The 66,256-nt window shown below is 50.2% G+C and overlaps 1 protein-coding gene across 1 annotated transcript; it reads left to right on the top strand.

The window, feature by feature from the left end:
* Window positions 1–5,092: 5,092 nt before the first annotated feature.
* Window positions 5,093–60,726, top strand: LOC149430713 (uncharacterized; the record flags this gene model as incomplete). The annotated part of the gene is made up of 3 exons (XM_089666066.1): window positions 5,093–5,662; window positions 53,752–53,830; window positions 60,224–60,726. Coding segments are annotated over exons 1-3 (651 nt in total), but the record flags the coding sequence as incomplete, so codon positions are not given.
* Between the last annotated feature and the right edge of the window lie 5,530 nt (window positions 60,727–66,256).

A 66,256-nucleotide genomic window follows, 5' to 3' on the forward strand; every position in this document is an offset into this window, starting at 1 on the left:
TCTCCTGTAGTATGTCTGCAGTCTCTGACTATCTCCTGTAGTATATCTGCAGTCTCTGACCATCTCATGTACTATGTCTGCAGTCTCTGACCATCTCCTGTAGTATATCTGCAGTTTCTAGACGCTACCAGTTTCTCTTTATTCCCAAATCTGCAGTTGATTTTTCCGCCTCCTTTGCAGAGCTCTCAGAGCCTCGCCATCGCAGCCTCGGCCCACCTCCCTGGACCCGCCATGTCCTTCTATAAGCTGGGTATTGTCACCGCAGGACATGCTGAACCCCCTGAGGACGGGATTACAATACCAGTGTGCTGTCCATCCCCAGAGACTGGGCTGGTGGGACAAAAGTTGTATAGACATCTTCTGTTGCTCCACAAAGGCCCAGCTGCCAACCTCCCCCCCCAATCCTGACCACAATCTCCACATTAAATAGGAGAACTAATTGTTCATTGGACATGCGGGGACACCTCGTCACGGGGACACCTCGTCACGGCATATGGCATGGACATGACCGGAGATTTAATATCCTCGGCTTAAAGGAGCAGTACATGGAAAACCCAATCTTCCCTCTGATAGTTACCAATCATATACACAGGAGACCCGAGAGTGGACCCGCCCCCGATATGTGGCGTCACAGCGCACTCCATAGTCCTACACCGCGACCTTTCAGGCTGAAGCAGGACTGTCGCCCTTTCCAGAGTCATTCCGTTACATTGTAGCAACTTATCATTTAACAATGTAACGTCTTTGTTTTATTGGTATTCAGACCTGATGATGGGAACAATTCATGCATTTTGTTACAAATGATGTCAATTTTATTTTACAACCCTAACACACCCCCGGCTAGTATGTCTGCAGTCTCTGGTCATCTCCTGTATCATGTCTGCAGTCTCTGGTCATCTCCTGTATCATGTCTGCAGTCTCTGGTCATCTCCTGTACTGTGTCTGCAGTCTCTGGTCATCTCCTGTACTGTGTCCGCAGTCTCTGGTCATCTCCTGTACTATGTCTGCAGTCTCTGGTCATCTCCTGTATCATGTCTGCAGTCTCTGGTCATCTCCTGTATCATGTCTGCAGTCTCTGGTCATCTCCTGTACTGTGTCCGCAGTCTCTGGTCATCTCCTGTACTATGTCTGCAGTCTCTGGTCATCTCCTGTACTGTGTCCGCAGTCTCTAGTCATCTCCTGTACTGTGTCCGCAGTCTCTGGTCATCTCCTGTATCATGTCTGCAGTCTCTGGTCATCTCCTGTACTGTGTCCGCAGTCTCTAGTCATCTCCTGTACTGTGTCTGCAGTCTCTGGTCATCTCCTGTACTGTGTCCGCAGTCTCTAGTCATCTCCTGTACTGTGTCCGCAGTCTCTGGTCATCTCCTGTACTGTGTCCGCAGTCTCTGGTCATCTCCTGTACTATGTCCGCAGTCTCTGGTCATCTCCTGTACTGTGTCCGCAGTCTCTGGTCATCTCCTGTACTATGTCCGCAGTCTCTGACCATCTCCTGTAGTGTGTCCGCAGTCTCTGGTCATCCCCTGTACTATGTCTGCAGTCTCTGGTCATCTCCTGTACTGTGTCCGCAGTCTCTGGTCATCTCCTGTACTGTGTCTGCAGTCTCTGACCATCTCCTGTAGTGTGTCCGCAGTCTCTGGTCATCCCCTGTACTGTGTCTGCAGTCTCTGGTCATCTCCTGTACTATGTCCGCAGTCTCTGGTCATCTCCTGTACTGTGTCCGCAGTCTCTGGCCATCTCCTGTACTGTGTCCGCAGTCTCCGGTCATCTCCTGTACTGTGTCCGCAGTCTCTGGTCATCTCCTGTACTATGACTGCAGTCTCTGACCATCTCATGTACCGTGTCCGCAGTCTCTGACCATCTCCTGTACTACATCTGCAGTCTCTGACCGTCTCCTGTACTATGTCTGCAGTCTCTGACCGTCTCCTGTACCATGTCTGCAGTCTCTGACTGTCTCCTGTACTATGTCTGCAGTCTCTGACCGTCTCCTGTACTATGTCTGCAGTCTCTGACCGTCTCCTGTACTATGTCTGCAGTCTCTGACTGTCTCCTGTACTATGCCTGCAGTCTCTGACCGTCTCCTGTACCACGTCTGCAGTCTCTGACCGTCTCCTGTACTATGTCTGCAGTCTCTGACCGTCTCCTGTACCATGTCTGCAGTCTCTGACCGTCTCCTGTACTATGTCTGCAGTCTCTGACCGTCTCCTGTACTATGTCTACAATCTCTGACCGTCTCCTGTACCATGTCTGCAGTCTCTGACTGTCTCCTGTACCATGTCTGCAGTCTCTGACCATCTCCTGTAGTATTCTGCAATCTTTGACTGTCTCCTGTACCATGTCTGCAGTTTCTGACCATCTCCTGTAGTATTCTGCAATCTTTGACTGTCTCCTGTACCATGTCTGCAGTCTCTGACCATCTCCTGTACTATGTCTGCAGTCTCTGACCATCTCCTGTACTATGTCTGCAGTCTCTGACCATCTCCTGTACTATGTCTGCAGTCTCTGACCATCTCCTGTACCATATCTGCAATCTCTGACCGTCTCCTGTACCATATCTGCAATCTCTGACCGTCTCCTGTACCATGTCTGCAGTCTCTGGTCATCTCCTGTACTGTGTCCGCAGTCTCTGACCATCTCCTGTACTGTGTCCGCAGTCTCTGGTCATCTCCTGTACTGTGTCCGCAGTCTCTGGTCATCTCCTGTACTGAGTCCGCAGTCTCTGACCATCTCCTGTACTGTGTCCGCAGTCTCTGGTCGTCTCCTGTACAGTGTCCGCAGTCTCTGACCATCTCCTGTACTGTGTCCGCAGTCTCTTACCATCTCCTGTACTGTGTCCGCAGTCTCTTACCATCTCCTGTACTGTGTCCGCAGTCTCTGGTCATCTCCTGTACTGTGTCCGCAGTCTCTGGTCATCTCCTGTACTGTGTCCGCAGTCTCTGACCATCTCCTGTACTGTGTCCGCAGTCTCTTACCATCTCCTGTACTATGTCCGCAGTCTCTTGTCGTCTCCTGTACTGTGTCCGCAGTCTCTTGTCATCTCCTGTACTGTGTCCGCAGTCTCTGGTCGTCTCCTGTACTGTGTCCGCAGTCTCTGGTCGTCTCCTGTACTGTGTCCGCAGTCTCTGGTCATCTCCTGTACTGTGTCCGCAGTCTCTGGTCGTCTCCTGTACTGTGTCCGCAGTCTCTGGTCGTCTCCTGTACTGTGTCCGCAGTCTCTGACCATCTCCTGTACTGTGTCCGCAGTCTCTGGTCGTCTCCTGTACTGTGTCCGCAGTCTCTGGTCATCTCCTGTACTATGTCCGCAGTCTCTGGTCATCTCCTGTACTGTGTCCGCAGTCTCTGGTCATCTCCTGTACTGTGTCCGCAGTCTCTGGTCATCTCCTGTACTATGTCCGCAGTCTCTGGTCATCTCCTGTACTGTGTCCGCAGTCTCTGGTCGTCTCCTGTACTGTGTCCGCAGTCTCTGGTCGTCTCCTGTACTGTGTCCGCAGTCTCTGGTCGTCTCCTGTACTGTGTCTGCAGTCTCTGGTCATCTCCTGTACTGTGTCTGCAGTCTCTGGTCATCTCCTGTACTGTGTCCGCAGTCTCTGGTCATCTCCTGTACTGTGTCCGCAGTCTCTGACCATCTCCTGTACCAAGTCTGCAATCTCTGACCGTCTCCTGTACCAAGTCTGCAATCTCTGACCGTCTCCTGTAATATGTCTCTTCAATATGATAGATCAACTCCAATACAACCAGCCTGCCCATAGATGGACTGAAATACGGCTGGTTCCTGCTGAACTGGTTTATTTATTTCAGGTACTTATATAGCACTGTCAACAGGGGCGGACTGACAACTCATGGGGCCCCCGGGCAATAGGGGATCATGGGGCCCCTGTGTCCTTGCCCAAACTCAAAAAAGCCTATGAAAAAGGTACCAGAGGCATCTCATGGGGCCCCCTACTGACTCCAGGCCCTCAGGCAGTGCCAGAGTTTCCAAATGGTCAGTCCGCCCCTGGCTGCGCTTTACATATATATTGTACATTCACATCAGTCCCTAACCCTCAAGGGGCGTATAATCTAAGGTCCCTAACTCACATTCATATACTAGGGACAATTTAGACAGGATTCAGTTAACCTACCAGCACGTCTTTGGAGTGCGGGAGGAAACTGGAGTACCCGGAGGAAACCCACGCAGGCACAGGGAGAACATGCAAACTCCAGGCAGGAGGTGCCGTGGCTGGGATTCGAACCAACGACCCGAGTACTGCCAGGGTGAAGTGCTAACCATTAAGCCACTGTGCTGCCCAGTGAATATCGATCTGTCTATAGTGGCTTTGCAGCGGAGTTCCCCCTTACATCAGACGCAGAGACCATAGACAGCCTCAGTCAGTAAGGATACAGCAGTGACCCCAGCTGTGGGCTGAATGAAATATTATAGAGGGCCGGATGTGGCCCATGGGCCGTCATTTGGAGACCCCTGCTGTGGACCATCTTGGGAGCAGGAGAGGGCTTCTACTAGGGGCGGACTGACAACTCATGGGGCCCTCGGGCAATAGGGGATCATGGGGCCCCTGTGTCCTTGCCCAATATCAAAAAGCCTATAAAAAAGGTACCGGGGCATCTCATGGGGCCCCCTACTGACCAGGGCCCTCGGGCAGTGCCCGAGTTTCCAAATGGTCAGTCCGCCCCCGAACTTCCTCCATCCAGGGGGTCCATGCAGACAGAGCGTAGCCCCCAATTACAGGAAGTCAGATGATAAAACGTTTGGAGATTTGGAGTCACAGAAGGGAATTTCCTGAGCCTGGAATCCAGACTGGAATCGGTTTGTTTCACGTCACTTTAAGGCGCGCAGCGCATATTTCAGGTGAGCATGGACAGGGAATCGTTACACAGTTGCGCCTTGTTTCTCTCTATATTTGTAAGTTGAACTTATTTCCCCTGATGACAATGTGCAGCCTGCTCCCCGCCCCTCCCCGGGCAGAACAGGAAAGGAGGGGGAGGGCCCGAACGTCATCTCGCTACACAACGCCTGGCCCAGCTTGCTATCACTTTCCCTTTAAATAAAGGGCCGGCCTCCTGAAACTGACACACTTTTCCCCGGGCCAGCCAATGAGAGCGCGGCGCCGAGGCCCTCTGTTTGTTACAAGTTGCAGACAGAGAGGCAGTGTGTGTGAATGTGTGTGCTAGGAGGGTGCATGAGTGAGAGGCAATGGAGACTTCCACCCCACTCCCAGGACAACCCAAAGCCAAGAACTGAGCACCAAGGTGGGGGGGTGATGTCAGCCGGGGGGCACCGAAACACAAAACCCAGTCCCGTCCGGTGCTGCTGCACGCCTTCTCCCAGAACCTGAAAAACCCGGCAACTTTTTTTTTCTTTTTTGCTTATTTTTTCTTATTTTAGAGAATTTTTCTATTCGGAATCGGAAAAGCCAACGTGCCTACAGAAAAATAAATACGACCAAAAAACCAACAAATCCCCCCAAAATGAAATGGCTGTGGAGGTTGTAGAGCCTGCAGAATTGTTCCTTCTTCTCGGTGTGTGGAAGCGTGTGTGAATGCGTGTGTGAATGAGAGTTTAACCCCTTCCTCGCCCTCCTCCTCCGGGATCTGTACAATGCTGAAGGTCTTAACCAAGAAGTTACGGAACCAAAGCCTGAGCGAGATCCAGCCCTACCAACTCAAGGTAACCACCAAAATTAACAATTTTACAAAAAAAAAAAAAAGTTTTTGCTCATGAAGGTTGGGGGGAGCAGAAGGTTGGAAGTCTGTGGGGTCCGCTGTGTTCTATAGGGTGGCCAAGGCTATAATTAGCCCGCTGCGTGCGCTGCATTATTCATTCTGAGATCGAATACCTGGTGGGGTGTTCAGGGCGTTGGGTGAGGATAGCCGGTGGCTGAGGACCAGGAAGGCCTTGCTTTGGCTGCTTTGCTTATCTGTTTGTAATCTTCCAGGCTGTTGGAGGACTGAGTAGGCCTCTCCAGGACCCACTGAGCACTTTTCTCTGGAACGTTGACCCACGCCGGTCCCAATTCAAGTGCAATAGAGTGCGACGCAGAGCTGGAAGGGGCTCCTGCACTGTGCAGGATGGTGGGCTTCGCTCATACTGGACTTGAATTAAAATTCCTTTATGAGAAATAATTTTTTTTTTTAAAAAAGCTAAAAAACAGGATAGAACTGAAAAACAATAAATAAAATATTCTAATATAATATATACTGTATACAGGGCTTAGGTGCAGGTACTTCCCACTTCTGAGTCACCCCTTGTCTCTGGCCCAGCTCCAAGTACATCCCTTGTCTCCACCCCCTACCCACCTCCGAGTATATCCGTTGTCTCCACCCCCTACCCACTTCCGAGTACATCCCTTGTCTCCACCCCCTACCCACCTCCGAGTACATCCCTTGTCTCCACCCCCTACCCACCTCCGAGTACATCCCTTGTCTCCACCCTCTACCCACCTCTGAGTACATCCCTTGTCTCCACCCCCTACCCACCTCTGAGTACATCCCTTGTCTCCACCCCCTACCCACCTCTGAGTACATCCCTTGTCTCCACCCTCTACCCACCTCCGAGTACATCCCTTGTCTCCACCCCCTACCCACCTCCGAGTACATCCCTTGTCTCCACCCCCTACCCACCTCCGAGTACATCCGTTGTCTCCACCCCCTACCCACCTCCGAGTACATGCCTTGTCTCCACCCCCTACCCACCTCTGAGTACATCCGTTGTCTCCATCCCCTACCCACCTCCAAGGATATCCGTTGTCTCCACCCCCTACCCACCTCCGAATACATGCCTTGTCTCCACCCCCTACCCACCTTCGAGTACATCCCTTGTCTCCACCCCCTACCCACCTCTGAGTACATCCCTTGTCTCCACCCCCTACCTACCTCTGAGTACATCCGTTGTCTCCACCCCCTATCACCTCTGAGTACATCCCTTGTCTCCACCCCCTACCCACCTCTGAGTACATCCCTTGTCTCCACCCCCTACCTACCTCTGAGTACATCCCTTGTCTCCACCCCCTACCCACCTCTGAGTACATCCCTTGTCTCCACCCCCTACCAACCTCCGAGTACATCCGTTGTCTCCATCCCCTACCCACCTCCAAGGATATCCGTTGTCTCCACCCCCTACCCACCTTCGAGTACATCCGTTGTCTCCACCCCCTACCCACCTCCGAGTACATCCGTTGTCTCCACCCCCTACCCACCTCCGAGTACATCCGTTGTCTCCACCCCCTACCCACCTCCGAATACATGCCATGTCTCCACCCCCTACCTGCGTCTGAGTCCATCTCTTTTCTCCACCTCCGCATACATGCCTTTTCTCCACCCCCTACCTACCTCCGAGTCCATCCCTTTTCTCCACCTCCGAGTCCATCCCTTTTCTCCACCCCCTACCCACCTCCAAGTACATCTGTTGTCTCCACCCCCTACCCACCTCTGAATACATGCCTTGTCTCCACCCCCTACCTACCTCCAAGTCCATCCCTTTTCTCCACCTCCGAGTACATCCCTTATCTCCACTCCCTACCCACCTCCAAGTACATCTGTTGTCTCCACCCCCTACCCACCTCCAAGTACATCTGTTGTCCCCACCCTCTACCCACCTCCGAGTACATCCTTGTCTCCACCCCCTACCTACCTCCAAGTACATCCTGTGTCTCCACCCCTTACCCACCTGAGTACATTCTTTGTCCCCACCCCCTACCCACCTTTGAGTACATCCCTTGTCTCCACCCCCTACTTACCTCGGAGAACATTCCTTGTCTCCACCTCCGAGTACATCCCTTGTCTCCACCCTCTACCCACCACCGCGTATATCCATTCTCTCCACCCCCTTCCAGTACCACCCCTTTTTAAAGAATGCAGAATCAAGTATAATTCTGTAGTGACAAGTCATTTCTATGGAATATGTTAATGATAGCAGGAAAAGTAACAAAATAGATCCCTCTTCCCCAGCAACAATAGATCCCCCTAGTAACAATAGACACCAATAGACCTCCAGCAACAAGAGATTCAACACAGAAACAGTAGACCCCTCCCCCCAGCAACAATAGATCTCCCAGTAACATTAGACCCTCGCAACAAAATACCCCCAGCGACAAGCGATCCAACCCAACAATAGACTCCCATCAGCAACAATCGATCTCCCAGCATCAGTATACCCTCAAGCAGCCAGTAGCCATAGACCCCTCCCTTAACATTAGATTCCTCCCAGCAACAATTGACCCCCCTCCTCCCCCAGCAATATAAGAATTCCACAGCAACAATATACCCCCCACCAGAAAAATAGACCCCCACAACAACATATCCCCCACTTGACAGAAACAATAGATCCTCCAGCTCACCCCTTGCCAATACATACATTCCGTACTGAAGGCGTCGCTGAAAAACGCACATGATTTTAAATGGTGTCCCAGTCTTAGTTGGTCGGGTTCACCTGAATCCAATGATTTGCATGGCTGCGCTGTGAGAGGAAGAAACCGTATAACAAGCCAATCAGTTCATGAGACTTAAAAGAAACATGCTGATTGGAGGAGAGAGCAAAGAGACAGAGAGATGAGCTTGACACTGTGCTGTTTCTCCTTTCACCGTCCAGTCACCAGTTGGGGCCTGGTCCGGGATAACCTGGGCTCAGAGGAAGTGGTTTGACTGATGCTGGTCGTCAGACTGAGGACAGCCAGTGACAGAAAACAAGCAGCGTAAGTGCCTGAATGTGACCTGAGATCCGCCTCCTGCGTTCCCCTGTAGAGCATGGCTGCGGTGTGAGAGGAGGAAACCATATAAGAAGCCAATCAGTTCATGGACTTACAAGAAGTATGCTAATTGGAGGAGAGAGCAGAGAGATGAGCTCATCACTGAACTGCTTCTCCTTTCACTGTCCAGTCACCGGTTGGGGGCTGGTCCGGGATAACCTGGGCTCAGAGGAAGTGGTTTGATGCTGGTCGTCAGACTGAGGACAGCCAGTGGCAGAAAACAAGCAGCCTAAGTGCCTGAATGTGACCTGAGATCCGCCTCCTGCAGTCCCCTGTAGAGCATGGCTGCGGTGTGAGAGGAAAACCATATACGAAGCCAATCAGTTCATGGACTTACAAGAAACATGCTGATTGGAGGAGAGAGCAAAGAGACAGAGAGATGAGCTTGACACTGCTGTTTCTCCTTTCACCGTCCAGTCACCGGTTGGGAGCTGGTCCGGGATAACCTGGGCTCAGAGGAAGTGGTTTGATGCTGGTTGTCATACTGAGGACAGCCAGTGGCAGAAAACAAGCAGCGTAAGTGCCTGAATGTGACCTGAGATCCGCCTCCTGCAGTCCCCTGTAGAGCATGGCTGTGGTGTGAGAGGAGGAAACCATATAAGAAGCCAATCAGTTCATGGACTTACAAGAAACATGCTGATTGGAGGAGAGAGCAAAGAGACAGAGAGATGAGCTCGACGCTGTGCTGTTTTTCCCTTCACCATCCAGTCACCGGTTGGGGGCTGGTCCGGAATAACCTGGGCTCAGAGGAAGTGGTTTGATTGAAGCTGGTCGTCAGACTGAGGACAGCCAGTGGCAGAAAATAAGCAGTGCGGGGGGGGGGGGGGAGATCTTCATTAGAGGTGAATAATAATACATTTGAATGCATTTAATGAACAGAAAAAAAAATCTGCATTTCTGATAGGCTCCTGCAACCTTTAGACCTGCAGTTAAAGTAGCTCATGCACCTTTTTTTTGTGCGTTTTTATTTTAACAGACGGTTATTTTGCGTGACAAACGCACATCCTTTTCGCTGCTGTGTGGAGTGCCATTAAAATGAATGGCCGCGCGAGCAACAACGCTTTTTGCGGGTTATGTAACCGCGAGCAAACTTGCACGCTCTCACACGCATTCATGGGACGCTAAAGGGTGAATGTGGCCCGCAGCCCCCCTGTACACGCCGGGTGCGACTTGTCATGCAACTTGACAGATGAAAAGGGGTAAAACTTTATTATTTTTGTCCCATGGGGGGAGATTTCTCTTCAGTCCTTAATGCAGGCCATAGACGGGTTGCAAATTGGCCGTTTAAAAAAAAATCGGTCGTTCGATCGGCCAACGTTACCACCAACAGTAAAAAAAATCGACCAATTTTCGTCCCATCTATGGCCGGCAGTTAACCCCATAATTACTTCTGTTCCTTGCAGAGACGGGAGAAATACATAAGAATCAGAAGAAGAAGAAGAATTCCAGGCCGCTGTTATATTTTATATGAAAAGTCGCGGTTGCAACAAATGTATCCATTTGTATCCAAATGGATACATTTCAGATACAGATGTTTTTATTTGGATACATTGTTGCAACCGCAAGACTTTTCATATAAAATATAATAGCGAACCGGAATTCTTCTTCTTGCAGGTCTCGGCTCATGCGCAGATTTTTTATCGGTAAAGCGATTGGCCGATTTGTCCATCATTGCCGGAAAAATCGTCTGATCGTCAAAATCGGCCGCAAATTTTCCAACATGACCAATAAAAAAAAATGCGCATAAAGCCCGAAAAACAGCCAACCAATTAACCCACTAATCAGCCGATTTTCGACCCGTCTCTGGGCGGCATTAGCCACTCGTTCACACCGGGTGCAACTTGTCATGCAAAGTCGCACCTTAATTACCGCTACGGAACTGTTCAAATCGGTGCGACGTGAGTGGCAGCGACTTTGAAAATAGGTTCCTGCGCTACTTTTGTGTGATTTTCGTGTGCGACTCGCATTGACATCTGTGTAGGAAGTCGCACAGAAGTCGGCAAGCCGCACATGAAGATGCACCGATCGGCAGCTTTCAAATAGCGCGACTTCAAAGCCGCACCCGAGGTGAAATTCAATTTGTTGGCTTCAGAAAGCCACGCCCTCTGCGCAGCCGTCCATTATAAGTGCACACTTCATGGAAGCGATTTTCATGTGCGATTCGCATTGACATCTGTGTAGGAAGTCGCACAGATGTTAGAAAGCCACACTGATTGGTGGCTTCGAAATTGCGCTGAAGTACCGCAGCTTCAAAGCCGCACCTGGGGTGAGCCGGCGCCTGATCCCAGTCCTGTAGATGACAACAGGAAGTGAGAGGAAATCAGAAGATCCCTTTTACACCCCAGTCACATCGACTTTGAAATCGTGCGACTTACGGTGAACATGCCTGATGAAGGGGTCCTGGGGGGGTCACATGCCTGATGAAGGGGTCCTGGGGGGGTCACATGCCTGATGAAGCGGTCCTGGGGGGGGGTCACATGCCTGATGAAGGGGTCCTGGGGGGGTCACATGCCTGATGAAGGGGTCCTGGGGGGGTCACATGCCTGATGAAGGGGTCCTGGGGGGGTCACATGCCTAATGAAGGGGTCCTGCGGGGGTCACATGCCTCATGAAGGGGTCCTGCGGGGGTCACATGCCTGATGAAGGGGTCCTGGGGGGTCACAAGCCTGATAAAGAGGTCCTGATGAAGGGGTCACATGCCTGATGAAGGGGTCCTAGGGGGTCACATGCCTGATGAAGGGGTCCTGATGAAGGGGTCACATGCCTGATAAAGGGGTCCTGGGGGGTCACATGCCTGATGAAGGGGTCCTGGGGGGTCACATGCCTGATGAAGGGGCCCTGATGACGGGGTCACATGCCTGATGAAGGGGTCCTGGGGGGTCACTTGCCTGATGAAGGGGTCCTGATGAAGGGGTCACATGCCTGATGAAGGGGTCCTGGGAGGTCACATGCCTGATGAAGGGGTCCTGGGGGGTCACTTGCCTGATGAAGGGGTCCTGATGAAGGGGTCACATGCCTGATGAAGGGGTCCTGGGAGGTCACATGCCTGATGAAGGGGTCCTGGGGGGTCACTTGCCTGATGAAGGGGTCCTGATGAAGGGGTCACATGCCTGATGAAGGGGTCCTGGGGGGTGACATGCCTGATGAAGGGGTCCTGGGGGGTTACTTGCCTGATGAAGGGGTCCTGAGGGGTCACATGCCTGATGAAAGGGTCCTGATGAAGGGGTCCTGGGGGGGGTGTCACATGCCTGATGAAGGGGTCCTGGGGGGGTGACATGCCTGATGAAGGGGTCCTGGGGGGTGACATGCCTGATGAAGGGGTCCTGGGGGGTCACATGCCTGATGAAGAGGTCCTGAGGGGTCACATGCCTGATGAAAGGGTCCTGATGAAGGGGTCCTGGGGGGGGGTGTCACATGCCTGATGAAGGGGTCCTGGGGGGGTCACATGCCTGATGAAGGGGTTCTGGGGGGTCACATGCCTGATGAAGGGGTCCTGGGGGGTCACATGCCTGATGAAGAGGTCCTGAGGGGTCACATGCCTGATGAAAGGGTCCTGATGAAGGGGTCCTGGGGGGGGGTGTCACATGCCTGATGAAGGGGTCCTGGGGGGGTCACATGCCTGATGAAGGGGTTCTGGGGGGTCACATGCCTGATGAAGGGGTCCTGGGGGGTCACATGCCTGATGAAGGGGTCCTGATGAAGGGGTCACATGCCTGATGAAGGGGTCACATGCCTGATGAAGGGGTCCTGGGGGGGTCACATGCCTGATGAAGGGGTCCTGGGGGGTCACATGCCTGATGAACGAAACGTTGCCTTGCTGTAACCATGTGATCGTTCACCTTTGGACCCGTATTGGTGATCCTCGGTGTGCTGGTGACATCCTCCCTTACAGTGAAGTCGAACGATTTCAAAGTTGCGATTTGCAAGACATCAGTCTATGCGAGTCGCACCAAATGCAGCGCTTGGACTGCTTTAGAAATCTGTGCGACTCCAACCAAGTCAGAACCGCACCGATGTGACCGCTCTAATTGCAGACAATAGGGTGCGACCTGCATGCAAATCACATCCCACTTTGTATCCAGCATGTCCGGGGACTTATACAGGCCATACAAGGTTCGAATTCCGAATGATTTTTCGTCTGAAAATCAAACGATTTTGATGGCGCCATCAATGATTTTAAAAATCGGCCGACCGAGTCATAAAGTTCCCCCCATATAACAGGCGACACTTCCTTCCAGGTCGCGGCTCGTGGCGCAGATTCTTTTCGGAAAAACGATCGTACGATTTGACCATCATGGAGTCAAAAATCGGTCGTTGTTCACGAATTTTCCAACATTCCCGATCACCGAAAAGAGGAGGAACCAGGGGCGGACTGACCATTTGGAAACTGGGGCACTGCCTGAGGGCCCGGAGTCAGTAGGGGGCCCCATGAGATGCCCCTGGTACCTTTTTCATAGGCTTTTTTGAGTTTGGGCAAGGACACAGGGGCCCCATGATCCCCTATTGCCCGGGGGCCCCATGAGTTGTCAGTCCGCCCCTGGAAGGAAACAGGAAAATCGTCCGGTGCCATTGACCCCACTAACAGAGCGAAAATCAGCCGATTATTCTTAGGTCTGATTTCGGTTGAAAAATCAGTCGATTGTCGACCCATGTATGGCCGGCCTTGGGCCCCGTTCTCATTGGGCGATCTGGAATAACAGGCAAAATCGCCGCGATGCTGCCTGCGATTCCAATTCACCGCACAAGGTGCATTTAGGTGGCATTATTTTAAAGGGCATCCAAAACGAGGTGCGATTCTGCCACGATTGTCGCATGGCAATTGCAACGAAACGCGCGAAAAAAAAGTCGCCTAAAAAGGATCAGGAACTTCTTTTGGGCAGCAAACACACATAGGGCAGCCGTCAGTGCGACACACAAATGCGTATAATCTGCACTTTCAGAATCGCAAGCAGGAACGCATGTCCCCGCACCGGGATATCTGGGCTGTTATTGGTCTCGTTCACACTAGAATGCGGTGTGGGAGGGGCGTGTTCCTGCGCATCTTCCTGCACCGCATTCCGATCGCAACGCCCTTGTGATCGGCTGCAGGGTCAAAGTTAACAACATCACGAATATCGGTCGCAGACGCATTACGTGTTGGCCGCACTGGGCGCACCAAGCCGCACTGGTACAAAGTGCCAAGCGATGCTGCTGTGCGTTAGAAAAAAAAAAAGTAGCACATGCACTACTAATAGTGCGCTGTGGTGCGATTTCACCCCATTCAAATGAATGGGCTTGAAATCACGCCGCATCAACCTGCATATGAATCGCACAGGAACGCACGCATCAACCCGCACAGGAACGTGCGCATCAACCCGCTTATGAATCGCACAGGACGCACGCATCAACCCGCACAGGAACGTGCGCATCAACCCGCTTATGAATCGCACAGGACGCACGCATCAACCCGCACAGGAACGCGCGCATCAACCCGCATATGAATCGCACAGGAACGCACGCATCAGCCCGCATATGAATCGCACAGGAACGCACGCATCAACCCGCATATGAATCGCACAGGAACGCACGCATCAACCCACACAGGAACGTGCGCATCAACCCGCTTATGAATCGCACAGGACGCATGCATCAACCCGCACAGGAACGCACGCATCAACCCGCATATGAATCGCACAGGAACGCACGCATCAACCCGCATATGAATCGCACAGGACGCACGCATCAACCCGCATATGAATCGCACAGGAACGCACGCATCAACCCACACAGGAACGCACGCATCAACCCGCATATGAATCGCACAGGACGCACGCATCAACCCGCATATGAATTGCACAGGACGCACGCATCAACCCGCATATGAATCGCACAGGAACGCACGCATCAACCCACACAGGAACGCACGCATCAACCCGCATATGAATCGCACAGGAACGCACGCATCAACCCACACAGGAACGCACGCATCAACCCGCATATGAATCGCACAGGACGCACGCATCAACCTGCACAGGAACGCACGCATCAACCCGCATATGAATCGCACAGGAACGCACGCATCAACCCGCATATGAATCGCACAGGAACGCACGCATCAACCCGCATATGAATCGCACAGGAACGCACGCTTCAACCCGCATATCAATTGCACAGGAACGCACGCATCAACCCGCATATGAATCGCACAGGAATGCACGCATCAACCTGCACAGGAACGCACAGCACGTGTCCCCACTGGAAGATTTTCCCTCTCTGTTTTGGGACGACCCCACATTTGCAATTTTTTTTTTAATTATTATAAAATATATATATATATGTGTGTGTGTGTATATATATATAATTTCCCTGAGGGGGTCGCAGATCACAATACAAACTTGATAGGGGGTCTAGCCCCTCCCTCTAATCCAAACTAATAAACCCCCCCCCCCCCCCGTTCTGCCTGTAGTTACACTTTAATCCCCTCCTGCGATTCGGTCGCGGTGCTGCGGGAGACGCGTTGCTGATCGCAGTGAATGTAGCGAGCGGTTCGGTTACATAACCAGTTTTACGGTTCGTGTTTAATGACACTTTAACAACAGGACTGCCATGTGACTGCGGTCGCCTTCGGGCCAAGTTATCTCCAGCCACGCCCATAATTACCCCGCCCACTGCATGCATTCATGGCCACGCCCACTTTTATTGCATTGTGCTGCGTATTGTCCCATAATGACTTACGATTGTTTCATTCCGTGTGACAGCGATCTGTTCCCTCACCTTGCAGGAGAGATCACGGCGATACGGAGAATCTGGGCGGAGCCGCGCTCTGTAAGGCTTGCGCTGGGATTGGGTGATATAAATTGTACAATACGGGAGCCACGGAGCGCTCACATGCTTTCCGTGCGTTACCCTGCGAGTGAGAAACTTGCAAAACACCCACCGTGCCCATTATCAGGGGTTCCCACCATCCCTGTGCCGAGTTCCTGGGTCTGTACGCCCGCTGTGCCCATTATGAGGGGTTCCCACCATCCCTGTGCTGAGTTCCCGGGTCTGTACCCCCGCTGTGCCCATTATGAGGGGTTCCCACCATCCCTGTGTGAGTTCCTGGGTCTGTACCCCCGCTGTGCCCATTATGAGGGGTTCCCACCATCCCTGTGCTGAGCTCCTGGGTCTGTACGCCCGCCGTGCCCATTATCAGGGGTTCCCACCATCCCTGTGCCGAGTTCCTGGGTCTGTATGCCCGCCGTGTCCATTATGAGGGGTTCCCACCATCCCTGTGTGAGTTCCTGGGTCTGTACCCCCGCTGTGCCCATTATGAGGGGTTCCCACCATCCCTGTGCTGAGCTCCTGGGTCTGTATGCCCGCTGTGCCCATTATGAGGGGTCCCACCATCCCTGCCATGTTTTATGTTGGAACACACACAGATGGTCAGACATGACACATGGGGATCTCACTGTTGGGGTGTCCATGTAATAAGAAGAAAAGGGATGGCTCCACCCACCAGACTCCTCCTATTATTTTTTATGGTCTGACTCTTTAATTATTTATTTTTTTCAGTTAGTTTTATTTGACACAAAATCATTGTTGGCTGCAGGAGACGGATGAGATCTGAGTTTGTGGAACGTTTTGTGTTGCAAAATATCTCGTCTGCGACTGGAGCCCCAGAAGTAACAGTGGATGGTAGTAATAATCTGCAGCAGCGGGGGAGGGGAGTGTCGGTGTGAAGGGGGGAGACGTTTCTTCTTTATGTACTCCGTATATAGTGAACAGGAGGCAGACTACTGACCCCCCCAGAGAGTACACTACTGACCCCCCCAGAGAGTACACTACTGACCCCCCCAGAGAGTACACTACTGACCCCCCCAGAGAGTACACTACTGACCCCCCACAGGTGGAAAACTACTGACCCCCCCAGAGAGTACACTACTGACCCCCCCACAGGTGGAAAACTACTGACCCCCCCAGAGAGTACACTACTGACCCCCCACAGGTGGAATACTACTGACCCCCCCACAGGTGGAATACTACTGACCCCCAATGTGAGACAGGAACTGACCCCCCCCAGAGAGTACACTACTGACCCCCCCACAGGTGGAATACTACTGACCCCCCCAATGTGAGGATAGAACTGACCCCCCGCAGGGGCATACTACTGACCCCCTCAATGTGAGGATAGAACTGACCCCCCCCCTGCAGGGGGGATACTACTGACCCCCCAATGTGAGGATAGAACTGACCCCCCCCCCCCAGAGAGTACACTACTGACCCCCCCAATGTGAGACAGGAACTGACCCCCCCAGAGAGTACACTACTGACCCCCCCACAGGTGGAATACTACTGACCCCCCCCAATGTGAGGATAAAACTGACCCCCTGCAGGGGGCATACTACTGACCCCCCCAATGTAAGGATAAAACTGACCCCCTGCAGGGGGCATACTACTGACCCCCCAATGTGAGGATACTACTAACCCTCCAATGTGAGGATAGAACTGACCCCCCGCAGGGGGGATACTACTGACCCCCCCAGAGAGTACACTACTGACCCCCCCCCACAGGTGGATTACTACTGACCCCCCCACAGGGAGGATACTTGCCCCCCAATGTGAGGATAGAACTGACCCCCCCAGACAGTACACTGCTGACCCCCCCCCCACAGGTGGAATACTACTGACCCCCCAATGTGAGGATATAACTGACCCCCTCAGAGAGTACACTACTGACCCCCCCCCACAGGTGGATTACTACTGACCCCCCCCCCACAGGGAGGATACTACTGGCCCCCCAATGTGAGGATAGAACTGAACCCCCTCCCCCAGAGAGTACACTACTGACCCCCCACAGGTGGAATACTACTGACCCCCCCAATGTGAGGATAGAACTAACCCCTCAGAGAGTACACTACTGACCCCCCCACAGGTGGAATACTACTGACCCCCCAATGTGAGGATAGAACTGACCCCCCCAGAGAGTACACTACTGACCCCCCCACAGGTGGAATACTACTGGCACCCCAATGTGAGGATAGAATTGACCCCTCTACAGGTAGTATACTATTGACACCCCACAGGGAGGGTACTGCTGACTAACCCCCCCCCCCCCCCAACAGAGTATTATACTGATCCCCCCACAGGTGGAATACTACTGACCCCCCCCCCCACAGGTGGAATACTACTGACCCCCCTCCCTACAGGGAGGATACTACTGACCCCACCACAGGTGGGATACAACTTACACCCCAATATGAGGATACAACTGACCCCCCCACAGAGTATAGTACTGATTCCCCCACAGGTGAAATACTACTGACCCCCCGCACAGGGAGGATAGTACTGACCCCCCCTCCACAGGTGGGATACTACTGACCCTCCACAGGTGGGATACTACTGATCCCCCCAATGTGAGGATACGACTGACCCATCCCCCCCCCCCACAGGTGAGATACTACTGACCCCCCGCACAGGGAGGATAGTACTGACCCCCCCCCTCCACAGGTGGGATACTACTGATCCCCCAATGTGAGGATACGACTGACCCATACCCCCCCCCCTTGCAGGTGGGATACTACTGAACCCCCACAGGCTGAATAGTACTAGATAGCTGACACTGTAAAGGGAGGAAAGTCTGGCCAGATTACATGACCACTGTGATTGGCTGTCAGTGGTCACATGACGAAGGTCCCACTGGCGCTGGATCATTAGTAGAGACGGGATTAATCTGCGATAATTGGGTTGCTGTGCTGGGAGTGCGCAGTCGGCCCCTACTGATGCGTCCGTGCGTCATGTGGGCATTAAAGCCCGCCCTCTTGTGCAGCCGCACCTATGCATTATGCGGGGTCTTTAAAGAGGCAAAACATGGGAATTTTTTGCGTGCGTTGCAGAAACGCACTAAATCTGAGTTTTTTTTTCTCGTTTTGCCCCGCCATCCCCTTCCCATATAACTGAAGCCCGGCATGCAGATGGCTCCGGCGTAGAAGGTCATCTCATGGTGGACCAGGTTGTAGGACATTGGCCGTAGGTTGGCGAGTCCGGAGCCACAATGGGTGTGTAGAACAGACTTCCATTGTACTCGGCTGCGATTTTGTGACCCTGCGACCCATGACGACATGCGGGGAATGTGCAGGACACCAGAGGCCTGTGAATTCCACACACACTGGGGGCCATTCATGACTTCAGCTCCGCAATCAGCCTGACTTAGCAGCTGCTTATAATATTATTTGCTCTTCGGAAATTCATTCGGGGTCATCTCAAGGGACCTCTGTGAGGGAAACGCTGAGGAGACTTCACAGCAGAACTTCCCTTCCTCTTCTCCAACATCTGTCTATAGAAAGCAGAAATAATTGGCTACTGACCATAAAGGCGCCGTGAACGTCAAAGTACAAATGAAGGGTCCCGGGTGACATGCTATCCAAACACCAGATCTGGTTACTTTGTGCTGCACAAGCCTCCAAAGCTTTGCTTCTCCTGATGGAGTCCAATCCTCCTTCATCGGTGTATCACGCGCTTCCCCTCCCTGGCACTGCAGCTCACAGCGGGAGAAAAGCAAGTCCAGTCCAGAAAGCGGGACTAGGTGTGCGGGACTAGGTGTTCAAGTTGCTGATGACCAACCCCCTGCCCCGCCCCCTGCAACATCTTCACATCCCACTGTAGTTCAATCAGGCACCACCTACTCAAGAGCGGCACCACCTACATTCAGGAGCAGAGCAGCATTGTTGCCACCCCAACAGAGGAAGCCGCATTAGGTGCACTTCACTGGCAGCTCAACAGGTATTTGTGGGACTCTAAAGTGTATCTAAAGCTAAAACATTCTTTTTAGTTTTGAATGTTTTGAGTATAGAAGGATTAGAACCCTCGTTCAGGTTTTGCTATGTTTAGGTCACCTACTGATCTCCAAGTAGGAAAAGAGCACTATCCAGCATCAGCAACAGGTCCCAACCAGGTCACCTGCAGATCTTGGAGGAGGACTGGAGCACTATCCAGCATCAGCAACAGGTCCCAACCAGGTCACCTGCAGATCTTGGAGGAGGACTGGAGCACTATCCAGCATCAGCAACAGGTCCCAACCAGGTCACCTGCAGATCTTGGAGGAGGACTGGAGCACTATCCAGCATCAGCAACAGGTCCCAACCAGGTCAACTGCAGATCTTGGAGGAGGACTGGAGCACTATCCAGCATCGGCAACAGGTCCCAACCAAGTCACCTGCAGATCTTGGAGGAGGACTGGAGCACTATCCAGCATCAGCAACAGGTCCCAACCAGGTCACCTGCAGATCTTGGAGGAGGACTGGAGCACTATCCAGCATCAGCAACAGGTCCCAAACAGGTCAACTGCAGATCTTGGAGGAGGACTGGAGCACTATCCAGTATCGGCCACAGGTCTCAACCAGGTCACCTGCAGATCTTGGAGGAGGACTGGAGCACTATCCAGTATCGGCCACAGGTCTCAACCAGGTCACCTGCAGATATTGGAGGAGGACTGGAGCACTAGCCAGCATCAGCAACAGGTCCCAACCAGGTCACCTACTGATCTTGGAGGAGGACTGGAGCACTATTCAGCATCAGCAACAGGTCTCAACCAGGTCACCTGCTGATCTTGGAGGAGGACAGGAGCACTAGCCAGTATCGGCCACAGGTCCCAACCAGGTCACCTGCAGATCTTGGAGGAGGACTGGAGCACTATCCAGTATCGGCCACAGGTCTCAACCAGGTCACCTGCAGATCTTGGAGGACTGGAGCACTATCCAGTATGAGCCACAGGTCCCAACCAGGTCACCTACTGATCTTGGAGGAGGACTGGAGCACTATTCAGCATCGGCCACAGGTCCAAACCAGGTCATCTACTGATCTCAGTGGAGGACTAGAGCATTATCCAACATCGGCCACAAGTCCCAACCAGGACACCTGCTGATCTTGGAGGAGGATTGGAGCACCATACAGAGTAGGCCACAGGACCCAACCAGGTCCCTTGCTAACCTTGTTGGGAGACCAGAGCACCATTCCAAACCAGGTCACTCATTGTTATCTGAGTAGGAACAGAGCCCCAACCAGCATAGGCTACACATCTAAACCTGACTACCTGCTGATCTTGGAGGAGGACGGGTGCACTATCCAGCATTGGCCACAGGTCTCAACCAGGTTACCTGCTGACCTTGGAGGAAGACTTGAGCACTATCCAGCATCGATCACAGGTCCAAACCAGGTCATCAACTGATCTCAGTGGAGGACCAGAGCACTATCCAGCATCAGCAACAGGTTGCAACCAGATCACCTGCTGACCTTGGAAGAGGACTGGAGAACCATACAGCATAGGCCACAGATCCGGACCAGGTCACCTGCTGATCTTGGAGGAGAACTGGAGCACTATCCAGCATCGATCACAGGTCCAAACCAGGTTGTCTACTGATCTCAGAGGACCAGAGCACTATCCAACATCGGCCACAGATCCCAACCAGGACACCTATTGATCTTAAAGGAGGACTGGAGCACTATCCAGCATCAGCCACAGGTACCAACCAGGTCACCTGCTTATCTTGGAGGAAGGTTGGAGCCCCATCCAGCATAGGCCACAGGTCCTATCCAGGTCACCCACCGATCTCAGAGTAGGGCAAGAGCACCATCCAGTATTGGCCACAGGTCCCAACCAGGTCACCCACTGATCTCAGAGTAGGACAAGAGCACCATCCAGTATTGGCCACAGGTCCCAACCAGGATACCGGTTGATCTTGGAGGTGGATTGGAGCTCCCTGCAGCATAGGCCACAAGTCCCAACCAGGTCCCTTGCTAATCTTAAGGGCTCTGAGGAAGAGGAAAGTCCTTGAAATGTGTTAGCCTGTTGGAAGTTCAGGGATCCCATTGCGGATAGACACGAAGTGCGGATTGGACAGAGCTGTTCTTTCATGATGTGCCTTTTGACATTATTGTCGTTTGTGAGTACAATACCTACTGTTATCGCTTTAACAAATGTTCTTTAAGGTACTACACTAGGCCGGTGCGCCCTGTTTGTTTTCTTTCTATCCAGTACATGTGGACTTCCCTGGTCCTCTGACGGCAGCAAGGAGTGCACATTTCAGGACATCCACGATGTGGTCATAACCTCTATTGTGTCCATCCCCAAGTGCAGGAGTATTTGGGCCCCTTGCTAATCTTGTTGGGAGACCAGAGCATCATTCAGAATGGGCCACAGGTTCCAAACCATGTCACTCATTGTTCTCTGTGTAGGAACAGAGCCCCATCCAGCATAGGCTACAGGTCTAAACCTGATCACCTGCTGATCTTGGAGGAGGACTGAAGCACTATCCAGCATCGACCACAGGTACCAACCAGGTCACCTGCTGATCTTGGAGGAGGACTGAAGCACTATCCAGCATCGGCCACAGGTCCAAACCAGGTCATCTACGGATCTCAATGGCGGACCAGAGCACTATCCAGCATCAGCAACAGATTGCAACCAGATACCTATTGATCTTGGAGGAGGAATGGAGCGCCATACATCTAGGTCACAGGTCCCGAACAGGTCACCTGCTGATCTTGGAGGAGGACTGGAGCACCATACAGCATGGGTAACCGAACCCAACCAGGTCACACACTGATCTCAGAGTGGGAACAGAGCACCATCCAGCACAGGCCCCAACCAGGTGACCTGTTGAACTTGGAGGATTGGAGCACTGCCCAACCTGGCATAAGCCTTGGCTCATGATCCAGTAATCTGAGGCTCATAAAAGGAGCAGGGGGGCTATACTTTATTTAAATGACATGTAAGGTAGGCTGTGTCCCCAGGTCAGTTAATGTAATGTTAGACTGGGGAATGTGGCCCCCTTAGGTGTAGTATGACCGGTTGTACTCTTCCTTCCTCGCTTTCTGTCTTTTGTTGTATTTACATCTTGGTAACAAGAAGATGGAAACCGTGTCGTCAGCGTTCGTAAAATGCCTCGAAGCTCCATTGCTCACCATTCTCGGTGTCAGTTCTCCATCAAAACCATGACTTAAAGCAGCGGTCCCCAAATGTTTCAGTACGAGGGCCACATGGTATATTCTACAAATAATCACAGGCTGGAAAAAAAATCCGTTTTACAAATGAATGAATCAAATTTTAAATAACAAAGTTTATTGGTGATCGGTGTGATGTGACTTAGAACACTTAAGTTGAGTCCAGCCTTACATTGGCGAGTCCCCCCCCCCTTACATAGGGGTCTCCCCCAACTTATGTGAGAATTGGCATTGGGGTTCCCATCATGTAGGGTTACCATTAGGTTCCTCCCTTTAGGTGAGTGTCCCCAACAGGGTCTTCCCTTACATAAGGGTCTCCATCAGGGAGAGCCCCCCCTTACATTGGCGAGTCCACCCCCCCCCTTACATAGGGGTCTCCCCCAACTTATGTGAGAATTTGGCATTGGGGTTCCCATCATGTAGGGTTACCATTAGGTTCCTCCCTTTAGGTGAGTCCCCAACAGGGTCTTCCCTTACATAAGGCTCTCCATCAGGGAGAGTCCCCCCCTTACATTGGCAAGTCCACCCCCCCCCCCTTACATAGGGGTCCCCCCCGACTTATATGAGAATTTGGCATTGGGGTTCCCATCAGGTAGGGTTACCATTAGGTTCCTCCCTTTTAGGTGAGAGTCCCAAACAGGGTCTTCCCTTACATAAGGCTCTCCATCAGGGAGAGTCCGCCCTTACACTGGTGAGTCCACCCCCCTTACATAGGGTCTCCCCCAACTTATGAGAATTTGGCATTGGGGTTCTCATCATTTAGGGTTACCATTAAGTTCCTCCCTTTAGGTGAGAGTCCCCAACAGGGTCTTCCCTTACATAAGGGTCTCCATCAGGGAGAGTCCCCTCTTACGTAAAGGTTCTGATCAGGGTTCCCTGTTAAGCGAGGGTCCCCATCAAGATCTCACTTTACATAAGGGTCCTCATCACGGAGGGTCCCCCCTTCTTAGAGGGTCCCCATTAGCTGCACTGGAGAGTAGAGGAGACATTGGGGACCTAATAGACCCTCCATGTCTCCATAAAGAGTACCTGTCACTTGCTCATGTTATTACATAGGGGGCTTGTTGGCCATCTTGTGACAGCAATAAAAAAATAAAGTGTAAACAAATTATATAAAATAATAATAATAAATGTCAATTCCAGCCACCGCACACAATGCAGTTCAATCTTTTCAAGCTTCCGAACATTCCCCTCGGAAGGTCTTAATAATAATAATAATAATAATAATAATGGCTCTTTTATTGTAAAGACCTTCCGAGGGGAATGTTTGGAAGCTTGAAAAGATTGAACTGCATTGTGTGCGGTGGCTGGAATTGACATTTATTATTATTATTATTATTATACAGGATGTATATAGTGCCAACAGTTTGCTCAGCATTGTCTGAAGAATTAATTTGAGTTGAAAACTTCATAAGCGAAATTCTCCTCAAACACAGCTTGTGAGAGTAGAATGATAAATGGGTTTTCACTCCGGATTTATTGTCCAGCCCGGGGTTCTCCTTTAAGGGACTGATTGGCTGGAAGGTTGGGATATGAAAGGTGAGGAGTCATCTGAGCTCTCCTGTGTGATTCGATTTTGACTTTCCTCACCAATGCTGATTGGCTGTTGGAGGGAAGGCTAGATCGGCGTCAGTCCCCAGGACAGAATGTGTACATCTGATCAATCATTGATTTTCAAGCTGGAGTTCCAGAAGCCATGGCTGAGGCCTGACGTCAACCCTCGGACTTAAAGGATTTATCCTCCGTGTAAGAAAATATGGCTCCTTCTCTGATCCCCCTCTAGGGTCTGGTCTGCAGCGAGGTGCCGCCACCAATCCCTACCTGGGATCAGGAGCAAAATGTAATTGGTTTGTCTTAGTTGCAGCATGGAGTTAGGATAATCATGTTACTGAATGTTTACTGAAGGTCTGCCACATCGCCGAGAATATTCACTAGAGAGCGATGACATCACCGAGAATGCAACCTATCCATTCACTAGAGAGCGGTGACATCACCGAGAATGCAACCTATCCATTCACTAGAGAGCGGTGACATCACCGAGAATGCAGCCTATCCATTCACTAGAGAGCGGTGACATCACCGAGAATGCAGCCTATCTATTCACTAGAGAGCGATGACATGACTGAGAATGCAGCCTATCCATTCACTAGAGAGCGGTGACATCACCGAGAATGCAGCCTATCCATTCACTAGAGAGCGATGACATGACTGAGAATGCAGCCTATCCATTCACTAGAGAGCGATGACATGACTGAGAATGCAGCCTATCCATTCACTAGAGAGCGATGACATCACCGAGAATGCAGCCTATCCATTCACTATAGAGCGATGACATCACCAAGAATGCGGCCTATCCATTCACTAGAGAGCGGTGACATCACTGAGAATGCAGCCTATCCATTCACTAGAGAGCGGTGACATGACTGAGAATGCAGCCTATTCATTCACTAGAGAGCGATGACATGACTGAGAATGCAGCCTATCCATTCACTAGAGAGCGATGACATCACCGAGAATACGGCCTATCCATTCACTAGAGAGCGATGACATCACCGAGATTGCAGCCTATCCATTCACTATAGAGCGATGACATCACCGAGAATGCGGCCTATCCATTCACTAGAGAGCGGTGACATCACCGAGAATGCAGCCTATCCATTCACTATAGAGCGGTGACATCACCGAGAATGCAGCCTATCCGTTCACTAGAGAGCGATGACATCACCGAGAACGCAGCCTATCCATTCACTAGAGAGCGGTGACATCACCGAGAACGCAGCCTATCCGTTCACTAGAGAGCGGTGACATCACCGAGAACGCAGCCTATCCGTTCACTAGAGTGCGGTGACATCACCGAGAACGCAGCCTATCCGTTCACTAGAGAGCGATGACATCACCGAGAACGCAGCCTATCCGTTCACTAGAGAGCGGTGACATCACCGAGAACGCAGCCTATCCGTTCACTATAGAGCGGTGACATCACCGAGAATGCAGCCTATCCATTCACTAGAGAGCGGTGACATCACCGAGAATGCGGCCTATCCGTTCACTAGAGAGCGATGACATCACCGAGAACGCGGCCTATCCATTCACTAGAGAGCGGTGACATCACCGAGAACGCGGCCTATCCGTTCACTAGAGAGCGGTGACATCACCGAGAACGCAGCCTATCCGTTCACTAGAGAGCGGTGACATCACCGAGAACGCAGCCTATCCGTTCACTAGAGAGCGGTGACATGACCGAGAACGCAGCCTATCCATTCACTAGAGAGCGGTGACATCACTGAGAGTGCAGCCTATCCGTTCACTAGAGAGCGGTGACATCACCGATGATGCGGCCTATCCATTCACTAGAGAGCGGTGACATCACCGAGGATGCAGCCTATCCATTCACTAGAGAGCGGTGACATCACTGAGAATGTAGCCTATCTATTCACTAGAGAGCGGTGACATCACTGAGAATGTAGCCTATCCGTTCACTAGAGAGCAGTGACATCACTGAGAACGCAGCCTATCCATTCACTAGAGAGCGGTGATGTCACTGAGAATGTAGCCTATCCGTTCACTGGAGAGCGGTGACATCACTGAGAATGCGGCCTATCCATTCACTAGAGAGCGGTGACATTGGCGTTCTGGTGCGACTCACCAATGTCTTTACTAATGTGGCCCTCTGGACATGAGGGGGGCCGCACTTGAGCCCCTCTGTTTACCATATTCATCACCACGGCACAAGAGAACGAATGATTGCCCCATTCACATCTGAGCGTTCATGAACACACTTTTTTTTTTTGTTCAATATGCATAGGGCAGCCCATTCATTTGAAACGCGCCGAGGACGCTCCTGCACCCTTTCGGCGTTGAGCTTCACACATTTTTTTACCGCACTTGACGTGATTGCAGGAACATGTCTGCCAGCTGCATTTGTGGCGCCATTAACAATGAATGGCACCATCCGAGCACTGCGTTCCGGGAACACCCCCAAGCGCTGCGTTCCGGGAACACACATGATAATCTGCATCCCCAGAACATGCAGATGTGAACGGAGCTGAAAACCCTTTTTTGTATCAAACCTCACATTCCATTCAGTTTGTATCAACCTGCAGCGGGGGAGGAGGTGACAATTTTGGAACAATGAATGGCACCACCTGAGCGCCGCATTCCGGGACCACCCCTGAGTGCCGCGTTCCGGGACCACCCCTGACCTCCGCTTCCGGGAACACCCCTGAGCGCCGCGTTCCGGGAACATGCAGATGTGAACGGAGCCAAAGACCTTTTTTTGTATCAAACATCACATTCCATTCAGTTTGTATCAGCCTGCAGCGGGGGAGGAGGTGACAATTTTGGAACAATGAATGGCACCACCTGAGTACCGCATTCCGGAAACACCCCCGAGTGCCGCGTTCCGGTAACACCCCTGAACGCCGTGTTCCAGGAACTCCCCTGATCGGCACGTTCCATGAACACCCCTGAGCGCAGCGTTCCGGGAACATGCAGATGTGAACGGAGCCGAAGACCTTTTTTGTATCAAATGTCACATTCCATTAAGTTTTAGAACAATGAATGGCACCACCTGATCGGCACGTTCCATGAACACCCCTGAGCGCCGCGTTCCGGGAACATGCAGATGTGAACGGAGCCAAAGACCTTTTTTTGTATCAAATGTCACATTCCATTCAGTTTGTATCAACCTGCAGCGGGGGAGGAGGTGACAATTTTGGAACAATGAATGGCACCACCTGAGCGCTGCGTTCTGGGAACACCCCTGAGCGCCGCGTTCCGGAAACACCCCCGAGCGCCGCGTTCCGGGAACACCCCTGAACGCCTCGTTCCTGGAACATGCAGATGTGAACGGAGCCGAAGACCTTTTTTTGTATCAAATGTCACATTCCATTAAGTTTTGGAACAAAGAATGGCACCACCTGAGCACCGCGTTCCGGGAACACCCCCGAGCGTCGCGTTCCGGGAACACACATGATAACCTGCATCCCCAGAACACGCAGATGTGAACGGAGCTGAAGACTTTTTTTTGTATCAAACATCACATTCCATTCAGTTTGTACCTACCTGCAGCGGGGGAGGAGGTGACCATTTTGGAAAGGCAGCGCCCCTTGTCCTTTTCTATGTAAGCGCCCCCCCCCCCATGTATGACTGTTGCGTGATTCTCGGTGCGTGGGAAGACATTTTATTGGCTGTAAGCGGCAGGTGAAGCAGTTTTCGATAAGCAGGACAGCTGCTGGGGCGCACAATGCATACCTGCCTGAAATAGATTACAATTCAATGACTCCGCCGGAGGCCGCGCGAGATAAACGCGGTTTATACAAGGTCGTATGGATTAGCGCTGGAACTAGATCGCCCTTTTATTTGTGTCACGCTCCGGCAGCTGAGCGCTCAGTCATTAACGTGCCGCGAATGAAGAGCGATCTATAGGAGGACTGTTCGTTTTTGATTTTTTTTTTCTCTCTGGGATTAAATGAGCAGAAGCAGTGAGAGGATTCCGGTCTGTGGAGTGGCAGCGATTATGTGAACGTGCGAAATGCCTGTCAGTGTTCTGCGTTCATTAAAAATGCACAAAAGAGGAAATAATAAACACAAAGATATTCTTGCGTATTTTTGCATCTTTTTTTTTTTCTCCCACTCTACCTGCAAACAGATGCATTGCGGAGCGATTCATTTGTAATGGCACCCGAGGTAGATGGGCAACACAGCATTTAGTGCACCGCAGCGCATTAGTACATGGCGATAGTAAAGGGTCATGTTCCTTTTTTTTTTTTTTTTGAAACCTGTTCTAGTACAGTCATGCATGCTAATGTGCGTTTTGTTAAGGCGGCCCGTTGAAAATAAATGGACTGACTTACCGCAACGCATGTTAACCCGCATTAATGCACTGTGAAGGCGAAAACGGGCCAATATAGACACTTTTGCAAACCCATTTATTTCCCTGTAAATGCCCTCCTTGTGCAGACATAGAAAAGCCCGGAGACTGTTGCTGGATGCCGCCATCTTGGACTGTGGCGGACATTCTGACTGTGGGGGGGGGGGACTGACTTGGTGTCACTGACATCCCCAGTGACACCAATACAGAGATCAGCGCTAATAAAAAGCCCTGACACTGTACTAATGGCACTGGGCAGGAAGGGGTTAACATCTGGGGGGATCAAAGGGTTAACTGTGTGCTGGATGTCAGGGGTGTCCCTAGGGTTGTGTCACCCGGTGTGGTAACACTTGGTGACACCCCCTCTGACGATCACCGCAGGATGGATCAGATCTGCGGATTAAGCACAGGGGCGGACTGACCATTTGGAAACTCGGGCACTGCCCGACGGCCCGGGGTCAGTAGGGGGCCCCATGAGATGCCCCTGGTACCTTTTTCATAGGCTTTTTTGAGTTTGGGCAAGGACACAGGGGCCCCATAATCCCCTATTGCCCGGGGGCCCCATGAGTCAGTCTGCCCCTGATTGAGCATAATGGATCAGAGTCTGATCCATTATGCTCCCTAATCCGCAGATCCGATCCATCCTGCGGGGATCATCGGCATGCAACCTATACGGGGTGACACCGGACCCGCTCCATGAAAAGGTAAGTTGTAAAGAAAGCCGACGATCCCCGCAGGATGGATAGGATCAGAGGCGGATAGACCATTTGGAAACTTGGGCACTGCCCGACGGCCCGGGGTCAGTAGGGGGCCCCATGAGATGCCCCTGGTACCTTTTTCATAGGCTTTTTTGAGTTTGGGCAAGGACACAGGGGCCCCATGATCCCCTATTGCCCGGGGGCCCCATGATCCCCTATTGCCCGGGGGCCCCATGAGTTGTCAGTCCGCCCCTGGATAGGATCCATCAGGTGGGGATTGTCGGCTTGCTTTACAACTTACCTTTTCGTGGAGCGGGTCCAGTGTCACCCAGCGCGGGCCGCACCTGCCTCTGGACGCCACTGCTGTGTGTGTTTCACTGTACGCATGCTGCTTTGCAGAGCCATACAAAGCAGCATGCTGGTGCTGACAGGGGAGATGATCTGTGTATCATAGGTCTCTCCCCTGTCAGTGAAACAGCTGAGGCAACCAATGGCGGCACGGGTAGGACGCGCGTGCGCCCCCTACCCGGAAATACAAAATCACATGTATACACGATTGTGCGCAGCCCTGCCGCCCTGTAGCCGTATTTCGGTCGGGAAACGGTTAATGGCTCCGGCTATGTGACTGCGCCGCAGTGGACGCTGCGCCCCGTCCGGGAATAATAGGGACTTTGTTGCAGTCGGTCTGACATCTGATGAAGGGGTCTGACAAACAGACAAACACTGACCTGTGTCTGTAGAACGGCTACAAGGGGCCTTGTCCTCACAATGGAAGGAGTCTGTGAGCGGCTGATGTCAGCCATTGTCCGGAGCGGTACATGGCGGCACAATGCGGTGCCCCCCGCAGTCCGCATCATATGACCAGACCGCCTGGGACTCCGTCCTATGACTGTCACCGCAGTCTGGGATCATTACTCGTCTACTTTCCATCATATACAATGGTATCTGAGCCAGGAGATGGGGGGGCCAAGGAAAGGGCGATGCGGTCTGAAATCCTGCGCCAATCGAGAGGTCAACCGGGGAGATCAGATTATAGGGTCAGGGAGGAAGGACAGGGCGGGGCTTATGGTGGAGCAGTCAGTAACTTTATTCGTTCGCAGGAATAAATTCCCCACATGTCCCAATATAACAGCCACCTTCTATCATTACACAGTGCTTGAGGTTTAGTTCAGTGACTCTGCCTAGGCTGAGATGATGTCATCAGTCTGCTGCAGGCAGGAGGAAGCATTCCCTCAGTCTCCCCTCCCCCAGTGATCAGACTGTACATTGTAACTTTGTAGAAGGAGGAGGAGTCATTTAACACGCACATGACCTGTAATGGCCCCCCAGTCTTAGTCCGTAGGGTTTCAATATTGAGTTGGCCCCGCCCTTTCCACGCACATGACCTTTAATGGCCCCCCAGTCTTAGTCAGTAGGGTTCAATATTGAGTTGGCCCCGCCCTTTCCACACACATGACATTTAATAGCCCCCCAGTCTTAGTCCGTAGGGTTCAATATTGAGTTGGCCCCGCCCTTTCCCCCGCACATGACCTTTAATGGCCCCCCAGTCTTAGTCCGTAGGGTTCAATATTGAGTTGGCCCCGCCCTTTCCACACACATGACCTTTAATGGCCCCCCAGTCTTAGTCCGTAGGGTTCAATATTGAGTTGGCCCCGCCCTTTGCAGCTATAACAGCTTCAACTCTTCTGGGAAGGCCGTCCACAAGGTTTAGGAGGGTGTCTATGGGAAGGTTGGACCATTCTTCCAGAAGCACATTTGTCAGGTCAGGCACTGATGTCGGGGGAGGAGGCCTGGCTCGCAGTCTCCGCCCTAATTCATCCCAAACTCTGTGCAGGACAGTCAAGTTCCTCCACCCCAAACTGGCTCCTCCATGTCTTTATGGACCTTGCTTTGTGCACTGGTGGGCAGTCATGTTGGAACAGGAAGGGGCCATCCCCAAACTCCTCCCACAAAGTTGGGAGCATAAAATTGTCCAAAATGTCGCCTTAAGAGTTCCCTTCACTGGAACTAGGGGGCCAAGCCCAACCCCTGAAAAACAACCCCCAACCATAATCCCCCCTCCACCAAACTTTACACTTGGCACAATGCAGTCAGGCAAGTACCGTTCTCCTGGCAACCGCCAAACCCAGACACGTCCATCGGATTGCCAGACAGAGAAGCGTGATTGGTCACTCCAGAGAACACGCCTCCACTGCTCTAGAGTCCAGTGGCGGCATGCTTTACACCACGCCATCCGACACTTTGCATTGCACTTGGTGATGGAAGGCTTGGATGCAGCTGCTCGGCCATGGAAACCCATTCCATGAAGCTCTCTACGCACTGTTGTTGGGCTCATCTGAAGGCCACACCAAGTTTGGAGGTCTTTAGCTATTGACTGTGCAGACAGTTGGTGACTTCTGCGCACTGTGCGCTTCAGCATGCGCTGACCCCGCCCTGTCATGTGACGTGGCCTACCACTTGGTGGCTGAGTGGCTGTTGTTCCCAGTTGCTTCCACTTTGTTATAATCCCACTAACAGTTGAGCGTGGAATATTTAGTAGCCAGGAAATGTCACGGATGGACTTATTGCTCAGGTGGCCACCTATCACGGGACCACGCTTGGAGTCACGGAGCTCCTGAGAGCGACCCATTCTTTCACCAATGTTTGTAGAAGCAGTCTGCATGCCTAGGGGCTGGATTGTATACACCTGTGTCCATGGAGGGGATTGGAACACCTGAATCACATGATATGGAGGGGATTGGAACACCTGAATCACATGATTGTGAGGGGATTGGAACACCTGAATCACATGATATGGAGGGGATTGGAACACCTGAATCACATGATTGGGAGGGGATTGGAACACCTGAATCACATGATATGGAGGGGATTGGAACACCTGAATCACATGATATGGAGGGGATTGGAACACCTGAATCACATGATATGGAGGGGATTGGAACACCTGAATCACATGATATTGAGGGGATTGGAACACCTGAATCACATGATATGGAGGGGATTGGAACACCTGAATCACATGATATTGAGGGGATTGGAGCACCTGAATCACATGACTGGGAGGGTGGGGCCAATACTTTTGACAATAGTGTGTTTGTGTATATAGTATCTCCCAGAAGTGAGTCCACCCCTCCCCCAGACTGTATACAATGTATATATATATAAAATCTCTATGTAATTTTATATTCATGATATTCTTAATAATGAATCCTAATGAATTAGGCTGATGCGGTGATGCCATTTCCTTACCACACCAATACCTATTCCTGACCCTGGCTGTCCTATAACTCCTCCCCCATGGCAGCAAGGTGCACAGTCATTGGTCGGGGCGAGAAGGATCCTTCACTGTAGGTATTTTAGTTGTGACATCTGAATAAAGGATGATGCAGTTTTCATGTTGCCTATAATGAGCCTTGCCTGCTGTGCAGAGTTCTCCTTTAACCCTTCTTGGGTTCCCCCCCCCCCCCACTGCAGCCGGTTCATTCTGATGTCACTCCCACTCACAGGCGGTGTCCCCAGGAAAGGCTTTTCTATCAATGTTGAGCCAGAACTGATCCTTTCATCCCTGACCCGGCGAGTCCAGATTTCCTGGAAAGCTGCAGCCAGTAAACCTCGTCTGTCCGGCCACATCCGGGGTCATTGCCGTCCTGGGAAATCCAGATGACCAATCAGCGCACTGCTCGCCGATAGAAATGTCCGTTGTTATCTGGAGGGAATTGTGATCTGGGAAAGGCCGAGGATTCTGTATTCTCCCTTCGTATAAGTTGCTGTATTCTTTTCCTGGTGCGACTCTCGTGCGTCTGTGCCCTACTTCTGCCTTCGTATAATAAAATGATCCCACCATGGAGGTCCTTGGTCAGGCACTTCCTGTTAGAGGGTGACAACACTCTGTCCCTGTGCTTTTGTGTTGTCACCCTGTCACTTGGGCTTCTGATGGAGACTACAAGTGGCCGTTACAGCGCACATGACACAGATCTGATCTGCTGTTGTCACCCCCCCCCCACCCCCCCGAGAAATACCAGGAAGCCTTTGCTGGACTACATGAAGTGGCTGCTAAGAGGCTGGGGGAGATCGGCAGCACTGAGATGCCAGAAAATATGGAAAAAGGGGGAAATTGAAGGAATTCACCGTAAATAATGAGCAGTTTATGATGAATTGAGCGTTAGCAAACTAAATGTCATCCTGTCAGGGCTCACTTACTACTTTGTCGGGACTCATGGGTAAAGTTTAGGTTCAAGCTGCTTATATTGGATCTTCTTTGGTTCCTACATTTCCTCCTCATCAATAGACTATTAGTGTTTAAATAAAATCTTATCATTTTCATTACATACCTAATTGTAGAAGCACTGGGTCTCTGTGCTTCTCTATGCAATGAAGGAAGATTTGGGCTGGTGGGAGGGGCCAGCAGGCTGCTTCCTGAAAACATCACAGCACTCTGCCTTTGTACTCCTCTCAGGAGCCTTCAGTCCTAAGCAGGGGCAGACTGACCATTTAGGCGCTCGGGCACTGCCCGAGGGCCCGGGGTCAGTAGGGGGCCCCGTGAGATGCCCCTGGTACCTTTTCATAAACTTTTTTTGGGTGTGGTTTGAGTGTGGACGAGGACACAGGGGCCCCATGATTTCCTATTGCCCAGGGGCCCCATGAGTTGTCAGTCCGCCCCTGGTCCTACGGCTACTTTCGCAGTGATCAGCCGCAAAAACGCATAGGCATTTTTACTGCGCTTTCTGAGCGTTTTTGAAAGGTGTTTTTCATTGATTTCAATGGGAAGAGGCATTTTTGGGGCGATTTTCAGGCGTTTTTCATTGATTTCAATGGGAAGAGACATTTTTGGGGCGATTTTCAGGCGTTTTTCATTGATTTCAATGGGAAGAGACGTTTTTGGGGCGATTTTGAGGCGTTTTTTCATTGATTTCAATGGGAAGAGGCGTTTTTGGGGTGATTTTCTGGTGTTTTTTCATTGATTTCAATGGGAAAAGGCATTTTTGGGACGATTTTCAGGAGTTTTTTCAGCGATTTCAATGGGAAGAGACGTTTTTGGGGCAATTTTCAGGAGTTTTTCATTGATTTCAATAGGGAAGAGCTGTATTTGGGGTGATTTTCAGGCGTTTTTTCACCAATTTCAATGGGAAGAGGCTTTTTTGAGGTGATTTTCAGGAGTTTTTCATTGATTTCAATGGGAAGAGACGTTTTTGGGGTGATTTTCAGGCGTATTTTCATCGATTTCAATGGGAAGAGACGTTTTTGGGGTGATTGGCAGGCTGTATTTACATAGGTAACACCCACAGGTGATGCTGAGCCTCCATGATTGAAGGAACTGAAATCCATCCAGTAAATGAAAGGGGCGGGGCCAGGGACAGTCAGGCTTGGGAGGAAAGTGCTAGATGATGCTGAGCCAGGGGTGGACTGACAACACATGGGGCCCCCGGGCAATAAGGGATCATGGGGCCCCTGTGTCCTCACCCACACTTAAACCACACCCAAAAAAGCCTATGAAAGGTACCAGGGGCATCTCATGGGGCCCCCTACTGACCCCGGGCCCAAATGGTCAGTCTGTCCCTGTGCTGGGCGTCATCTAGCCAGGAAATGAAAGGGGCGGGGCCAGGGACAGTCAGGCTTGGGAGGAAAGAGATAGATGATGCTGGGCGTCACCCAGCCAGGAAATGAGGCCGAGCTCTGACTTGGAGCAGCTTCTAATGCTCATTATGAGAAGCTCACGGCGTGTGGATTGAGTCGTGAGTAAACCCTTACGTGTCGCCGCGTCACCGCCAAATTCCCAGAGCGCCTTTTTCCTCCTGGCACCTCCTTCACTGTGATGCCAGAGGAAACCTTTGATGCTCTGCGCCATCCAAACCTCATTTCCCGGTCAGCGCGCCAAACGCCCGGCTCACGGTGGTCGAATTTTCCATCCTCAGCCCTGCGAATCTGCGACTTTTCATTGGAAAGAAACCTCATTGTGGGCATGAAGACGCCTCGCCAGGCCGGAGCTCACTAACTGGATTAGGACCTATTACCCGGCACCCCGCCGCTGTCATGGCAGCAGATATTCAGCTCAGGTGAATGGCGAGATTTATCTAAGGAGAGAGCGGAAGTTTATCCTCCCCTCCCCCCACATCGGGATAAAATGTCAGCGAAGCTTTCAGGAGAAGCTGAGCCAATAGTCGGGGATGAGAACCGATCGGCATCCATCGATGAATGGCTGACCACCTGCCGGCTGCGGCCAAAAAGACCAGATTTATATAGCGCTGCGCTACGTAGATCCTGTATAATAATATATTGTATCCATTCAAACGCCAACGAAATCCTAAGAGCTCATTTACATTGTTGCAATTGTTTTTTACTATAAACATTGTAGATTGTAAGCTCCCAGGATCAGGGCCCTCGCACCCCTCGTGTATTGTATTGTTACTGTCTTGTCTCATGTTCTGTCCCCCCCCCCCACTATAATGTACAGCGCTGAGCAAACTTTTTGGCGCTTTATAAATACTTTATAATAATAATAATAATAATAATCACAGTGGCTGAGTGGTTAGCACTTCCGCCTGGCAGTACTCGGGTCGTAGGTTCATATTCCCAACCACAGCACCACCTGCCTGGAGTTTGCATGTTCTCCCTGTGCCTGCGTGGGTTTCCTCCGGGTGCTCCGGTTTCCTCTCGCACTCCAAAGACATGCTGGTAGGGTAATTGGCTCCTGTCTAAATTGTCCCTAGTATGTGTATGTATGAATGTGAGTTAGGGACCTTAGATTGTACGCTCCTCGGGGGCGGGGACTGATGTGAATGTACAATATATATGTAAAGCGCGGAGTAAATGGACGGCGCTATATAAGTACCTGAAATAAATAAATAATAAATAAATATATAATAATTGTCGCATTTTATTATTTTTTTTCAATAAACATTTTTTAATTTTTTTACAATGAACTTTGTATTGTCATTTTGTAAAGTGCAGCACAAACTGCTGGCGCTATATAAATCCTTTATAATAATTTACTTTTTTTTACAATAAACACTGTTGCATTTATTTTTTTTCTTTTTATAAATATTGTTGCATTTTATTTATTTTTGTTTTAACTATAAACATTGTAGATTGTAAGCTCCCAGGATCAGGGCCCTCGCACCCCTCGTGTATTGTATTGTTACTGTCTTGTCCCATGTTCTGTCCCCCCCCCCCACTATAATGTACAGCGCTGAGCAAACTTTTTGGCGCTTTATAAATACTGTATAATAATAATAATAATAATAATCACAGTGGCTGAGTGGTTAGCACTTCCCCCTGGCAGTACTCGGGTCGTAGGTTCATATTCCCAACCACAGCACCACCTGCCTGAAGTTTGCATGTTCTCCCTGTGCCTGCGTGGGTTTCCTCCGGGTGCTCCGGTTTCCTCTCGCACTCCAAAGACATGCTGGTAGGGTAACTGGCTCCTGTCTAAATCATCCCTAGTATGTGTATGTATGAATGTGAGTTAGGGACCTTAGACTGTACGCTCCTCGGGGGCGGGGACTGATGTGAATGTACAATATATATGTAAAGCGCGGAGTAAATGGACGGCGCTATACAAGTACCTGAAATAAATAAATAATAAATAAATATATAATAATTGTCGCATTTTATTATTTTTTTTCAATAAACATTTTTTAATTTTTTTACAATGAACTTTGTATTGTCATTTTGTAAAGTGCAGCACAAACTGCTGGCGCTATATAAATCCTTTATAATAATTTACTTTTTTTGCAATAAACACTGTTGCATTTATTTTTTTTCTTTTTATAAATATTGTTGCTTTTTATTTTTTATTTTTTTTACTATAAACATTGTTGCATTGTCCTTTTTTTCTGTTACAATAAACATTGTCACACTTTTTTATTTTTTGCATTTTATTTTTATTTCCAATAAACATTGTTGCATTTTTATTTTTTATTTTTTTTTACGATAAACATTGTTGCATTTTAAAGCCAGCATTGCATCGTTCTCAAGGGCACGTCTCCAGCGTCCCCATATTGTTCCTTTCTCTTTGCTGCAACGTTTATCAGAATATGATTTGTCCAATTTTATTATTATTATTATTATTATTATTATTTTTAAAAGTCAAAATCCAGGCTTTTTTTCAGTGGGAATGTGGGGGGAGCGCAGTTCCAGCACCGCCGGCACTGAAAGCATTTAGTAGCAAGGGTTGCTGGGGTGTGCTGGAGTTTCTGTTGATGCTGGCTGCTGAGGGATCTATTATTGCTGTGGTCTATAGTTGATTCTGGGGGATCTATTATTGCTAGGAGGGTCTTATGTTTCTGGGGGGGGTCCTTTGTTGCTGGGAGAGATCTCTTCTTCTTGAGGGAGGGGTCTCTTATTGCTGGGGGATCTATTATTGCTGGAGTCTACAGTTGCTGGTGGGGGATTTATTGTTAGGGGAGTCCTTTGTTGCTGGGAGAGATCTATTGTTGAGGGAGGGGTCTCTTTTTGCTGGAGGATCTATTATTGCTGAGGTTTATAGTTGCTGGTGGGGGATCTATTGTTGCTAGGGAGGTCTTATGTTTCTGGGGGGGGTCCTTTGTTACTGGGAGAGATCTCTTCTTGAGGGAGGGGTTTCTTATTGCTGGGGGATCTATTATTGCTGGCGTCTATAGTTGCTGATGGGGGTCTTATGTTTCTGGGGGGTTCTTTGTTGAGGAGTATCTTATTGCTGGGAGATCTGTTGAAGCTGCCGAGGGTATATTGTTGCTGGAGTGGATCTGTTGTTGCTAGGGGGATCCTTTGTTGCTAAGAGAGATCTATTGCTGAGGGAGTGGTCTCATATTGCTGGGGGTATATTATTAATGGGCTCTATAGTTTCTGGTGGGGGATCTGTTATTGCTAGGGGGGTCTTATGTTTCTGGAGGGTCCTTTGTTGCTGGGAGAGATCTATTGTTGAAGGAGGGGTCTGTTATTGCTGGGAGATCTGTTGCTGCTGAGGATCTATTGTTGCTGGGGGGGAGGTGTAAATAGTTGCTGTCCTTGGCTGCAGGGAATCTATTTTACTACTTTTCTTGTTATTAGTAATTTCCATACAAATGACTCGGCACCGCAGAATGATACTTGGTTCTGTATTCTACAAAAGGGGAGGTAGTGGGTAGGGGGTGGAACCAAGGGCGGTGCTTGTCAGTAGAGGGTGGAACCAAGGGCGGTGCTCAGAGGTAGGGGTGGAACCAAGGGGCGGTGCTCAGAGGTAGGGGTGGAACCAAGGGCGGTGCTTGTCAGTAGAAGGTGGAACCAAGGGCGGTGCTCAGAGGTAGGGGTGGAACCAAGGGGTGGTGCTCAGAGGTAGGGGTTGAACCAAGGGGCGGTGCTCAGAGGTAGGTAGGGGCGGAATCAAAGGGTGGTGCTCAGAGGTAGGGGGCGGAATCAAGGGCCGGTGCTCGGTGGTGGGCAGGGGGCAGAACCAAGGGGCATTGCTCAGAGTTAGGGGTGGAACCAAAGGGCGGTGCTCAGAGTTAGGGGTGGAACCAAGGGGCGGTGCTCAGAGGTAGGTAGGGGGCAGAATCAAGGGGCGGTGCTCAGAGGTAGGTAGGGGGCGGAATCAAGGGGCGGTGCTCAGAGGTAGGTAGGGGGCGGAATCAAGGGGCGGTGCTCAGAGGTAGGTTGGGGGCAGAACCAAGGGGCAGTGGTGGGTAGGGGGCAGAACCAAGGGGCGGTGCTCAGAGGTGGGTAGGGGTGGAGACAAGGGTGACTCAGAAGAAAGGCGTTCCAGCACCTATTCCCTTGCTCTGTCAAAAACAAAGCCTCAAAGTGCATGGAACGTGGTCTGGGATGTATTGCCAACCAATCAACAAGCTTTGGTCAATGGCTGTTAAAGTGGAACTCCGCCCTCTCCATCAACACAAACTATTTGTAACCCTTCTGCTGCCAGCGTTAGTTCATCGATGGGAAAGTCGATTATATTTACTTGCTTTAAACTTTTTTTTTTTTTTAACATTTCTTCAGTCACTTCCTGGTTTCCATGCCTAGGCAAATGACGTCACACATCCCAGGAGCCTTCAGGAGGGAGGGTTCTCAGCTCAATGCCTGAGCTAAGGGCGGATAGATTCCAGGAAGTAAATGCCCTTATTTAAGATGGCCACATACGAGAATGCCTGTTTTTCAATTTATTTTTCTTGGTTCATTTTTACTTTTCTCTTGTTTCTATTTGAAAGGAATTCTGTTGTCCATTTTGAAATACGTTGTTTTCTTATGTTGAAGAAAAATAAATAAAAAAATAATATAATAAATATATATATATAAATGGCCACTGCCAGAAATACCCGGGGGGTGGGGGGTGTTTAAGAGTAATAAAATGCATGTTCTCCAAACCATGCTTCACAGTTGGGATGACGTTTTGATGACCTTTCTGCACTGTACATTGAGCTGGGCATTCTTCCCGAACAATTGATCCTTTGTTCCATCAGCCCACATCAGTACCTGCAATAAAATAAATAAATGGCAACATAGATGAATGGAGACATGGATGGATGGAGTCATGGATGGATGAATGGAGACATGGATGGATGGATGGATGGAGACATGGATGGATGGATGGATGGAGACATGGATGGATGGAGACATGGATGGATGGATGGAGACATGGATGGAAACATGGATGGATGGAGACATGGATGGATGGAGACATGGATGGAAACATGGATGGATGGAGACATGGATGGATGGAGACATGGATGGATGGATGGAGACATGGATGGATGGAGACATGGATGGATGGATGGAGACATGGATGGAAACATGGATGGATGAAGACATGGATGGATGGAGACATGGATGGATGGAGACATGGATGGATGAAGACATGGATGGATGGATGGAGACATGGATGGATGGATGGATGGATGGAGACATGGATGGATGGATGGAGACATGGATGGATGGATGGAGACATGGATGGATGGATGGATGGATGGAGACATGGATGGATGGATGGAGACATGGATGGATGGAGACATGGATGGATGGATGGAGACATGGATGGATGGAGACATGGATGGATGGATGGAGACATGGATGGATGGAGACATGGATGGATGGATGGAGACATGGATGGAAACATGGATGGATGAAGACATGGATGGATGGATGGAGACATGGATGGATGGAGACATGGATGGATGGATGGAGACATGGATGGATGGATGGAGACATGGATGGAAACATGGATGGATGAAGACATGGATGGATGGATGGAGACATGGATGGATGGATGGAGACATGGATGGAAACATGGATGGATGGAGACATGGATGGATGGGTGGGGGAGCTTGCTTTGAATATTAACAATAAATTAAACAGCATTTTTGGTTTGTGGTGCTCGGATGCCGTGCCGTTCCACTTTAATTCCATCCACTCCAAATCCTAATTTCAAAAACGCATTGGAAATGCTCGGCAATAATGCACAAAGGAAATGCATGTTCCCTCCACCATGCTTCACAGTTGGGATGATGTTTTGATGTTGGGAAGCTGTGACCTTTCTGCACTGTACATCGCGCTGGGCATTGATCAATTGATCCTTTGTTCCATCAGCCCACAGAACGTCTTCCCAGGAGGGTTGCAGGTTGCCGTGGTGCTCTTTGGCAAACTCCTGATGGGCAGCAATGATTTTTTTGGCTTCCTTGATGGTGTTCTGCCGCGGTCACCCCGCCGGTTCCAAGATTTGCTCGTGGTGGACTCCAAGTTAACCCGCAGGAAAACCGCAGTACATCAGTGAGACAGCCGCCCTATAGGGGGCTCAGGGCAGTAAGGGCTCCTTTACATTTGCAGTTTGGGGGGGTGGTAATACCCCATAGTTTAGCCGTGTTTATGCCACCACCCCCACCCAGGGCAGTGGATAAGGGGTATCACCTGCCCTTCTGTACGGGGCCCAGGCGGCTGGGTGAATCGAATGTGGGCCGGGAGGGCAATCGATATGACGAGGGGGGCACTTACTGGAACCGATCCCCCTGTATGGATCTCTCTGCAGCAGCTGAAAGCCGGCTTCTTCTCCTCTCCTTCCTGCTGCAGAGAGAGCCATACAGGGGATCGGTTCCAGGATGCGCCCCCTCGCTGCACCAATCATCCTCGCTGTGGTCCATGCATTTCCCTCTGCTGCCAAGGCCCCCCCCCCCCCGTGTACCCCCCCATTCCTGCAGTGCTCCCGGCTTCCATCCTCTGCTTCCCACTGGCAGCTGCAAGCACACAATAGGATCCTTCAGGATGGAGAGAGGGGGAGGGGTCCTCTGAATACGTCACATTTACCAGCCCTTCCTTTCCTGAATGAGCACAATAAGTGATCGGCACAATCCCTCACTGTGTCCATTCATAAGTGAAACATAGTAAACGTTTTTTTTCGGGGAGGGGGGGAGGCTGTCAGGTTGGCTGTATTGGGCTCCATGTTTAACAGCCGCCGTGCCCCTAACCCCTGGTGTAACAGGGGTCACAAAGGTGACCCCGCCCCATTCTCCAGGGGCCCATGCAGCCTATCACATTCTGTTTTGCACTTGGACAGTAGGGGCAGTGGGGGCGGCATATACAGGAACCAATCATTTTTCTCCTGCAACCGCTGAACGCCGGCCCCTCCCCCTTCCCTCCCGCCGGCACTGAGTGGCTACAGGAAGGAAATCTTCTTTATGCCATTCAAAATAAAATGTCAAATTCAGAACCCTTTTGTTTCATCGTGGCCTGCGCCCGGTCAGCAAATCGCTCTTCAGAAGGCTGAGCCCCCCGGCTTCAGCTGTCACCCCGGGGGTCTCCATGACCTCTCTGCTGGACCGGCTGACATTCCATCCATCTGTGGCCGGCTTTCAGCAGCCTGTAGATGTCAGCAAATCGCTCTTCAGAAGGCTGAGCCCCCCCCCGGCTTCAGCTGTCACCCCGGGGGTCTCCATGACCTCTCTGCTGGACCGGCTGACATTCCATCCATCTGTGGCCGGCTTTCAGCAGCCTGTAGATGTCAGCAAATCGCTCTTCAGAAGGCTGAGCCCCCCCGGCTTCAGCTGTCACCCCGGGGGTCTCCATGACCTCTCTGCTGGACCGGCTGACATTCCATCCATCTGTGGCCGGCTTTCAGCAGCCTGTAGATGTCAGCAAATGGCTCAGTTCCCTCATAGACACAGTTCGGGCTGACGGGGGAATCCCTCCCGCAGAGCTACTGTGATCTACCTTCCCTGACCGCAGAACACAATGATCACTGCTGGCGGCTATAGCATGACAACATCTGACAGGCTGCTTGTACTGAAGTTCATAAATGGAATACAAAACGCACAGAAAGTCGGTGATATGGTGGTCAGTGTCATCGTTCACATCAGCGCTTGCAGTCCTGGTGCGTTCTGGGTGCTGGAGAAAAAAAGTAGAACAGGCGGCATTTTTCCTGCACAGAATTGTACTGGAACGCGGTAAAACGCACCAAAAACGCACATGTCCCTATTTACATTGAAGAATAAGAGAGGGGAAAGAATAACTAGAAAGTATAAAACATGCACCGGAACGCACATGGGGAATGCATCTGGACTGTGTTTCTGTAGTGTGAACCAACCCTTAGGGCCAGACCACACCAGGGGCGGACCGACCATTTGGAAACTCAGGCAGTGCCCGAGGGCCCGGGGTCAGTAGGGAGCCCCATGAGATGCCCCTGGTACCTTTCATAGGCTTTTTTGGGTTTGGGCAAGGACACAGGGGCCCCATGATCCCCTATTGCCCGGGGGCCCCATGAGTTGTCAGTCCGCCCCTGGTTCACACTATAGAAACGCAGTCCAGATGGCGTTCCGCTCGCATTATTGACGCATTATCAGGGGTGGACCGACCATTTAGGCACTCGGGCACTGCCTGAGGGCCCAGGGTCCGTAGGGGCCCCATGAGATGCCCCTGTTACCTTTTTTATAGGGTTTTTTGGGTGTGCTTTGAGTGTGGGCAAGGACACAGGGGCCCCATGATCCCCTATTTGCGGGGGGCCCCATGAGTTGTCAGTCCGCCCCTGCACGCTATTGATGTGTTCCGGTTCATTTTTTCTTGTTTTTCTTCAATTTTAGGGCCGGTTCACACTCCATGCGTTTCAGTTGCTTTTTTTCTGCATCCAAAACGCACAGAAAGTCGGTGATATGGTTGTCGGTGTCATCGTTCACATCAGCGCTTACCGTTCCGGTTGCAAGAAAAAGAAAGTAGAAACGGCTGCATAGAACTGCACTGGAATGTGGTAAAATGTATCAAAAATGCACCGGAATGCACCAAAACGCACCAAAAATGCACTGGAATGCACATGTCCATATTTGAATTGAAGAAAAGGAGGGGGGGGAATGAACTGGAAAGCATGAAAAACGCACCGGGACACGCCTAAAACACGTATGCGGAAACGCATCTGGACTGTGTTTTCATAGTGTGAACTGGCCCTAAGGGGCAGATCACACTCCATGCGTTTCAGTTGCTTTTTTTCTGCATCCAAAACGCACAGAAAGTCGGTGATATGGTTGTCGGTGTCATCGTTCACATCAGCACTTGCAGTTCCGGGTGCAGGAAAAAAAAGTAGCACAGGCGGCATTTTTTCTGAGCAGAACTGTACTGGAATGCAGTAAAACGCATCAAAAATGCACCGGAATGCACCAAAATGCACCATTTGCGGGGGAGGGCTCAGCAGAGCAATGGGAAAGGCGTGGCCGCCCTTTTCTGGGCCTGAAGTTATTTTTTCTCTGTGGCTTCCTATAATTGGCCTGAACTATGTGTTTGATTAAAGCAGAAGTCCATCAGAACCCGGGGATGGGGCTGCAGGGAAGAGGGGGATGGGGCTGCAGGGAAGAGGAACGCGTTAGAATGCACTCCGGGGAATTTACAGCCATTCCCTGGGGGTCACCAGCACAGGAAGTAGAGGAAAATGTCTGAAAGGAGAACCACCACACAGAAACCGTTTACAGTCTGAGATTGGGGGGTAAAATGAGATGCGGCTGTGTCTATAGGTGGGGGTTGGGATGAGGGGTTGGGTTGAGGATGGGGGGGGGGTCAGGAGTTCCTTTTTCAGTCAAGTTTAATCTGGTTAATTCACCTCCCCCCCCCCCCCCTCAAAAGTGACATTTTCAAATAAACCCTTTCTGTTTACTTTATTTTAGACCTGGTGATATCATCACTGGGTCTCTGTGCTTCTCTATGCAATGCAAGCAGATCACGGCAGGTGGGGAGGGCCAGCTCTATCTGGTTTGCTGCAGCTTCTAATGCACATTGTGAGAAGCTCAGAGTGTGCGGTGAAAGTAGAGTAAGCCGTTTCAGTCCAGGAGAGGTACAGCTGTGCAAGACTGAGGAGGCCGAGGGGAGGATTTATATGTCAGCCTCCATTCCACAAATATACAAAGTTCTGGTTCAGAAGTCCTTGTGGTCGTGTTCTGGTCCCAGAACCTGCCCCTATATTCTACATAGAACAGTGAGGTGTGAGGCCCGGCTTGCCCCTGTCCTCCTCTGACCTCCAGGCTATACATATGGGAAATTGACTGACAACGCCCAACGTCTCATCTCCCTCCTACCCTCACCTGACCCATCTGCCTGAGCCGTGATGAGAAATACGCGGATGATGATGACGCAGGTTACATATTGATCTGTCTGGGGGGGGGATGGGCTGATCCTAATAATTAGTTGTGATGGTGCAATCTCTGGGACATGACCATGGTGACCTCAGGTGGCACTTTTATTGATGAACAGATGTCGTTATGGATGGAAACGATCTTCTCATAGCTGATTGGATGAAGGCAGGCGCTCTTAGCTGATTGGATGAAGGCAGGCACTCATAGCTGATTGGATGAAGGCAGGCGCTCATAGCTGATTGGATGAAGGCAGGCGCTCATAGCTGATTGGATGAAGGCAGGCGCTCATAGCTGATTGGAAGAAGGCAGGCGCTCATAGCTGATTGGATGAAGGCAGGCGCTCATAGCTGATTGGAAGAAGGCAGGCGCTCATAGCTGATTGGATGAAGGCAGGCGCTCATAGCTGATTGGATGAAGGCAGGCGCTCATAGCTGATTGGATGAAGGCAGGCACTGCCACTTCCCAGAAGGTCCATGAATACACATATATGTATGTTGATGGAAAGGAGTTGGGGGAGGGGGTGATTAGTGGAGACCATGGTGCTTGTCACTGGGATGGGGGTCGTCACAGCAAAGGGAGCAGTAGATGCAATGGTGCTTATCTTAGGGAAGGGGGCAGTAGATCAATGGTGGTCATCTTTGGGAAGGGGGCAGTAGAGGCAATGGTGCTCATCTTTGGGAAGGGGGCAGTAGATGCAATGGTGCTCATCTTGGGGAAGGGGGCAGTAGAGGCAATGGTGCTTATCTTAGGGAAGGGGGCAGTAGATCAATGGTGGTCATTTTGGGGAAGGGGGCAGCGGATGCAGTGGTGCTTATCTTGGGGAAAGGAGCAGTAGATGCAATGGTGGTCATCTTGGGGAAGGGGGCAGTAGAGGCAATGGTGGTCATCTTTGGGAAGGGGGCAGTAGATCCAATGGTGCTCATCTTGGGTAAGGGGGCAGCGGATGCAGTGGTGCTTATCTTGGGGAAAGGAGCAGTAGATGCAATGGTGGTCATCTTGGGGAAGGGGGCAGTAGAGGCAATGGTGGTCATCTTTGGGAAGGGGGCAGTAGATGCAATGGTGCTCATCTTGGGGAAGGGGGCAGTAGAGGCAATGGTGCTTATCTTAGGGAAGGGGGCAGTAGATCAATGGTGGTCATTTTGGGGAAGGGGGCAGCGGATGCAGTGGTGCTTATCTTGGGGAAAGGAGCAGTAGATGCAATGGTGGTCATCTTGGGGAAGGGGGCAGTAGAGGCAATGGTGGTCATCTTTGGGAAGGGGGCAGTAGATCCAATGGTGCTCATCTTGGGGAAGGGGGCAGTAGATGCAATGGTGCTTATCTTAGGGAAGGGGGCAGTAGATCAATGGTGGTCATTTTGGGGAAGGGGGCAGCGGATGCAGTGGTGCTTATCTTGGGGAAAGGAGCAGTAGATGCAATGGTGGTCATCTTGGGGAAGGGGGCAGTAGAGGCAATGTTGCTCCTCATCTTGGCGAAGGGGGCAATAGAGGCAATGGTGGTCATCTTTGGGAAGGGGGCAGTAGAGGCAATGGTGCTCATCTTTGGGAAGGTGGCAGTAGATGCAATGGTGCTTATCTTAGGGAAGGGGGCAGTAGATCAATGGTGGTCATCTTGGGTAAGGGGGCAGCGGATGCAGTGGTGCTTATCTTGGGAAGGGAGCAGTAGATACAATGGTGGTCGTCTTGGGGAAGGGGGCAGTAAAGGCAATTGTGCTCATCTTGGAGAAGGGGGCAGTAGAGGCAATGGTAGTCATCTTAGGGAAGGGGGCAGTAGATGCAATGGTGGTCATCTTAGGGAAGGGGGCAGTAGAGGCAGTAGTGGTCATCTTGGGGAAGGGGACAGTAGATGAAATGGTGCTTATCTTAGGGAAGGGGGCAGTAGAGGCAATGGTAGTCATCTTTGGGAAGGGGGCAGTAGATGCAACGGTGCTCATCTTGGGGAAGGTGGCAGTAGATCCAATGGTGCTCATCTTGGGGAAGGGGGCAGTAGATCCAATGGTGCTCATCTTGGGGAAGGGGGCAGTAGATGCAATGGTGCTCATCTTGGGGAAGGTGGCAGTAGATCCAATGGTGCTCATCTTGGGGAAGGGGGCAGTAGAGGCAATGGTGCTTATCTTAGGGAAGGGGGCAGTAGATCAATGTTGGTCATCTTGGGGAAGGTGGCAGTAGATCCAATGGTGCTCATCTTGGGGAAGGGGGCAGTAGATGCAATGGTGGTCATCTTGGGGAAGGGGGCAGTAGATGCAGTGGTGGTCATCTTGGGGAAGGGGACAGTAGATGCAATGGTGCTCATCTTGGGGAAGAGGGCAGTAGATGCAATGGTGGTCATCTTGGGGAAGAGGGCAGTAGATGCAATGGTGGTCATCTTCGGGAAGGGGGCAGTAGATGCAATGGTGCTCATCTTGGGGAAGAGGGCAGTAGATGCAATGGTGCTCATCTTCGGGAAGGGGGCAGTAGATGCAATGGTGATCATCTTGGGGAAGGGGGCAGTAGATGCAATGGTGATCATCTTGGGGAAGGGGGCAGTAGATCAATGGTGGTCATCTTGGGGAAGGGGGCAGTAGATGCAGTGGTGCTCATCTTTGGGAAGACAAGCCACACTCCCACTTAGGACAGAAGTGGGACCATCAGGTTCCAGGAGATGGCCAGGTAGAGCCTACAGGTCCAGCTGCTCCCTAAAGTCTGTCCAGACGAAGAAACTATTTCTACTAGAAAAGCTTCAGCATAGACCAGACCGGTCAACTGTCATCTGATGGAGGGGCAATCTGTCTGTAATTGTGACCGACACGCAGATGGGATCTTCACAGTGGCCTCTAGATTGGAGTTTGTGGTTAAACGGAACAAAACGACATCCGGAGCCACAGCGCTGAGAGATCTGACCAGATTACAATCACATGTCGGAGGAGGGGAAGAGGCAGCAAAATGTCAGTTGCAATCCAGTCAGCCGCCAACTGACATTAAATTGGTTAAAAGTGAAATCCGAGGAAAGTTTGTATCTCCAACCATTCCTGTAGGGAACCTTCCCTACAGATCGATCTATTCCTGATGGGGCCCCATAACAAAGCATTAAGGTCCCCTTCCCCGGCTCCCCGGTCTCCATATTAAAGGCAAGTCCACAATCCTAATCCTAAAAATCCTAATAATTGCTCAAAAACTAGATCTGGATTTATTTAATTACAAAAGTGCTACCTATATAAATCCCTACGTAGGAAGGAGTGAGGGGCCCCAGAGCAGCTGCATGGTCTGCTCTGAATATAGAAAGATAAATGTCCCCAGCACCGCAGCAACGTTCCTCCGCATTTATTAATAAAACCTCACATTTGTCAGACAAAATATTGTGGCCACCTCACCATCACACCTACATGAGCTTGTTGGACTTCCCATTCCAGAACCAACCATGGCCATCCATATGGAGTTGCCCCCTCCCTCCATGGCCATTCATATGGAGTTGCCCCCTCCCTCCATGGCCATTCATATAGAGTTGCCCCCTCCCTCTATGGCCATGCATATGGAGTTGCCCCCTCCCTCCATGGCCATTCCATATGGAGTTGCCCCCTCCCTCCATGGCCATTCCATATGGAGTTGCCCCCTCCCTCCCTGGCCATGCATATGGAGTTGCCCCCTCCCTCCATGGCCATTCATGTGGAGTTGCCCCCTCCCTCCATGGCCATTCATATGAAGTTGCCCCCTCCCTCCATGGCCATTCATGTGGAGTTGCCCCCTCCCTCCATGGCCATTCATATGGAGTTGCCCCCTCGCTCCATGGCCATTCATATGGAGTTGCCCCCTCCCTCCATGGCCATGCATATGGAGTTGCCCCCTCGCTCCATGGCCATTCATATGGAGTTGCCCCCTCCCTCCATGGCCATTCATAAGGAGTTGCCACCCTTCCTCCATGGCCACCAGTATGGAGTTGCCCTCTTCGGCTATATCATCCTCCATTATCCTAGGAAGACTTTCCAAAGATTTTGGATGGTGTCTGGGGGAATTTGTGGCCATTTATGAGGTCAGGGCCAGTGCCAGCAAAAGGCAGCTTAAGCAACCTCCTTAGGGTGCAGGGATATGGGGGGGGGGGTAAAATCCAACTCCCTGGCCACCTGCTGGGCATTTGTGTTTATAAAACACTTGTCTTCCATTGCAGTCGTCCATTGCTGATCACGGTCGGCATCCTAAGCTACTGATGATGCGCTAACCACCTCTGCACAGAGTTGCTCCGCCTGCCAGCTCCACCCTGGACTCTGGCTCCTGGCGGCTCCTGCCCAGTAAGAACATAGTAATTGGGGAGGGCAAAGTAAAAGGGAGGCACAATGATAGGGGACACAGTGGCAGGGGGAGCACAGTGATGGGGGGGGGGGCACAGTCATGGGAGCACAGTGATTGGGAACACCATGAAAGAGAGGGCACAGTGATGGGAGACACTGATGCAAAATGCACCTTCACCTGTGTGGACAAAAATCCTTGCACCGGCCATGGGTTAAGTACTGCCATTGGATGAGAAGATCTAGATCACAGTTGGCACTTCAGTTCATCCCAAAGGTGTTCAGGACACTCGAGTTCCTCCATCCCCAAACTGGTCACACCATGTCTTTATGGAGCTGTCCTTGTACACAGGGGACAGTCATGGAGGACAGAAAAGGGTCTTCACCAAACTGTTACCACAAGGTTGGAGGAGCACTATTGTCTACAATGCTTTTGTTACCAGGACCCTTCACTGGAGACACCTGAACTCCATCATTTGCAGAGGGGTTCACATAGTATTGGTCTTTTAGTAGATGTGATGGTCACGTACTTTTGGTCATGTAGTAGGTGTGATAGTCACATACTTTTGGTCATGTAGTAGGTGTGATGGTCACATACTTTTGGTCATGTAGTAGGTGTGATGGTCACATACTTTTGGTCATGTAGTAGGTGTGATGGTCAAATACTTTTGGTCATGTAGTGGATGTGATGGTCATGTAGTAGGTGTGATGGTCACATACTTTTGGTCATGTAGTAGGTGCGATGGTCACATACTTTTGGTCATGTAGTAGGTGTGATGGTCATGTACTTTTGGTCATGTAGTGGATGTGATGGTCATGTAGTAGATGTGATGGTCACGTACTTTTGGTCATGTAGTAGGTGTGATGGTCATGTAGCAGGTGTGATGGTCACGTACTTTTGGTCATGTAGTAGGTGTGATGGTCATGTAGTGGATGTGATGGTCATGTAGTAGGTGTGATGGTCACGTACTTTTGGTCATGTAGTAGGTGTGATGGTCATGTAGCAGGTGTGATGGTCACGTACTTTTGGTCATGTAGTAGATGTGATGGTCATGTAGTAGGTGTGATGGTCATGTAGTGGATGTGATGGTCATGTAGTAGGTGTGATGGTCACGTACTTTTGGTCATGTAGTAGGTGTGATGGTCATGTAGCAGGTGTGATGGTCACGTAGCAGGTGTGATGGTCATGAAGTAGGTGTGATGGTCACGTACTTTTGGTCATGTAGTAGGTGTGATGGTCATGTAGCAGGTGTGATGGTCACGTACTTTTGGTCATGTAGTAGGTGTGATGGTCATGTAGTGGATGTGATGGTCATGTAGTAGGTGTGATGGTCACGTACTTTTGGTCATGTAGTAGGTGTGATGGTCATGTAGCAGGTGTGATGGTCACGTACTTTTGGTCATGTAGTAGATGTGATGGTCATGTAGTAGGTGTAATGGTCATGTAGCAGGTGTGATGGTCATGAAGTAGGTGTGATGGTCACGTACTTTTGGTCATGTAGTAGGTGTGATGGTCACGTACTTTTGGTCATGTAGTAGGTGTGATGGTCATGTAGCAGGTGTGATGGTCATGAAGTAGGTGTGATGGTCACGTACTTTTGGTCATGTAGTAGGTGTGATGGTCATGTAGCAGGTGTGATGGTCACGTACTTTTGGTCATGTAGTAGGGGTGATGGTCATGTAGTAGGTGTGATGGTCATGTAGTAGGTATGATGGTCATGTTTACGCTCAGGTGTGCATACATGTTGGCTGTATAGTGTACCATTGCAGTATTTGGGTTGGATTGGACCTTCTACATTGTGTTCTCCTGATTATTTGGTATCTTGGATGGGATAACATGGAATTTCCCTTTAAGGCCAGCTCTTATGTAATCCTCCCCAGGTGTCTTTCCTGCACTTTGGGTGAGTGAGCCGCCTCTGTCCTCCTCTGTCCTCCTCCGCATCCTCCATACTGCGAAATCTGAGAAGTGAAAGTTGGCTGCACTCCAGGGAGACAGCTGATCCCAGAATTCTCTGCTCTGCTCTCTTCCATGCGTCGCTCAGCACCGCTCTTTCTGCAAACTGGCGAGAGCTGGTTCTCCTGTCACCACCCGCATGACCGGGTTCAATCAATTTGTTGTTTTTCTATTCAGATAATTTTTTGTAATGTTGCCACTTGTTGGACTTCTCCTTTTTATAACCACTTAAAGGGTCAGACTCAGTACAAAGAAGTCTAAGTGGATCCTGGAGAGCTGAGTTGGGTGTACAGACCAGGCAACGTAGCACAGAGATGGTGGGAACCCCTCACAATGGGCACAGGGGGTGTAAAGACCCGGCAACTCGGCACAGGGATGGTGGGAACCCCTCATAATGGGCACAGCGGGCGTACAGACCCAGGAACTCAGTACAGGGATGGTGGGAACCCCTCATAATGGGCACAGCAGGCGTACAGAGCCGGAAACTCAGCACAGGGATGGTGGGAACCCCTCATAATGGGCACAGTGGGTGTACAGGCGGGAACTCAGCACAGGGATGGTGGGAACCCCTAATGGGCACAGCGGGCGTACAGACCCAGGAACTCAGCACAGGGATGGTGGGAACCCCTAATGGGCACAGCGGGTGGAACCCCTAATGGGCACAGCGGGTGTACAGACCGGGGAACTTTGCACAGAGATGGTGGGAACCTCTCATAATGGGCACAGCAGGCATACCGAGCTGGGAACTTGGCACCGGGATGGTGGGAACCCCTCATAATGGGCACAGCGGGTTTACAGACCTGAGAACTCTGCACGGGGATGGTGGGAACCCCTCTTCATGGGTATAGTAGGTGTGCATCTCTGGGACAGGAAGTGAAGAAAAAAACTCCCCATGGTGACACAGCAAAAACTAAATGGAAAGGGGTTGTCACTCGAACATGACCTGATATCTGCTTCATGCACTCCCCTGTACAGCATGGCTGGAATTTGAGAGGAAAAAGCAGCACAAGGAGTTCATGAGCTACTAAAATCATGCTGATAGTAGGAGAGAGCAGAGTGACAGATTAGCTCATCACTGTTCCTTCTCCTTTCCTCCTCCAATCACAGGCTGGGGGCGGGTCCAGGACAGTCCACACTTAGGAAATGGGTGGAATGATGCTGGCCATCAGACTAAGGACATCTAGTGACAGAGGAAGGTACTGCGGGGGATCTCATTATTGAAGCTGAATATTGCAGCAAAAGTTGGTTTGGTATCTTTTTTTTTTTATCAGGTCTTCATTTTTTCATTTTTTTATCTGGCTGAAGTTCAGCTTTAAAAAAAGGAAAGTTTTGGCTCCACCAACCCAGTAAAACAAGTGAAATGAGATTTCCTAAATGATCTCCGATTGGGGTGACCACAGGAAATCAGGGCGAGAGTCCGAATCAGGGCGAGGGTCCGAATCAGGGCGAGGGTCCGAATCAGTCCGGGTCCAAAGAAAATAAAAACAGAAATCCGGTTTGGCTTTAGATGCACTCAGACAATTCGGGGTCAGTCTCTGCCGCTTTGGAAAGTTCCGGAGAGTCACTTTTCCAGAAACCGTTTTTTTACGGTTTGCAGATCTTTCCAGGAATCTTCCAGACCGAGTAATAAGTGATCTATTCGTTGTATTCGACACGAGAAGCACTCCGAGCTCCAGTGAGGTCACCTTCATAGTGGGAGCGGGAGGACGTCTCCTGAATACCAACATCAGCCGACCTCCGGCCTGCCCTCCAGTCCTGCACAGGTGTACCGGCTCCTCCCCTCCAGTCTTGCACAGGTGTGCCGGCTCCTCCCCTCCAGTCTTGCACAGGTGTACCGGCTCCTCCCCTCCAGTCTTGCACAGGTGTACCGGCTCCTCCCCTTCAGTCTTGCACAGGTGTACCGGCTCCTCCCCTTCAGGCTTGCACAGGTGTACCGGCTCCTCCCCTCCAGTCTTGCACAGGTGTGCCGGCTCCTCCCCTCCAGTCTTGCACAGATGTGCTGGCTCCTCCCCTTCAGTCTTGCACAGGCGTACCGGCTCCTCCCCTTCAGTCTTGCACAGGCGTGCCGGCTCCTCCCCTCCAGTCTTGCACAGGTGTGCTGGCTCCTCCCCTCCAGTCTTGCACAGGTGTACTGGCTCCTCCCCTCCAGTCTTGCACAGGCGTACCGGCTCCTCCCCTCCAGTCTTGCACAGGCGTACCGGCTCCTCCCCTCCAGTCTTGCACAGGCGTGCCGGCTCCTCCCCTTCAGGCAACTACATGGACCAATGAACTGGTCTCTGCATGACCTCCTGTATGTGTGCAACAGTGGTGGGTGTCTCTGGGAAGGCTTGTGGTTTCTGCAAAGCAGTATATACTACTAGAGTGTAAGCTCCTCTGGTACAGAGACTGATGGGACTGTGGGGGAGGGGACATTAGAGCGTAAGCTCCTCTGGTACAGAGACTGATGGGACTTTGGGGGAGGGGACATTAGACCGTAAGCTCCTCTGGTACAGAGACTGATGGGACTGCGGGGGGAGGGGACATTAGAGTGTAAGCTCTTCTGGTACAGAGACTGATGTGACTGTGGGGGAGGGGGCATTAGAGCGTAAGCTCCTCTGGTACAGAGACTGATGGGACTGCGGGGGAGGGGACATTAGAGTGTAAGCTCCTCTGGGGCAGAGAGTTCCATGGATGTATAAAATGAATATTCTATATAGTATTTATCTTTTTTTGTCTTTTCTCCCCCAGATTTCATACCCCCCGAGTGATGAGGAGGACAGTGAGGATTCTGAAGGTGAAAACCAGGAACTTGCCCAGATTGACAAAGGTTAGGACACGCCTCTCCTGATAGGACGCCATTGGTGTACATTGTATGACATGATTCAGGCTGCCTTTCCCACAATGCTGTTATGGACCACCTGGTGTACTCTAGCAGTCAACAGGACAGGATTCCCCAGAGCGCGGAGTCTAAGCCCCAGTCCGCTTGTTCACCAGAGCCCCTGATGGTGGGGATGGGCTTGGAGCGGACAGTGACCAGGTCGCGGCCCCTGAGTACACCGACCTGAGGTAGAGGAATCACCAGAGGTAATGACAGGTAGAGAGCCTGACGTGAAGAGGCAGACAGGTCTGGAGAGTACCAGCTAATCCATGCGGGTCGGATGGATGGCTGAGCAATAGCGTGGTCAAACGGGCCAGAGGGTCAGGGCAGGAGAATATCAGCAAGGTCCGGTTCAAGCAAAGGTCAGGAACCAACTCACAGATCACAGGAACAAGATCAGACCATACGGCAACTTGTGTCTGTGCAGGGCTGGTTTAAGTAGCCCACCCTGCGCCTGACAGGCGCAGCCTGGGTCCTAGTGCCTGCCCAGCGCCGTCATAGGTGACGGGTGCACCTGGGTCCTAGTGCCTGCCCAGCGCCGTCATAGGTGACAGGCGCAGCCTAGGTCCTGGTGCCTGCCCAGCGCCGTCATGGGTGATGGGTGCGCCTGGGTCCTAGTGCCTGCCCAGCGCCGTCATAGGTGACGGGTGCACCTGGGTCCTAGTGCCTACCCAGCGCCGTCATAGGTGACGGGTGCGCCTGGGTCCTAGTGCCTACCCAGCGCCGTCATAGGTGACGGATGCGCCTGGGTCCTAGTGCCTACCCAGCGCCGTCATAGGTTACGGGTGCGCCTGGGTCCTAGTGCCCTGCTGCCTGCATGTCTTGACAGACACCTACGCATGTGCAGACCCATGGTCGCAATGGTCTCTGACAAATGCACTGCAGAGATACAGTCCCGTCTGAGTGATTTTGTAGGACACTTCCATGTGTGCTGTGGGAGTCACCTAGAAGGAGTCACAGCCTGTGATCCGTGTATTCTCTGGTTTCCAAAATAAGTTAACTCCCCCCCCCCCAAACAGTCCAAGTCACAATACTCGCCTTCCATGGAGAGCTGTCCCCTGTAGTACTTCTTCTCCACCACAAGATGTCCTCAGTCTTGAATGACATCCAACATTCTGATTGAGGAAAGGCTGTGACAGTCCCCCCCCCCACCCTGAGGATGGCGCTCTGCACTCGGTTTATTGACGCACAGATTGGCGTTGATGAGCACCGCTCTCAGCATCACCCACTGACACCGCATGTCTCATGACCAGCCAGGAGACACCAGATAAAGGTGAGTGAAAAGAGATTAAAACCATGGGGGGGTGGGGGTGCAGTGAGGGGGGTGGGGGGTGCAGTGGGGGTGCAGTGGGGGTTGGGTGCTTGGAGGGCTTTAAGAACAATGCACTCCCCATGTGGCCGATATCTCAGCAGGTAGAGACCAGAATATCCTGGAGAGCTCCCCCTATTGGCTAATCTACAAATTTCTATATTTACCAAATGTAACACAAATACGGAGCCGCATGCAGTGCAAAAATGTCCGTCATCTGAAAATCCTCCTAAAGTAGAATGAAACCAACTGAACGGCGTATGAGTCATACTAAAGTGCTGTACATCAAAAACAACTGCCATTTTTTTTAATGATGTATGTCAAAAACAACTGCCATTTTTTAATGATGTATATCAAAACAACTGCCATTTTTATGCTGTACATCAAAAACAACTGCCATTTTTTATACTGTACATCAAAAACAACTGCCATTTTTTATGCTGTATATCAAAAACTACAATTTTTTTATGCTGTACTTCAAAAACAACTGCCATTTTTTTGATACTATACATCAAAAACAACTGCCCTTTTTTATGCTGTATATCAAAAACTACCATTTTTTTATGCTGTACTTCAAAAACAACTGCCATTTTTTTAATGATGTATGTCAAAAACAACTGCCATTTTTTAATGATGTATATCAAAACAACTGCCATTTTTATGCTGTACATAAAAAAACTGCCATTTTTTATACTGTACATCAAAAACAACTGCCATTTTTTATGCTGTATATCAAAAACTACCATTTTTTTATGCTGCACTTCAAAAACAACTGCCATTTTTTTGATACTATACATCAAAAACAACTGCCCTTTTTTATGATGTATATCAAAAACTACCATTTTTTTATGCTGTACTTCAAAAACAACTGCCATTTTTTTAATACTATATATCAAAAACAACTGCCCTTTTTTATGCTGTATATCAAAAGCTACCTTTTTTATGCTGTACATCAAAAACTGCCATTTTTTTGATACTATGCATCAAAAACAACTTCCCTTTTTTATGCTGTATATCAAAAACTACCATTTTTTTATGCTGTACTTCAAAAACAACTGCCATTTTTTAATACTATATATCAAAAACAACTGCCCTTTTTTATGCTGTATATCAAAAGCTACCTTTTTTTATGCTGTACATCAAAAACAACTGACATTTTTTAAGGCTCCATGCACACTGATTTAAAAATCACTGCTTCTACAGGAGTTGTGTGTTTCCTGTAGAAGTAGCGTAGTGTCCTCCTACGGGTCCACGGCTCGTTAGGACGATATTTTCAGCTCAATGTTTACAGGCAGGAAAAACAACCGTTCTGGTTTGAGCTTTCTGGCAAGAAAAGATGCAAAACTCGCCTAAACTGTGCACAAAAATTATTTTTCAGTGTTTTTTTTGTGCCAAGGGAACTGATTTTTTTTTTTTTTTTAAGCCCAGTGTGTATGGAGCCTAATGCTGTATATCAAAAACAACTGACATTTCTTTATGCTGTATATCAAAAACAACTGACATTTCTTTATGCTGTATATCAAAAACAGCCATTTTTGTGCTGTATATCAGAAACAACTGCCATTTTTGTGCTGTATATCAGAAGAAACTGCCATTTTTTATGTTGTATATCACAAATTGCCATTTTTAATGCTGTATAGCAACAACTGCAATTGTTTATGCTGTATATAAAAAACAACTGCCATTTTTTATGCTGTATATCAAAAATTGCCTGTTTTATGCAATATATAAAAAAACCTGCCATTTTTTTATGCCATATATCAAAAACAACTGCAATTTTTTTTTACGCCGTATATCAAAAACAACTGCCATTTTTTATGCTGTACATTAAACACAACTGACGTTTTTTTTAAAATTCCCACTCTGAGCACCAGAAAAAAAAATGACCCTTGCAGTTGGGCCTCCCCCTGCACTGCAGCAGTGCTGGTTAAGTCTAGAGGTAGAGGAATAACCTGTAGTACCCGATTCCTCACTCCTGCAGCCCTCCTCCATACTGTGCGCCTGGTCACCCCACAGTATCTTCTCATTGGTGCTTCGGCAGTCGGCTTCACTCTGACATCATCAGGTACAATGCGGGCCAACAGTCCTGCATTGTACATGGGGGCAGTGGGGACTGTGTGCAACCTGGAGTGTTGTAGAGAAGAGGGGGGGGGGGGCTGTAAGCCTGCCAGGGGGAGGAGTAAGGTATTAGGGCCATTTACAGTAGAGGTTTGGGGGGGGATAAAACCACATGGTTGAGCCCCGTTCTTACCCCCTTGCTTACAGCAGGAACTCTATCGACTTTCATGTTCAACGGGCACTACCGCCTGTCAAACACAACCTGTGCAGCCAGCATGACATTTCTCAGGTTTCCTGACGGTGACAACAGTGTCTGTGTAATGAGTGTTGCAATGTTCGCTGGTAGTCTCCATCAGGTGGCACTGTGATGGGGTGACAACGCAAGAGCACAACTGCGAGACAGGGACAGAATGTTGTCACCCCAGGGACGGATCTAGCCTATCTGATCTGGGGGTGCAGTAAAAAAAAGTCAGGGGGTGTAAGGACTGTGTGTGAGTCTGACTGTCTGTCACAGAATCTCATGGCCTGGGAAGCACCAATATTTATCAGGTTTATTTATTTCAGGTACTTATATACCATCAATGTACGCAGCGCTTTATATTGTACATTCCCATCAGGCCCCGCCCCTGAGGAGCGTACAATCTAAGGCCCCTAACTCACATTCATACATACACATACTAGGGACAATGTAGACAGGAGCCAATTCACATCCCAGCATGTCTTTGGAGTGTGGGAGGAAACCAGAGTACCCGGAGGAAACCCACGCAGGCACAGGGAGAACATGCAAAGTCCAAGCAGGTGGTGCCGTGGTTGGGATTTGGACCAATAACCTTAGTACTGCCAGGTGGAAGTGCTAACCACTCAGCCACTGTGTGCCAAGGTTTTCATTAGATTAGAATGTTTAAAACAAAACCTGTTCCTCCTTATATCAGAACCCATCAGAGTGTCCCCATACATCAGGTGTCCCCATCAGAGTGTCCCCATACATCGGGTGTCCCCATCAGAGTGTCCCCATACATCAGGTGTCCCCATCAGAGTGTCCCCATACATCGGGTGTCCCCATCAGAGTGTCCCCATACATCAGGTGTCCCCATCAGAGTGCCCCCATACATCAGGTGTCCCCATCAGAGTGCCCCCATACATCGGGTGTCCCCATCAGAGTGCCCCCATACATCGGTGTCCCCATCAGAGTGTCCCCATACATCGGGTGTCCCCATCAGAGTGTCCCCATACATCAGTGTCCCCATCAGAGTGTCCCCATACACCAGGTGTCCCCATCAGAGTGTCCCCATACATCGGGTGTCCCCATCAGAGTGTCCCCATACATCAGGTGTCCCCATCAGAGTGCCCCCATACATCAGGTGTCCCCATACATCAGGTGTCCCCATCAGAGTGCCCCCATACATCAGGTGTCCCCATCAGAGTGCCCCCATACATCAGGTGTCCCCATCAGAGTGTCCCCATACATCAGGTGTCCCCATACATCAGGTGTCCCCATCAGAGTGTCCCCATACACCTAGTGTCCCCATCAGAGTGTCCCCATACACCAGGTGCCCCCATCAGAGTGTCCCCATACACCAGGTGTCCCCATCAGAGTGTCCCCATACACCTAGTGTCCCCATCAGAGTGTCCCCATACACCTAGTGTCCCCATCAGAGTGTCCCCATACACCAGGTGTCCCCATCAGAGTGTCCCCATACACCAGGTGTCCCCATCAGAGTGTCCCCATACATCAGGTGTCCCCATACATCAGAGTGTCCCCATACCAGGGGTGGACTGACAACTCATGGGGCACCCGGGCAATAGGGGATCATGGGGCCCCTGTGTCCTCACCCACACTCAAAGCACACCCAAAAAGCCTATAAAAAGGTACCAGGGGCATTTCATGGGGCCCCCTACTGACCCCAGGCCCTCGAGCAGTGCCCGAGTGCTCGATTGTTCAGTCCTCCTCTGCCCCATACATTAGAGTGTCCCCATACATCAGGTGTCCCCATACATTAGGTGTCCTCATCAGATGCCCCCCTACATCAGGTGTCTCCAGAGTGTCCCAATACATCAGGTGTCCCCGTCAGGTGTCCCCTTACCCATCAGAGTGCCCCCATACATCAGGTGTCCCCATCAGAGTGCCCCCATACATCGGGTGTCCCCATCAGAGTGCCCCCACACATCGGGTGTCCCCATTAGCGTGCCCCCATACATCGGGTGTCCCCATCAGAGTGCCCCCATACATCAGGTGTCCCCATCAGCGTGCCCCCATACATCAGGTGTCCCCATCAGCGTGCCCCCATACATCAGGTGTCCCCATCAGCGTGCCCCCATACATCGGGTGTCCCCATCAGAGTGCCCCCATACATCGGGTGTCCCCATCAGAGTGCCCCCTTACATCAGGTATTCCCATCAGAGTGCCCCCTTAAATCAGGTATTCCCATACATCAAGTGCCTTCCTACATCGGGGGGTCCCCCCCACCAGAGTGCCCCCATACATCGGGGGGTCCCCCCAACAGAGTACCCCCTTACATGGAAAGGCCCCCCCCACCAGAGTGCCCCCTTACATCGGGGCCCCCCCAGAGTGCCCCCACACATCAGGTGTCTCCATCAGACTGGCTCATGGATCAGTGTATTTACTCTCAAAAACCTGGGGGAGGGGCAAAGCTAAAATCTGGGGGGGGGGGGGGGGGGGGGGGAGGAAACAGGCCACCCCAGCACCCCCCTAGATTGGGCCCTGTGTCACCCTATAACAGGAAGTGTCAGAAGAAGGACCGTCATGGCAGGATCACCATTGATTTTGGAATGCTGCCAATGACGGGGTTATCTAATGGAGCAGACGGGGAGCTCCGGCCAATCGGCATCCATTAGATCCACAGGAAGCGGTGAGTGGCTGGTGTGCGATAATGACCCAGCTCCTCGCCCCGAGTCCGGCGGCCATCATGTGAACTGACCCCTCCCCCACATTTCTCATTTCTTGTCTCCCCCAGAGAGAAGACGAAATTGCATCTTGACCCCCTTGGCCACCAACCAGCTGCAGAACCAAGAGAACCAGTGCTGCAAGGTGCGCTCCCTCTTCCACGCCGGCCTGGACCGCCACAGTTCGGAGGAGGAGCTGGAACGCATCAGCAGGGAATTCGCCGCCGAGAAACGTAAATGGTCGCAGGTGAGCCGGCTGAGCTGCCACAGCGACAACACATCGTCCAGCGACGAGGAGGTCAAGCACCTGTGCGCCATGTCCTTCAGGCCTGTAGAGCAGAGCGAGGGCCTCCGCGCCAATCCCAGCCCCATCCTGTTCAGCGCTTCCCCGCCGAAGAGACTACCACCCCTGAGCCGAAACCCCACCCCCCTGAGCCGGAACCCCGCCTCCCGCCCCATTCTATTCACAAGTATGGGGTCAACGTTCGACCAAGGAATGCCCTGCAAGAGGCACAGACAAGGCTTTGGAGACAAGTACAGCCGACCCAGCCTGGACCTGGAGAAGATGCAACAGGTAGGTCCAACGTACTGCAGAACCGAGCCTAGATGTGTCCCTGGAGGGGGGAGCTGGGCGGGGCCAAAAACGGTCGCTTCATTCCCATTCCTTATTTAACCCCCCCGGTTACATCAAGCCCGACTTTGAAATCGCGTGACTAATGCAGGCCATAGACGGATCGAAAAACTGTCCGTTTTTAAAAAAACAAAAATGAAAAATTGGTCGTTCAATCGGCCGACGTTACCACCAACGGTAAAAAAAAATCAGCCGATTTTCATCCCATCTACGGCCGGCATTTAATTACTTCTGTCCCTGCAGAGAGCTCCGCTATTGTATTTGACATGAAAAAGTATTGCGGTTGCAACAATGTATCTATTTGTATCAATTTCGGATACAGATGGTTTTATTCGGATACATATAGATACATTGTTGCAACTGAAAGACTTTTACTATAAAATATAATAGCGGACTGGAATTCTTATTTTTCTTCTCCCTCCTCTTCTTCTTCTTCTCCCTCCTCTTCTTCTTCTTCCTCTTCTTCCTCTTTTTTTTCTTCTCCCTCTTCTTTTTCTACTTCTCCTTCTTCTTCTCCTTTCTTTTCTTCTTCTTTTTCTTCTCCTTCTTCTTCTTTTACTTCTCCCTCTTCTTCCTCTTCTCCTTCCTCTTCTTCTGTTCTCTTCTCCTTCTTTTCTTCTTCTCCTCCTTCCTCTTCTTTTTCTTCTCCTTCTTTTTCTTCTCCCTCTTCTCCTTTTTCTTCTCCCTCTTCTCCTTCTCCTTCTCCTTCTTTTTCTTCTTCTTCTTTTCTTCTCCCTCTTCTTCTTCTTCCTCTTCTTCTTCTTCTTCCTCTTCTTTTGCTTCTTCTCCTTTTCTCTTCTCCTTCTTCTTTTCTTCTTCTCCTCCTTCCTCTTCTTTTTCTTCTTCTTCTTTTTCTTCTTCTTCTCCTTTTTCTTCTCCCTCTTCTCCTTTTTCTTCTCCCTCTTCTCCTTCTTCTTCTCCTTCTCCTTCTTTTTCTTCTCCTTCTCCTCCTTTTTCTTCTTCTTCTCCTTCTCCTTTTCTTCTCCCTCTTCTTCTTCTTCCTCTTCTTTTGCTTCTTCTCCTTCTTTTTCTACTTCTTCTTCTTCTCCTTCTCTTCTTTTTCTTCCTCTTTTTCTTATCCCTCTTCTTCTCCTTCTTCTTCTTCTTTTCTTCTTCTCCTTTTTCTTTTCCCTCTTCCTCTTCTTTTTCTTCTTCTCCTTTTTTTTCTCCTTCTTTTCTACTTCTCCTGCTTCTGCTTCTTCCAGGTCACAGCTCATGCTCAGATTTTTTATCGATAAAACGATTGGCCGATTTGCCCATCATTGCCAGGAAAATCAGCCGATTTTTTCCAAGTTTACCGCTAAAAAAAATGTGCCAAAACCCCGAAAAACGGCCGACCAACTAACCCACTAATGGTGCAACAATCGTCCGATTTTCGACCCATCTATGGCCTGCATAAAGCCAACCACACACGGGTCGAATTCCGAAAAAAAGTTTTCTTTCGAAAATCTTTTCTAAGAATCTTCGTTCGAATTACGCACCATTAGTGGGCCACAGAAACGGCCAATTTTTCGTGTGACCATCGAATTGGAGTGATCGGGCATGTTGGAAATTTTTTGAGAAACAAACAAATTTTGCGTCAATGACGGGAGAATCGTGCGAGAAATATAAAGCTGTGACCTGGAGAGAAAAGAAAATTCTGTGCAAATCGCACCAAAAGTAGCGCATGGACGACTTTAGAGATCGGCGCGGCTCCAACCAAGCCTGAACCGCGCCAATATGGCCGCTGTAATGGCGGACAATAGGGTGCGACTTGGCATGTAAATCACATCCAGTACGACCGGGGTGTAAATCATTTTGTCTCATATTTCAATTGTTTTCGGGAATTCATTTCGTTTTCGGATTTGATTCGATACAAATTAAATTCGACTGAATTCGGAATTGAATTGGCATTCTAATTTATTCTATTCGAAATTAGAATTTCGGAAGACGGTTATATTTCTTTCTATTACGTTTCTATTCTATTCTATTCAACTTTGATTTTATTCTATTTGAATTTGTTTATTTATTTATTGAATTTATTTATTTGAAATTTTCTGAAGACCGTTCAATTCTTTCTATTCTATTATTTTTTTGTTCTATTCTACTTTTATTTGTATACGAATTTATTCTATTCGAAATTAGAATTTTGGAAGAAGGTTATATTTCTTTCTATTATATTTCTATTCTATTCTAGTGTTTTTTTTTTCCTATTCTTTTCTTTTCTATTCAATTCTAATCTATTCTATTTGAATTTTGAAAAACGGTTATATTCTATTCTATTTTATTCTATTTTTTCTATTCTCATCTATTCTTTTCAAATTTATTCTATTCAAAATTAGAATTTTGGAAGAAGGTTATATTTATTTCTATAATATTTCTATTCTATTCTATTTTTTTTCTATTCTATTCTTTTCTATTCAATTCTATTCTATTTTTTTTCTATTCTATTCAATTCTAATCTATTCTATTTGAATTTTGAAAAACGGTTATATTCTATTTTTTCTATTCTATTCTTTTCAAATTTATTCTATTCAAAATTAGAATTTTGGAAGAAGGTTATATTTATTTCTATAATATTTCTATTTTATTCTATTTTTTTTCTATTCTATTCTTTTCTATTCAATTCTATTCTATTTTTTTCTATTCTATTCAATTCTAATCTATTCTATTTGAATTTTGAAAAACGGTTATATTCTATTTTTTCTATTCTATTCTTTTCAAATTTATTCTATTCAAAATTTGAATTTTGGAAGACAGTTATATTTTTTTATATGTTATTCTGTTGGTTTTTTTTTCTATTCTGTTCTATTCTTTTAAATTCTGTTCAGATTCAAATGTAGTTTATTTGAAATTTGAATTTTGGAAGACAGTTATATTCTATTTTATTTTATTCTATTGTTTTTTTCTATTTTATTCTTTTCTATTCAATTCTTTTCTATTCTATTCTACTTTAACTTCCTTTGGCTGTTCTCTCCCCTTTTGTGTATCCAAGTAATTTTTTTTCCATTATAAATCAGACATTTGGCGGTGTTACCATCTCCTGCTTTATATATACACTATATTACCCCAAGTGTTGGGCTGCCGCCCTTTCCACACACATGACCTTTAATGCCCCCCCAGTCTTAGTCCGTAGGGTTCAATATTGAGTTGGCCCCGCCCCTTCCCACGCACATGACCTTTAATGACCCCCCAGTCTTAGTCCGTAGGGTTCAATATTGAGTTGGCCCCGCCCTTTGCAGCTATAACAGCTTCAACTCTTCTGGGAAGGCCGTCCACAAGGTTTAGGAGGGTGTCTATGGGAAGGTTTGGCAGGAACCCCTCATAATGGGCACAGCGGGCGTACAGACCCAGGAACTCAGCACAGGGATGGTGGGAACCCCTCATAATGTGCACAGTGGGCGTACAGACCCAGGAACTCAGCACAGGGATGGTGGGAATCCCTCATAATGGGCACAGCGGGTGTACAGAGCCGGGAACTCAGCACAGGAATGGTGGGAACCTCTCATCATGGGCACAGTGGGTGTACAGAGCCGGGAAATCGGCATAGGGATGGTGGAAGCCCCTCATAATGGGCACAGGGGGCGTACAGAGCTAGGAACTCAGCACAGGGATGGTGGGAACCCCTCATAATGGGCACAGGGGGGCGTACAGACCCTGGAGCTTAGCACAGGGATGGTGGGAACCCCTCATAATGGGCACAGCGAGTGTACAGAGCCGGGAACTCAGCACAAGGATGGTGGGAACCCCTCATAATGGACACAGCAGGGGTACAGAGCCGGGATCTCAGCACAGGGATGGTGGGAACCCCTCATAATGGGCACAGCGGGGGTACAGACCCGGGAACTCAGCACAGGGATGGTGGGAACCCCTCATAATGGGCACAGCGGGTGTACAGACCCGGGAACTCAGCACAGGGATGGTGGGAACCCCTCATAATAACATGTACAGACCTGGGAACTCACCAGTAGAGGGATAGGTCTGGTGGTTTAACTCTCCACCCTCTACAAAACAATGAAATATCAAGCTTCAGTGGACCAACTCTTTGTGGACTTTTTGTGGACCGGCCCATACACTGATAAGAGGTCGGGGTCACGGGTCTGGGATTGTCCGTGTCACAGGAAGGGATGCCAGCGAGGGCCACCTGAAGCCACAAACTGCTAAGCATCTCAGGCCTTCATCTTCAGTCTAGAATGGACTGCTCCTTTAAGAACCTTTTCTAGTCCCCCCCAGGCCTCCTGTGTCCTCCTGTCCTCCCTGCTCCCTCCTTGCTGGATGACATCATGGAATAATTGTCTACTCAGCCCGTAATAAGTCTAATAACCACTTTAACAAGAAGAAGTGTTGTCAGACCTCCATGATCTGCAGACCGTTGTCAGACCTCCATGATCTGCAGACCGTTGTCAGACCTCCATGATCTGCAGACCGTTGTCAGACCTCCATGATCTGCAGACCGTTGTCAGACCTCCATGATCTGCAGACCGTTGTCAGACCTCCATGATCTGCAGGTTCTGAGGTGCCGTAAATCTTAGGAACACGTCTTCTGAAACCCGGCAAGTAAAGTTCCTTTCATGGAGGTATGGCCGGGTCCCAGGATGGAGAACAACTGGAAGCCCTGGAAGTTCACCATCAAATTTCTGCATTCATTGCTGGGTACCAATCCATAGGGAACACTACACTCACACCCCCCCACCCCACTTATCCCCAATGTTCCTCCTCTCCCCCCACTTATCCCCAATGTTCCTCCTCTCCCCCCACTTATCACCAATGTTCCTCCTCTTCCCCCCACTTATCCCCAATGTTCCTCCTCTTCCCCCACTTATCCCCAATGTTCCTCCTCTCCCCCCACTTATCCCCAATGTTCCTCCTCTCCCCCCACTTATCCCCAATGTTCCTCCTCTCCCCCCACTTATCACCAATGTTCCTCCTCTTCCCCCCACTTATCCCCAATGTTCCTCCTCTTCCCCCCACTTATCCCCAATGTTCCTCCTCTTCCCCCCACTTATCCCCAATGTTCCTCCTCTTCCCCCCACTTATCCCCAGTGTTCCTCCTCTTCCCCCCACTTATCCCCAATGTTCCTCCTTTCCCCCCACTTATCCCCAATGTTCTTCCTTTCCCCCCACTTATCCCCAATGTTCCTCCTCTCCCTCCACTTATCCCCAGTGTTCCTCCTCTCCCCCCACTTATCCCCAATGTTCCTCCTCTTCCCCCCACTTATCCCCAATGTTCCTCCTCTTCCCCCCACTTATCCCCAATGTTCCTCCTTTACCCCCACTTATCCCCAACGTTCCTCCTCTTCCCCCCACTTATCCCCAATGTCCCCCTCTCCCCCCACTTATCCCCAATGTTCCTCCTCTTCCCCCCCACTTATCCCCAATGTCCCTCCTCTCCCCACTTATCCCCAATGTCCCCCTCTTCCCCCCACTTATCCCCAATGTTCCCCTCTTCCCCCCACTTATCCCCAATGTCTCCCTCTTCCCCCCACTTATCCCC

The sequence above is a fragment of the Staurois parvus genome, unplaced genomic scaffold (genome assembly GCF_062004578.1).
Source record: "Staurois parvus isolate SC_StPar_1 unplaced genomic scaffold, SC_StPar_1.0 ptg002505l, whole genome shotgun sequence".
In the NCBI taxonomy this organism is placed as follows: Eukaryota; Metazoa; Chordata; class Amphibia; order Anura; family Ranidae; genus Staurois; species Staurois parvus.